A 72,089-nucleotide genomic window follows, 5' to 3' on the forward strand; every position below is an offset into this window, starting at 1 on the left:
TAGAGATTATGACATAAATAAAATCAGACAAAAGATAGAACTGCCATATGATCCAAAGATACTGCTCCTGAGCATCCAACAAAAAGAACATAAGACAGGATATAATAGTGACACCTACACCCTGATGTTCATTGTAGCACTATTCACAGTAGTCAAGCTTTAGAAACAACCCATGTACATACAATGAATGAATGGATCAAGAAAATATGATATATATACACAATGGAGTGTTACTCAGCCATAAGGAATTATGACCTGTGGTTTGAAGGTAAATCAATGCAACTGGAGGACATCATGCTAAGTGAAGTGAGCCAAGCTCACACAAAGGCTGCATGTTTTCTCTCATACATGGAAGATACATCTAAAAGATAAATATATACACTAAAATAAGCATGATCATATTACAAACTCAAATGTAGAACATGTTTGTAATTGTGGAACTACTCTATGAAACCTGGGGAGAAAGAGGGAATGGAAAAGAGAATGATAGAACATCAGTAGCATAATAAAACATAAAATGTGAAAGTAGAGGATATAAGGATTTATATTGAAAGCTTTTGAAAAATGAGGATGGGAGGTAAATGGGAAAGGGAGAGTCATGAGAGGGGCTGAACGGACCAAAGTAAAGTAAACCCACAGTGGGCATACATTGAGACACCCCTTTGAGCATCAACTTAAATATTAGTAATGAAAAATAGGTACAATAAGGGGGTACTAGTGGGGGGGGGAAGGTGAATGAAAAAGCTTAAGATGACATTACATGGTTGATGGACTTCATATACCTACATGAATTAGAACTAAGAAACTTCTTGCAGTGGCTTTAAATGGGGCGGGGGCGGGGTTGAGGACAGAGAGGATGGGGGCAATGTAACTACTGTACAATATAAGTCTAATTATAATTGTCATGATAAATCCTTCCCCATATAATGAATATATCTTAATTTTAAAAAATTGTAAATAAATAAATGTGATACAACACATCAACAGAATGATGGAAAAAATATGATCATCTCATAGATGCAGAAAAGGCATCTTTCATGATTAAAAAAACAATGAAAAAAGTAGGTATAGATGTTCAACATGTTAGACACCATATACTAAAGGCCAACAGCTGGTATCATTCTCTTTTTCTATTATTCATTTATTCACATGCACATACATTGTCTGGGTCATTTCTCCACCCTGCCCCCACTCCTACCCTCCCCTCCCTTCCCCCCTCAGCTCCAGGCAGGTCCTGTTTTGCCTTTATCACTAGTTCTGTTGAAGAAAAGAGACAAGCCTAATAAGGAAGACAAAGTGTTTTTACTAGTTGAGTTGAGGATAGCTATACAGAAATATTCCTAGCATTGCTTTCGTGTACATGTGTTATGACCCATGTTGATTCATCTCTAACTGATCTTTACCTGGTTTCTGATCCCCTTCTCATGATAACCTCTGTTGCTTTAAGGTTTCTGTGTTAGCTCCTCTGGAGTGGGGACATCAAATGCTTTCATGTTTTGGGTTTTCTACCTATTTCTATATCATCTGTATGTGCTCTCCCCTTGTCATGTGGTCCCATTAACAACCACATTGCTGCATTTACCCTAGATCTAAAATCCGCATATTAGGGAGAACATATGATTTTTGGTCTTCTGAGCTTCGCTCACCTCACTCAGAAGGATGTTCTCTAGTTCCATCCATTTACCTGCAAATGACAAGATTTCATTCTTCTTCATGGCTGAGTAAAATTCCATTGTGTACAACTACCACATTCTCTTGATCCATTCACCAATAGTGGGGCATCTTGGTGGATTCTATAACTTGGCTATTATGAATAATGCTGCAATAAGCATGGGTGTGCAGCTGCCTCTGGAGTAACATGTGTTACATTCCTTTGGGCATATCCCCAGAAGTGGGGTTGCTGGATCATATGGCAGGTCTATGTTTAGATTTTTAAGAAGTCTCAAAATTTTTTCCAGAGTGGTTGCACCAGCTTGCATTCCCACCAGCAGTGGGTTAGAGTTCCTTTTCCCCCACATCCTCACCAACACCTGTTGTTGGTGGTGTTTTTGATGATGGCTATTCTAACAGGGGTGAGGTGGAATCTTAGTGTGGTTTTAATTTGCATTTCCTTTATGGCTAGAGATGGTGAGCATTTTTTCATGTGTTTTTTGGCCATTTGAATTTCTTCTTTTGAGAAAGTTCTATTTAGTTCAGTTGCCCATTTTTTTAATTGGTTCACTGATTTTAGGAGAGTTTAGTTTCTTAAGTTCCCTGTATATTTTGTTTATCAGTCCTTTGTCTGATGTATAGCTCTGAAATATTTTCTCCCACTCTGTGGGTGGTCTCTTCAGTTTAGAGACCATTTCTTTTGTTGTGAAGAAACTTTTTAGTTTTATGAAGTCCCATTTGTCCATTCTTTCTCTTAGTTGCTGGGCTGCTGGTGTTCTTTTGAGGACTTCCTTGCTTATACCTATTAGTTCCAGAGCGTTTCCTGCTCCTTCCTGTAGTAACTTCAGAGTTTCAGGTCTGATATTTAGGTCCTTGATCTATTTTGAGTTGATACTAGTACAGGGTGATAGACATGGATCTAGTTTCAATTTCTTGCAGATGGATAACCACTTTTCCCAGCAACATTTGTTGAAGAGGCTGTCTTTTCTCCATCATATGTTTTTGGCACCTTTGTCAAAAATGAGGTGGATATAGCTGTGTGGATTCATATCTGGATATTCTATTCTGTTCCACTGGTCTTCATGCCTGTTTTTATGCCAGTACCATGCTGTTTTTATTGCTATTGCTTTGTAATATAGTTCGAAGTCAGGTATTGTGATACCTCCAGCATTGCTCTTTTTGCTGAGTATTGCCTTGGCTATTCACAGTATCTTGTGTTTCCAAATGAGTTTTAGAGTAGATTTTTCAATCTCTGTGATGAAAGTCATTGGGATTTTGATGGGAATTGCATTAAACATGTAGAATGCTTTCGTTAGTATAGCCATTTTTACTATGTTTATTCTACCGATCCATGAGCACGGGAGAGCTTTCCATCTTCTGTAGTCTTCCTCTATCTCTTTCTTCAGGAGTTTGTAATTTTCCTTGTAGAATTCATTCATCTCTTTTGTTAAATTTGCTCCTAAGTACTTGATTCTTTGAGGCTATTTTGAATGGAATTGTTTCCATATATTCCTTCTCAGTTTGTTCTCTGTTGGTGTATAAAAAAGCTAATGATTTTTGTAGGTTGATTTTGTATCCTGCCACATTACTGTAGCTCTTTGTGGTATCTGAGAGTTTTAGAGTAGAGTTTTTTGGGTCTTTAAGGTATAGGATCATCTCATCTGCAAATAAGGATATTTTGACAGATTCTTTACCTATTTGTATTCCTTTTATTTCTTCTTCTTGCCTAATTGCTCTGGCTAGAAATTCCAGTACTGTGTTGAATAGGCACCCTTGTTTTGTTCCTGATTTTAGGAGGAATGGTTTCAGTTTTTCACCATTAAGTATGATGTTGGCTGTAGGTTTGTCATAAATAGCCTTTACAATGTTGAGGTACATCCCTTCTGTTCCTAGTTTTCTTAGAGCTTTTATCATGAAGTGGTGTTGAATCTTGTCGAAGGCTTTTTCTGCATCTATTGAGATGATCAAGTGGTTTTTGTCTTTGGTTCTATTGATGTGCAATATTACATTTATAGATTTGCATATGTTGAACCATCCCTGCATCCCTGGATGGGCATTGAAGAAGGAGAAGAGATACAAGCAAAAGGAATACATAATATATTCAACAAAATAACACAAAATTCCCCAAATCTAGAGAAACCTATGCTCATTCAGGGACAGGAAGCCTGTAGAATACCAAACAGACCTGACCAAAATAGAACTACCCCACGACATATAATCATTAAAACAACAAGTACAGAGACTAGAGAAAAGAATATTGAAGGCTGTAAGAGAGAAAAAACAAATAACATGCAAAGGTAAACCCATCAAAATCACAACAGACTTCTCAACAGATACATTAAAAGCAAAAAAAGCATGGGGTGAGATCCTCCAAGCACTGAATGAGAATAACTTCAATCCTAGGATACTTTACCCAGCAAAATTATCATTCAAAATAGATGGAACAATAACATTCTTCCATGATGAGCAGAAATTAAAACAATATATGGCCACAAATCCTCCACTACAAAAGATTCTCCAAGGAATTCTGCACACAGATAATGAAAGTAAATAAAATTATGAAAGGGCAGGCAATACCAAACCACAGAAGAAGAAAAGGCAAGAAAGTAAACAGTAACATTGATTCAGCTACACATAATCAAACTCTTAACCAACAGAGACAACTACATGACAGGAATCACCATGTACTTATCAATACTAACACTGAATGTTAATGGACTAAATTCCCCCATCAAAAGACACAGACTGGCAAACTGGATTAAAAAGGAAGATCCAACAATCTGCTGCCTACAAGAGACCCACCTCATCAACAGAAATAAGCACTGGCTGAAAGTGAAAGGAAGGAAGAAGATTTACCAAGCCAATGGTCCCCCAAAACAGGCAGGAGTAGCAGCAATACTTATCTCAGACAAAGTATACTTTAAACCTACATTGATCAAATGAGATAAGAAGGACACTCCATACTAATAAAAGGGGAAATACACCAAAAGGAAATAACAATTATCAACCTATATGCACCCAACATCAATGCATCCAATTTCATCAAACATACTTTGAAGGACCTAAAAACATATATAAACTCCAACAAAGTGATAGTGGGAGACCTTAATACTCCCCTATCACCAATAGATAGGTCATCCAAACAAAAAAATCAATAAAGAAATCCTAGAACTAAATCACGCCATAGATCAAATGGACATAGCTGATGTCTACAAAATATTTCATCCAACTTCTGCACAATACACATTCTTCTCAGCAGCCCATGGAACCTTCTCCAAAATTGATCATATCTTACAGCACAAAGCAAGCCTCAGCAAATATAAGAAAATAGAAATAATCCCATGCATTCTATCTGACCACAATGCATTAAAACTAGAAATCAACAACAAAAACAGCAGTAAAAAACATGCAAACAATTGAAGCTGAACAACACATTGCTCAGTGATGAATGGGCCATCGATGAAATAAAAGAGAAAATTAAAAGTTTCCTGGAAGTTAATGAAAATGAAAACACAACCTACCAGAATCCATGGGACACAGCAAAGGCAGTCCTAAGAGGAGAGTTTATAACCATGAGTGCATATATTAAAAGGATAGAAAGATCTCAAATCAATGACCTAATACAACAGCTCAAACTCCTAGAAAACCAAGAACAAGCAAGTCCCAAAACAAGCAGAAGGAAAGAAATAATTGAAATAAGGGCTGAAATCAATGAAATAGAAACCAAAAAAACCATACAAAGAATCAGTGATACAAACAGCTGGTTCTTTGAAAAAATAAATAAGATTGACAGACCCCTGGCAAACCTGACTAAAATGAGGAGAGAAAAAACCTAAATGAGTAAAATCAGAAATGCAAAAGGGGAGATAACAACAAACACCACAGAAATCCAGGAAATCATCAGAGACTACTTTGAGAGCCTGTACTCTAATAAATTTGAAAATCTTGAAGAAGTGGACAGATTTCTAGATACTTACAACCACCCAAAACTGAACCAAGAAGATATTAATCACCGAATAGATCTATAACACAAAAAGAAATTGAAGAAGCAATTAAGTCTCCCAAAAAAGAAAAGTCCAAGACCTGATGGATTCACTGCTGAATTCTATCAGACGTTTAAAGAAGAAATAATAGCAACTCTCCTTAAACTTTTCCACGAAATAGAAAGGGAAGGAGCACTGCCTAACTCGTTCTATGAAGCCAATATTACTGTCATTCCAAAACCAGACAAAGACACCTCCAAAAAGGAGAATTATAGGCCAATTTCCTTAATGAAAATCGATGCAAAAATCCTTAATAAAGTAATAGCAAACCAAATCCAACAAGTGATCAGAAAGATAATTCTCTTTTTTAAAAGAATTTTTATTAGCATATATTCCTTGTACAGGGGTTATTTATTGTGACAAATTCAAATAGGCTTACACTGTACATTGATTAGATCACCCTCACTGTCTCCTTCTTGACCCCTTCCCCACCCCACTTACAGCAATTGAAGAGGTTTTTTGTTCTATTTCATGTAAGTAGATGAAGTCCATCAACCATATTCCCTTATTCTAATCTCTATTCATCTTCCCCCTTCCACATGTACCCCCCCCAAACACACACTGTACCTATTTTACAGTCTTGTCTTTCATTATTAATATTTAAGTCTATGTTCAAAAGGGTCTCTCATTGTATCCCCGTGGTGAGTATACTTTACTTTGATTCAATTAACACCTTCCATTACTCTCCCTTCCTCTGTTACCTCCCAACTCACATTTTCAACGCCTTTCAATACATATCCTTGTATCTTCTACCTTCACAGACAATTTTTATGATATTGTTAATGCTCTATCCTTCTCTTTTTCTTTCTGTCCTTTCCTGAGTTCCACTAAGTAGTTCCACTGTTACAAATATGTTCTACAATTGAGTTTGTATATGGTCATGCTTGTTTTCACGTGTATGTTTATCTTTTGGATCTATCTTCCACGTATGAGAGAAAAACATGTGGTCTTTGTCTTTCTGAGCCTGGTTTGCTTAACATGACATCTTCCTACTGCATCCACTTACCTCTCCATCAGCACAGCACCACAACCCAGGTCAGGTCCAGGCACACTGTGAACACTGGTCCAAACAAGGCCCTCAGCTGTAGTGTCAGGGGTGAGTGGTCTTGAATCTGGAGGGGCTGACAAGGGTCTGTTCATCTACCTATCCTTCTATGTCTGTCCCTTGCCAGATGGTCATCACCTCTACCATCAATCTCTGTAAATGCCCTTTCTGTGTCTCTGTTTCATGTGCTTCTGTTACCAGGTGTCTCTGGGCATCTCTGTCTCGATATTTCTATCTGCATTTCTCTGTCTGATTCAGAGGGCCTCTTCATTTTTCTGCAGTCTGTTCTCTGCTCATTTTCTAAGCCCTTTCTGGCGCTTCTTCCATGATTCCTCTCTGTGGACCACTGTCTCTTGGTTTCTGCCATCTCTCTCTGGTTTCTCTGTGGTCTACCATCTCTCTGGTCTTGTGTTCTCAGAGTTTGTCTCTGTATCTCTGTGACTGTCTATTGGCTTCTCCACCCTGTCTTGCACTCTTATTTTCAACCTGAGTCTCTTGTCTTGTTTTGCTCTCTCCTCCATGGCCTATCTCTGCAATTTGTCATGTGTTTCTTTCTCTCTGTATGATTCTGTTTCTCTGTCTCTGCCCTTCATATCTCTCCCTCTTCCTTTCTTTGTCTCTCTCTCTTGCTGTTTTCCTGTCTGTTGGTTTCTCTAGGTTTCAGGCACTGGGTGTTTCTGATTAGAAAATCCCTGCCTCCTACACTCACATCTCTCTATCCACTCCCATCCCTTCTCTGTTCACACTGCCACCTGCATCCAGGGAGAGTGGAGGAGGTCACAGAAGGAGGCCAGCTCCACACCTCTGAATTCTGCCCTTCACACTACCCTGAGCAGAGCCTAGGGAAGGGGCAGCCCCTTTGACTGTAGGACATTGCCAGGCTGTGGTGGACAGTGGGCCCTTGAGAGGCTGCCTTGGGAAGTTAAAGCTCAGCCCCTATAAGCAAGTCCCACAAGGAAAAGAAAGAAGGAGAGAAGAGCCACCTGCATGGCCATAAGGTCCCAGACTGAAACCAGTAACAGGCTAGGAAAAACAGGAAAAGGAAGTAATCCCTACAGGTCCTGGGTAGTGGGCAGGGATGACAGTGCTTGTATAGGTCTGGCACCTTCAGCATCTTAGTCTGCGTGGTTTCTAACTCCTTCCTTAGTGTGTCTCTAGTCTCTTTAGCTGATCTCTACCCACCTCAGTCTGTCTACTCCTTCAGCCTGTCCCAGTCCCTCCTTATGTCTCTAGCCTCCTCAGCCTCCATCTGTCTTCCTATCTCTCACTGTGTCTACATTTTTCCATGGGTCCACAGTCCTGTTCTCCAATACCTGTGCTTCTGAGTTCCTCTGGCTATCTCTGTCACTTCACCTGCCTTTTGTCATGGCATGACACTCACAACCTCACAGATCACAGGTGCCTCTTTGGCTTCCTACCCCAGCAGTCATGCTTGTGACACTCTAAGGGTGTGCTAAAAATACTTCACACCACCCAGCATGTGTAGGCATTGGTTGATCAGAAGAGCTGATATCAGAAAAATGCCAACAATCCAAGGCATAACAAACACTAGATTGCCATGTGAATTACAGAATTTTTCTCTGTATTGTTAACTGGTCTTTCCCACTAGAATCTTCACAGCTGAATCCCTGGTGCCTACAATAAGTCTGACACACGGTAGGAGCCCAACAAATGTTTGTTGAATGAGTGAGTGAGTGACCTCTTGCTGTGTTCCTCACTGTCTCACCATCACCTTGACTTGGGTGTCTTACCTCTTTCAATATCTAGATCACATCTGGAAGCTCTTTCTGGGTGTCTCTGCCTCTCTGCCTCTCTCAGCTTCTGCCTCTGAGCTTCTGTTTCTCTCCCTGTGGCTACGATGCATTTGTTGACCCTTACAACAGCTCAAGTCCTGTGTCTGTGAGGTCTCATTTCTATTTCACAATGCCCTTTAGCAAAGATATTCATAATTTTTTCCAAATGAGGAAACTTTACATTCAAAGCTGAGTGGACACTTTCCCAACTATCTTTAGTTCAAGCTGCTGTGGGGACTCAAGTCTGTCTGACTGTAAAAATTATTCTGATTCATGAGCACTTCCCAGAGTGTGTCCCTAAGAACTGGGATACAGGAATAAGTGCACCAATGGGAAAAATCTAAGAAACCAAACATGCTGTGGAGCTGCTGTTGGCTCCTTCCCCTCTTGGCCAATAATTTCCAATGAATATTAGTATTCTAAAGGCCCCAAGAAGTCCTGCAGGTAAGAAATCTGATTACTTTTTTTTGGTGGGACTTGTGTTTGACCTCAGAGCTTTGTACTTATAAAGCAGGCACTCTACCCCAGGTCCATTTTCCCCTGTATATTTTGGAGATGGTGTTTCTCAAACCCTTTGCCCAGGCTAACTTTGAACTGTGATCCTTCTGGACTCAGACTCCCAAGTAGTTAGGACTACAGGAGTGACCCACTGGTGCCAACTGGAAATCCAATTACTTTCTTAGCCTCTCCTCACCCTAGCATCTTCATCTATAGAAATCCTTTCCCTAGAACTTATTCTCCTCTCTCTCCCTCTCATCCTCTTTTCCTCTGTGCCTCACATTCTTTACTATCTGTGCCACAGCTGTACATCTCTATGAAAGTGAAGTCTTTAAAATAGCAGGCTACAGAGGTGGATCCAGGCTTGACACCTGATTCCACCTCTAGCTTGCTGTGTGACTTTGGGAAAAGTCCCAAACTCTTTGTGTTTCACTCTCTCCATCTATAAAATGGTCAGGACAGCAACATCTCTTGTAAAGGATAAGGAGTAAACAAATCACTGTGTGTAAAAGCACCTCATAAATTCCCCCACCAGGAAGTCCTGGGTGAGAATGAAGACCCAGGTTCAGTGCCAGATGTTCCAGCATGGCAGGAGCAAGGTCCTGGTGTCAGGGAAGGCCATGGTGGCACCTTGTCAAGGTCAGGAATCAAGAGGTTGTCCTTTGGGGAACCCCTCCTATGGGATCACAGGAGTTCAGGGAGAGGCTTGGTCCAGAATCTTTGACCTTTGACCCAGATAAAGTATTGCTTTTGTCTCACCCTGGTGCATGTGGGGTGACATAACTACTCCCTTCCTTAGATCAGGATTTTCAGTGGTGACACATGACTTGTTTAGCTTTGTAAGCAAGATGTTGATTTCCTATTGTAATAGAAGAGAACAAATAGGCAGGCAGACGTGAATATACATATCCACATATTGGACAATATGGCCCAGCCCTTGCCAGGTCAGGCATTGTACAAGCTCAGAGTGATGAAAAAGAGAGATGCCAACCTGGTGGACTTCAGTACAATGGGCTCACCTCTGTGTTCCCAAGGCTCAGAGCCTAGAGAAAGATCAGAGATACAAGGAGGGGGAAGACAAACACAGAAGGAGGGAGGGAGGAATTGGAAAAGAGAGAGAGAGGCGGAGGAGGTCACAAAGGGCAGAAAACAGTAATCTAGACAGTGACACAGCAGTGAAAGATAGGGACAGAAGTGCCCAGCTAAGAGAAACAAAGGAGTCCAAGGAGATGGACCTCCCAGTGTCTATGTCTGGATGTCCCCAGATCATGGTCTCACTGCCTCTCTCTCCAATTGTTCTACCTCTATATTCTGGGTCTCACCAATGATGTCTTACTCAACTCCTCTCTCTGCTTCTTGCCTCATCTGTGTGTCTGTGGCTGGTCCAGGAAAAGAGAAGTGAAAGAGAAAGACACTGAACACAGAGACACACAGAAAAAGTGTTCAACATGCACACATGCATACTAACACACACACAGGTATAAATGACACAAGCACATGCAGGCTCACATGCAGGAGCACGCAACACAAACACATGTCAACTATGACCAGGATGAAGTCCCTGTGACCAGAGCTGCTTTCCATACAATGACAAAACAAAATTCCCACATCACCAAAAACAATCTACAGATTCAATGCAATTGCTGTCAAAATTCCAATGACATTCTTCACAGAAATAGAGAAAAAATAATCCTCAAGTAGCAAAAGAGCAACACTGGAGGTATCACAATACCTGACTTTAAACTATACTACAGAGCCATTGTAACAAAAATAGAATGGTACTGGCACAAAAACAGACACATACATCAATGAAATAGAATAGAAGATCCAGATATAAACATTTATAAGTTTAAAAAAATTTTTAATTTTAAAATCTTTAAAAACATTTATAATTTTTAAAGACTTATACAAATAAAGATACACAAGTAAAACACACAATACAGCCATCTGATTCTTGACAAAATTGCTAAAAACATACATTGCAAAAAAGTTTTTTTAATAAGTGGTACTGGGAAACACAATGGAGAAAAGACAAGCCTCTTCAACAAATGTTGCTGGGAAACTGGATATCTATGTATAGAAGACTAAAACTATAACCCTGTCTTTCTCCCTGTATCAATATCAACTGTAAGTGGATCAAAGACCTTAATATAAGGCCTGAAAATTTGAAACAACTCCATGAAGCAATAAGAAATACACTGGAACAGACAGGTATAGTGAATGACTTCCTAAACAAAACTCAAAAGACTCAACATCTAAAAGAAGGAAAGAACAAATGGGACTGCATCAAACTAAAGAGCTTCTGCACAGCAAAGTCACCAGACTCAAGAGACAGTCCACAGTATGGGAGAAAATCTTTGCCAGTTACTCATCCAATAAGGGACTAGTATCCAAAATCTACAGGGAACTCCAAAAACTCATCCACCAAAGAATCAACACCCCACTGAAGAAACTGGCACATGAATTAAACAGGGAATTCTCAAAGGAAGTTACAAATGGCCAATAAATACATGAAGAAGTATTCAACTTCCCTGGTTATAAGAGAGATGAAAATTTAAAAAAACATAAATTTCATCTCACCCCAGTTAGGATGGCCAGAATAAGGGCAATGACAACAATATATGCTGACAAGGATGTGGTGAAACAGGAACTCTTATACACTGCTGGTGGGAATGAAAATTAGTACGACCATTATGGAAAGCAGTGTGGACATGCCTCAAAAAAGCTAAAGATAGAACTGTCATATGATCCAGTGATACCATTCCTGGGCATCTAACCAAAGGAACTTAAAACAGGATACAATAGAGACACCTGTAAACCAATGTTCATCCCAGTACTAATCACAAAAGTCAAGCTTTGAAATCATCCCAGGTGCCCTACAACTGATGAGTGGATCATGAAAATGTGGTATATATATACAATGGAGTATTACTCAGACATAAGAAATAATGATATGGGATTTGAAGGTAAATAGATGCAATTGGAGTACATCATGTTAAGTGAAGTAAACCAGATTCAGAAATACAAAGGCCACATATTTCCTCTCATATGTGGAGGATAGATCCAAAGATAAACATACACACAAAACAAGCATGATCATATACAAACTCAGATGTAAACAGGTTAGTAATAGTGGAACTACTCCATTGAACACACAGAAAGAGGGAAAGGAAAAGAGAAGAACATTAGTAATATCATAAAACAAAGATGTGAAGGTGGAGAATATAAGGATTTGTATTGAAAGCTGTTGAAAAATGGGGGGGAGGTAAAGTGATAAGGGAGAGTAATGGAAGGGGTTGAACAGATCAAAGTAAAGTATACCCACAGTGGGCATACATTGAGACACCCCTTTGAACATCAACTTAAATAATAATAATGAAAAACGACTGTAAAATAGATACAGTGGGGGCACTATAAAAGGGGAAGGTAAATGAAAGAGATTAAAGTGATGTTATATGGCAGATGGACTTCATATGCCTATATGAAACAGAGCTAAGAAACCTCTTGCAATTGCTTTAAGTGGATCAGAGAGAGGGTTGAGGGGAGAGATGATAGGGGCAATGTAGCTAATGTATAATTTAAGTTTAATCAGAATTGCCACTATAAATCCCTCACCTGTTTAATGTGCATATCCAAATTTTAAAATTTATTTAAAAAAATAAGTGGTGCTGGTCAAACTGGATATCTACATGTAGAAGACTATATAAAAATCAAGTCAACATGGGTCAAAGATCTTAATGTAAGATCCCCAAATTTGAAACCATTAGGGGAAAACACTTCAAGATGTAGGCACAGACAATGACTTCCTGAATAGGACCCCAATAGCTCAGGAAGTAAGAGAAGAATTGACAAATGATGCCGCATCAAACTAAAAAGCTTCTGTATAGCAAAGGAAACAATTACCAGAGAGAACAGACAGCCTACAGAATGGGAGAAAATCTTTGCCAGCAATTCCTTGGAAAAGGATTAATATCCATAACATATAAAGAACTAAAAATTTTAAACAGCCAAAGAGCAAAAAAACATACAACAATAATGGGCAAATGAATCAATCAGTTAATTTCAAGTAAAACAAAAAAATACCACTGGCCAATAAATACATGAGAAAATGTTCAACAACTTTAGCCATCAGGGAAATGCAAATCAAAACTGGGTTTTGAGGGTTGGATAAGTAACTCTGGTGTTAAAATACCTGCCTAGCAAGCACAAGGCCCCGAGTTCAAACCAAGTATCATTCCCCTAAAAGAAAAACTGTATTGAGATTCTACCTCACACCAGTCAGAATAACTATTATCAGGAAAACAAATAACAGTGCTGTAAGGATCTGGGGAAGAGGAGAGGGAAGGAAGGAAATTGTACACCCTGTTGTACGAATGTAAATTAGTTCAGCCAATATGGAAATCAGTATGGAGGCTTCTCAAAAAATTAAATATATGCTGGGTGCTTGTGACTCAAACCGGCAATTCTAGCTACTTTGGAAGCTGAGATAGGGAGGATCGTGGTTCAAGGCCAGCCAGAGCAAATACTTCACAAGACCCCATGGAAAATAACCAAACCAAAATGGACCTGAGTTGTGGCTTGCTTTGCAAGCATGAAGCCCAGAATTCAAACCCTGGCCCTACCAAGAAAATAATAATAATAAATAAAACCTAGAGCTAACATATGATCCTGTTATACCACTTCTGGGCATATAGCCAAAGAATCAAAGTCAACACACAGTAGAGGTACCTGCACACCCATATTTACTCAGGCACAATTCACAATAGTCAGGTTATGAAACCAACTTAGGTAGCAGTTTACTGACTGATTAGTAAGGAAAACATTATACACACACATACAGATACAATAATGGAGTTTTTTTACTCATTTATTCACATGTGCATACATTGTTTGGGTCATCTCTCTCCCTGCTCTTCATCCCCACCTTCTCCCCCCTACCCTCCTCGCTTCCAAGCAGAACCTGTTCTGACCTTATCTCTAATTTTGTTGAAGAGAAGATATAAGCATAATAAGAAAGACAAAGCGGTTTTGCTAGTTAAGGATAGCTACAAAGAGAGATTCTTAGCATTGCTTCCCTGTACAAATGTGTTACAACACAAGTTGATTCATCTCTAACTGATCTTTACACTGGCTCCTGATTCCCTTCTCATGTTGACCTCTGTCACTTTAAGGTTTCTGTAATAGTTCCTCTGCAGTGAGGACATCAAACACTTTCATGTTTTGGCTTTACTACCTATCCCCATACCTCCCATATGTGCTTTCCCCTTGTCACGTGACCAAAGTCCAGTCACATTGCTGTATTTGCCCAAATCTAAAGTCCGCATATGAGGGAGAACATACAATTTTTGGTCTTCTGAGCCTGGCTGACCTCACTCAGGATGATGTTCTCCAGTTCCATCCATTTACTTGAGAATGATAAGATTTCATTCTTCTTCACGGCTGAGTAAAACCCTATTGTATATATAAATACCACATTTTCTTGATCCGTTCATCAGCAGTGAGGCATCTTGGTTGTTTCCATAACATGGCTATTGTGAATAGCACTGCAATAAACATGGGTGTGCAGGTGCCTTTGAGTAACCTGTGTTGCATTCTTTGGGTATATCCCCAAGAGTGGGGTTGCTGGATCATATGGCAGATCTTTTAGATTTTTAATAAGCTTCCAAATTTTTTTCCAGAATGTTTGCACTAGTTTGCATTTCCACCAGCAGTGGGTTAGAGTTCCTTTTTTCCCACATCCTTGCCAACACCTGTTGTTGGTAGTGTTTTTGATAATGGCTATTCTAACAGGGGTGAGGTAGAATCTTAGTGTGGTTTTGATTTGCATTTCCTTTATGGCTAGAGAGGGTGAGCATTTTTCATTTGTGTTTTAGCCATTTGAATTTCTGCTTAGTTCAGTTGCCCATTTCTTATTGGTTCATTGATTTTGGGAGAGTTTAGTTTCTTAAGTTCCCTGCATATTTTGTTTATCAGTCCTTTGATGTATAGCTCTAAAATATTTTCTCCCACTCTGTGGGTGGTCTCTTCAGTTTAGAGACCATTTCTTTTGTTGTACAGAAGCTTTTTAATTTTATGAAGTCCCATTTATCCATTCTTTCTCTTAGTTGCTGGGCTGCTGGGGTTCTATTGAAGAAGTCCTTGCCTATACCTATTAGTTCTAGAGTATTTCCTGCTCCTTCCTGTACTAATTTCAGAGTTTCAGGTTTGATGTTAAGGTCCTTGCTCCATTCTGAGTTGATACCAATATAGGGTGATAAACATGGATCTAGTTTCAGTTTCTTGCAGACAATAATGGAGATTTATTCAGTCATAATGAAGAAAGAAATAATGTTATTTTCAGGAAAATAGATACACTGGAAATTTTCATGTTAAGCAAAATAAGACAGACTCAGAGTGACAAATACTGCACATTTTCTCTCATATGTGGAATCTAAGGAGAGAAGAAAAGTACAAGAAATTAAACAGGGACTTTTAGGGATGTGGAAGGGGCAAAGAGAGTGAGGAAAGAGGATAACCAAAGGGGGCAGTGAATATGATCAGAGTTCATTATATGCATGTATGGAAATGTCATAACAAAAGCCTATCTGTTGTACAATAAAAGATAAATTAAAACAAGAAACAACCACAAAATGGAGAGCACATACATAGAAATGGCTTTTAATACAAGGACAGCTGACAGTGATCCCTACAAGATGGGAAACAAAAGAGTGGACACTATAACTGCCTCTGGTTACGGCCTTAGGAGGGTTCTCAGGCTTCAGTGCAGGAAGGAGAAACAAGATGGAACCCAATGGACTCCGTGACTTGAGAGAAAAACTGGAGAGCCTGAAGGGACAAGGGCAGATGGAATTCACAAGACAGAGCACAGGATTGGAGACACATAGAGAGGTAATTGGTGAGATCTTCAGAGGATCCCCTAAGAGTGCCTGGATACAGCCCACTTTTCAGTATTTTAACCATGGCTATTCTAAGTGTTGTCATTTGCAGTCTGGGTCCTTTTCCGAACCATTTGCAATCAAACCCCAAAAATGACTCTCACAAGTACATATTTTTCAGTTGAGTCAGCCTTTTACATATTTGCTTTTGTTGGCTTTTTGTATTCTCCTTTTAAAACTTTTAACTCGTATGTTGAAGCATTTTTAAGTTGTCAGGGTATCATCTATAGTCCAGAAAGAACTGGATGCCAGTAAGCCCACTTCTGAAAAGAAGTTGCTTTTAATTGCTTTTAATTTGGCCTAACGGGTCTTAGTTGGCACTGATTCTCACCTGACCTGTCTGATGCTTCCCCTCCAACATGGGATCTGAAAAATACCCAATAAAAGTGACTTTCATTAACCAGAAGAGTTAATTGGCAAAATATTCAGAGACAAACAGTTTGGAGACAAGAGGGAAAAGCTGTCACAATCCAGATGGAGCCACCTGTGCCAGAACTCACAAAAGTTACTAAAGCCAAGAGATTTTAAGGAGCAATCTTACACATAGCTACTAGACATCCAAATCCTTGCAGGCACCTCTGACAGAAGGCAAACTCATATTTGGCTAAGGACTTCTATTTAAGTAACGATGAATTATTTTTGCTGTCTCCAAACTTACTTTTTTAGTAGTCCATGCTCATGGAGTTATTATCTGCTACACAATCTATTTAACTGGGAATATTCTGACTTTTACTTGCTCTGTATTCTAATTTATAAAGGTGTTTCTAAATTTAGACTTAAATTACAAGTATTTTTTACTTAAACTGCTTTTGCTGAAGGATAAAACACCCTCCAGATAACTTCAGAACCTCTTCTAAAACAAGAACTGAGATAATGACCAACCAAACCATACCTATGGTTGGAAGTGTTTACTATACATACTTTTGTTCCCTGCCCCAGTTCTTTGTCTACTTAAGCATATAGCAAGGTCTATAGCCCAAGATCCCTTACTTTTCCTTCTCATGCTGATAACCATTGGCCCATATGCATTTAACTATGTCTCACTTTATCTCCAAAAACTACATTCCTTTACTCAGTTCACCACTCAAAACCTTGTTGAAAGAATATTGTTTTTATGTCAACCAGTTTGGGATATTCATGATGCCATTAAGAGACTTCAAAAAGCACTACCAATCTCTGACAGCCAATGGACAAGTAGGAACAGTAGTCTTCCTGGGATAAGTGGATGCCATGGGTAATCCCTCTGCTGGGGCCCCTTACTTTTTCTTCATTGTGACTTTACCTCCTTCAAACCCTTTCATGCTTTCTTTGGCAGAGTTTCCAGGCATTCCTCCAGAACACAACTCAAAACAGATCAACTCAGTTCTATTCCTCCAACAGTCATCTAAAGCAAGACCCTGCTGATAACCCTCCCCTTAAGAGACCTTGACACCCCATTCAACAGGAAGTAGACAGGGGAACATCAGTGCCCCATTCCTATATGTGTGTGTGTGTGTATGTGTTTGATCTGTCTCTCTACCTATCCATTCTGCACATCTTTCAGTCTACAGTTCTCCTCCAAACAGTCCCCATTTTACATTCATGTCATTTATCATCTGTCTGTCTATCTATCTATCTATCTATCTATCTATCTATCTATTAGTAGATTGAAAGACACTCCGAATGTATAAGCAGGAAGAGAGCTCAAACACCAGCACAGGGTTTATTGTGGACAAGTGGTCCTGAGAAGGGTGTACCCAGCAAGTGAGTTGGACCTCCCAGCCACTTACAGACTAGGAGTAGATATGAGGAGGTGGGTGGAGAAGTCCTAGAAAGGCCAGTGGGGGAGGGAATCCTCAGTGGCTCTCTGACCATCCCAAGATCATGGCTTAAGGGTGGGTCATTCCTTCTAGGCCAGATGGGGAGTTTCTAGTAAATAGATTAAAATGGATATTTATTTCCCTTTAGTGCTAGGTGGAGAGTTTTCAGTAAGTCACCTTCAAGGGGGAGGTATCCAGTTCTAACATGGCTTCCTTTTGTTCACCCTAACAACTACCTATCTGTATACCATCTATCTATCTATCTACCTATCTATCATCTATTTATCTATCTTATATGTATGTATGTATTTTAAGTCTAATCAATCTCAAATTCTATACCCAGCAAAAATTTCTTCTAACAACAAAGACAAAATAAAGATGTTTTCAAGGGGAGTACCCAAAATGGCAGCTAAGGGAGGGAATCAGAACTCCTAAGTTCTGTGACACCAGAGACCTCCTCAAGACATTGGAGCTACAGTTGGGTAATTCTGATTGCTCCTAGAGAAAATGACAACTGCCATCACATTAAGTGCAGATAAAATTCAAAGACTGACCTAAAATCAGCCTTTAATTACACCTAACAGCCACAAAAATCCCTCCTGGCACAGCCAGCAAGATGTGCCAGCCTCCAGCCCTAGGAAGAAAACCTCTGGCTGCTTCTTTTTTTTTTTTCTTCTCCAAACAAGCAGAAGACAGAGCATCAATTAGAATCAAACTCTGAGACATTCTACACCCTTAGCCTGTGGAAAGCCTCCCTATGCCACTCTGCACTGAAAAAAAGTGATACCATTTCTCCCTGCCAGCTGGTTCCAAAGCTGCCTGCATGAAAATGCAGAAGGAACAGGTGAGCATCACACCATGCACGACTCCCCTACCCACCAACTCCCCAGGAAAATAATCCAGCACAGCCCCTAGGCAGAGTGAACCCCTCCCCCAGCAAAACTGAAAAATATAAACAGCGAACTGTAATCTAACACCAACAGCGGAGATGAGGGTGGAATGCTGAACCTGCCCGGGAGAACGGGGATGGGACAAGGAGCCAAACTCTCAACACTGAACTCTCAGTGACACATGTATAAAGCAGCAAGGACTGAAAGCAGGGGCAGGACAAGCCAACCTCCCAGAGGATCTACCAGCACTCAGCAGAGATCAGGAAAAGCACAAAGGTTGAGTGCATGGCTTGAGGGACAGACCATCCTCCCAAAGTATGGCAAGAGGTGGATCCTGGAGCTTATCTCTGGGACAGAGGGCAGCATTCAAAACTGAATTGCCCCACCTTGCTGGGAGAGAAGCTGACCAAAAGAGCTGCAGCTAAAGGACAACACAGCTGCCACCTGGTGAAAACAACAGCTTTGACCACCCTGCACAAAATGGCAGTCTTACCACACCTCACTATTCCAACTAATCTTGTGAACAGAAGGACCAAATACAACTCACAAGCCAGTCACTTGGTGAGACCACATCAGAGCTTCCACATGTATGCCAATACCAGGATTGGACACCTAAGGAATAACTTTAGAACTTTTTTACCAATAGACTGAACTTTTTTGTGTTTCCTTAACCTGGTGTTTTTTATTGTGTTTCTTTTTTTTCTTTTTTATTCCTATATTATTAATTTCATCATCACTATTCTCTAATCCCTATCCTTACCCTCTTCTCTTTCCATCTTCCTGCACCACAATCCATTGTTCTCCCTCCCAACTACTCTTTCTGTCCCTTCTCATCCACTCTTTCAGCTTTCTTCACCTCCTCCTCCTATCCTGCCCCAACCTGTCACCACACTAACCCTCCCTCCTACACACTCACCACTGCTGACTAGCCTACTGCACCAACTGAACATAACCCCAGCCCCCTGCAATCCTTAACAAAAGCACCCTCCACTACAATAACAAAAATACACAAAAACACACACAAGGGCCACAAAGCCCAGCAGCCCCCATACCTCTTCCCCACCCCTTTACCATTTCCCTAAAATCTATAACTAGCCTAATAACCATTATCCCCAAAACTCCAACTGTTTATAGATATTATCATCAAGGGGTTTTCTATAAAACACATAAACAACTGGTCTGGCATTGAACCTGTGAAGTTGTTAATGCTAAATTACACCTCCAGGCCAGGAACAGAGAGATCACATCAACCTAGCTAACACCAAGTCACTCACAACACAAAAATTAAATCAGGGGAAAGAAATCAGGCAATCAAATCCAACTAGCCTACAAAAAAATCATAGTTGTACAGCACCAAGTAGAGTGATGGGAAGAAGAAGAAGAAGGGATGGAAACCACTCTCCTCAAAAAAATAATTCAATACAGGATTCAGTGGGAAATGAAGAAAATGGATACCCAGTTCCTGACTCCAACAAAACAATGATAAATGTCACTAAGTTGCCCAGTGACAGCCACATAAAAACCCTCAAAGAAGAAATCTTGGAAGATATCCCTGAGAAATTTGTGGAGAAGATACTAGACATGGTTAACCAAAATGTACAAGATTCACTCGAGAAATTTCAAGACACCAAAAATAAAGAACAGGAGAAGAGACAGAAACAAATAAAGGAACTTAGAGAGGACCTCAACAAACATCAAAGTAAAATAAAGGGCACTATAAAAAGAGAGATACATGAGTTAAGGAGGACAACACAAATTATAAAAGAAGAATTGAAGAAAGATCTGGAAAACCTCAGAAGAAAGAATCAAACAAAAATCCTGGAAATAAAAAGTCCCTTTAGTCAAACAAAAAACACAGTGGAAGACCATTTCAGTAGACTAGAATAAGTAGAGAATCTCAGAGTTCAAAGATAAAATAGAAATTAAAGAAAAAACAGAAGAAATCTTAGTCAAACAACTCAAGAGCTGTGAAAGGAATAAGCAAGAACTCAGCAACTCCATCAAAAGACCAAACTTGAGGGGTCATGGACTGAAAGAGTTATACATACTGTTTCCTATCTGGATATCTTTAGTTCCTTTTTCTTGCTTGGTCTATCTTGGCGTTCTCATCAAACTTATCAGCAATGACAAAGTCAACAGGTAAAGCAATCTTCACACCACTCCTGCCAGCTTTGGATATTAGGTCTTTGATGATCTTATCTCCCTCTTCATTGGAGAACTGCGAGTCTTCATGTTGCCTAGCAGGTTAAGGAAGGCAGGAGCCATTCCACCACCAATAACTGTCCTTTTGTTGCTGTCGACCATTTCTTTTTTTTTTTTTTTCTGATTTTATATTTTTATTTTTTTTTTCATTTTTTTTTTCATTTTTCTTTTATTATTCATATGTGCATACAAGGCTTGGTTCATTTCTCCCCCCTGCCCCCACCCCCTCCCTTACCACCCACTCCACCCCCTCCCGCTCCCCCCCTCAATACCCAGCAGAAACTATTTTGCCCTTATCTCTAATTTTGTTGTAGAGAGAGTATAAGCAATAATAGGAAGGAACAAGGGGTTTTGCTGGTTGAGATAAGGATAGCTATACAGGGCATTGACTCACATTGATTTCCTGTGCGTGGGTGTTATCTTCTAGGTTAATTCTTTTTGATCTAACCTTTTCTCTAGTTCCTGGTCCCCTTTTCCTATTGGCCTCAGTTGCTTTAAGGTATCTGCTTTAGTTTCTCTGCATTAAGGGCAACAAATGCTAGCTAGTTTTTTAGGTGTCTTACCTATCCTCACCCCTCCCTTGTGTGCTCTCGCTTTTATCATGTGCTCAAAGTCCAATCCCCTTGTTGTGTTTGCCCTTGATCTAATGTCCACATATGAGGGAGAACATACGATTTTTGGTCTTTTGAGCCAGGCTAACCTCACTCAGAATGATGTTCTCCAATTCCATCCATTTACCAGCGAATGATAACATTTCGTTCTTCTTCATGGCTGCATAAAATTCCATTGTGTATAGATACCACATTTTCTTAATCCATTCGTCAGTGCTGGGACATCTTGGCTGTTTCCATAACTTGGCTATTGTGAATAGTGCCGCAATAAACATGGATGTGCAGGTGCCTCTGGAGTAACAGTCTTTTGGGTATATCCCCAAGAGTGGTATTGCTGGATCAAATGGTAGATCGATGTCCATCTTTTTAAGCAGCCTCCAAACTTTTTTCCAGAGTGGTTGTACTAGTCTACATTCCCACCAACAGTGTAAAAGGGTTCCTTTTTCCCCGCATCCTCGCCAACACCTGTTGTTGGTGGTGTTGCTGATGATGGCTATTCTAACAGGGGTGAGGTGGAATCTTAGTGTGGTTTTAATTTGCATTTCCTTTATTGCTAGAGATGGTGAGCATTTTTTCATGTGTTTTCTGGCCATTTGAATTTCTTCTTTTGAGAAAGTTCTGTTTAGTTCACATGCCCATTTCTTTATTGGTTCATTAGTTTTGGGAGAATTTAGTTTTTTAAGTTCCCTGTATATTCTGGTTATCAGTCCTTTGTCTGATGTATAATTGGCAAATATTTTCTCCCACTCTGTGGGTGTTCTCTTCAGTTTAGAGACCATTTCTTTTGATGAACAGAAGCTTTTTAGTTTTATGAGGTCCCATTTATCTATGCTATCTCTTAGTTGCTGTGCTGCTGGGGTTTCATTGAGAAAGTTCTTACCTATACCTACTAACTCCAGAGTATTTCCTACTCTTTCTTGTATCAACTTAAGAGTTTGTGGTCTGATATTAAGATCCTTGATCCATTTTGAGTTAATCTTGGTATAGGGTGATATACATGGATCTAGTTTCAGTTTTTTGCAGACTGCTAACCAGTTTTCCCAGCAGTTTTTGTTGAAGAGGATGCTATTTCTCCATCGTATATTTTTAGCTCCTTTGTCAAAGATAAGTTGGTTATAGTTGTGTGGCTTCATATCTGGATCCTCTATTCTGTTCCACTGGTCTTCATGTCTGTTTTTGTGCCAGTACCATGCTGTTTTTATTGTTATTGCTTTGTAATATAGTTTGAAGTCAGGTATTGTGATACCTCCTGCATTGTTCTTTTGACTGAGTATTGCCTTGGCTATTCGTGGCCTCTTGTGTTTCCATATAAATTTAACAGTAGATTTTTCAATCTCTTTAATGAATGTCATTGGAATTTTGATGGGAATTGCATTAAACATGTAGATTACTTTGGGGAGTATCGACATTTTTACTATGTTGATTCTACCAATCCATGAGCATGGGAGATCTCTCCACTTTCTATAGTCTTCCTCAATCTCTTTCTTCAGAAGTGTATAGTTTTCCTTGTAGAGGTCTTTCACATCTTTTGTTAGGTTTACACCTAGGTATTTGATTTTTTTTGAGGCTATTGTAAATGGAATTGTTTTCATACATTCTTTTTCTGTTTGCTCATTGTTAGTGTATAGAAATGCTAATGATTTTTCTATGTTGATTTTATATCCTGCTACTTTGCTATAGCTATTGATGATGTCTAGAAGCTTCTGAGTAGAGTTTTTTGGGTCTTTAAGGTATAGGATCATGTCATCTGCAAATAGGGATATTTTGACAGTTTCTTTACCTATTTGTATTCCTTTTATTCCTTCTTCTTGCCTAATTGCTCTGGCTAGGAATTCCAGTACTATGTTGAATAGGAGTGGAGATAGTGGGCATCCTTATCTGGTTCCTGATTTTAGAGGGAACGGTTTTAATTTTTCTCCGTTAAGTATAATGCTGGCTGTAGGTTTGTCATATATAGCTTTTATAATGTTGAGGAACTTTCCTTCTATTCCTAGTTTTCTTAAAGCTTTTATCATTGTCCACCATTTCTTGATATGCCAGATCTTGTGTGTAACTTTGGTTCTGTCCAAGATGGCCATGAAAGCTCACCATGGTCTCTCCAAGACCTTGGAAAAATAGTTTAGCTACTTTCTTACCAAAAATCACTGCTTTTTCTGGCAGATTGGCTCCCACTGTGTGTTTCTGGGTACAGTGAGCAATAGCAAAAGCAGCATTGGCATAGACAACTCCTAGTTTGGAAAGTGAAACTCAGAAAGCTTCTATTTTGTAGGCTGTACTTGAACTTTATTCCCAGAAGTACCTTGTCCCTGCCTTTCTTCTTCCCCATGAAAGGCAGTCTCCAGCAAGATAGCAGACCCCAGCATCTGGGCTAGCACACTATTCAAGAACAGAACATCATTGCTCAGTAAAGATTTGAGTTCAACAGCAACTGGCTCAAAAGAGTGCATGTCAGGCCTGGAGATACCATTAAGCCAATGTAGGTGGCTCCTAAGGACAAATAACTTGACTGTTTTGTCTAAGTGGAATTTGATGCTCAGGATGGCGTCCTTGATCTTCTGGTTGCTATCTTGTTCTTTTTTTTTGATATGTCTTGGGTTTGAACTCATGGCTTCTCACTTGCAAAGCAGCCACTTTACCACATGACCCTCATTTTCAAACCATTTTGCTCTGTTTATTTTGGAGATGGGATCTTAAGAACTGTTTTGCCAGGCTGCTCTAGAACTATGATCTTCCTGATCTTAGCCTCCAAGTAACTAGGATTTCAAGTGTGAGCCACCTGTGTCCACCTTATCTTGTTGTTCTTTGTGGGCTTCCCCCTCATGTCCACCTGTTCAGAGCCATTTTGTCAATAGAACAGAAATAAGAGGCTGGGGACTGAGACTTCAGTGGGAGTGGTGGTTGTGCATTCAGAATGTGTGGAAAATTCTGACTACCACGCGATTTGAAACCTCACTGTCTACACAATTTCTTATATAGAAAATCTGATAGAATTTTTTAAGTCTACTATAACTAATAAGTGAATTCACTGAGGTTGCAGGATTCAAAAGCAATATAAAAAGTTGAATGATTTTCTACATATTAGAAATGGGCAATCATAAATGGAAATTTAAAAATAATATTTATTATATCATAAAGTATATGAAATCCTCAGGAATGAATTTGACAAAGCATATGAAATCTTGGACATTGAAAACTATAACAAACTATAGGGGTTAATTGAGAAAGGCTATGTTGGCTCCTTTCTCCTTCCTTTCCTCCATCCATCCTTCCTGACAGGGTCTCAATATGTATTCCAAGCTGATCTGGAACTTGCAATCCTCTTGCCTCAGTCTCCCAAGTGCTGGGATTACAGGTGTGTTCTACCATGTGTCTGTGATAGTTTTCTATTGCTGCTATAACAAATCACCACTAACTTAGTGACATGAAACAATGCAAGTTTGTCACACTTTTATGGCTCAGAAGTCTGACATGGGAATCACTGGTCTAAAATGAAGGTAACAGTAGAACTGTGTTCCTTTCTAGAGGTTCTAGAGAAAAATGTTTCTTTGTCTTTTCCCCAGCTTCTAGATTTCACCAGCATTCCTTCACTCATGAACCCCTTCTTACATTTTCAAATCCATTGATCTTCTCTTCTGTCTTCCTCCCTCACTTACTTTTTGTGGTACTGGGGCTTGAACTCAGGACCTACACCTTGAGCCACTCCACCAGCCCTTTTTTGTGATGGCTTTTTTTGAGATAGGGTTTTGCAAACTGTTTGCCAGTGCAGACTTCAACCTGCGATCCTCCTGATCTCTGCCTCCTGAGTAGCTAAGATTACAGGCATTATTCACCAGGTTCCCAGAATTTTTTTTGAGACAGTATTTCATTCTATAGCCCAGACTGTCCTGGAACTCAAGATCCTCTTGTCTCAGCCTCCTGATACTGGAATTACAGATGTGTACCACCATTTCCAGCTTTTCCACTTACTTCTAAGGACTCTTCTGAATATATTTAACTACCTGAATAACCAAGGATGAAAATCCCTGTTTAAATTCAGAGGTCTTGAAAACTGTCCTCCTAGGCTGCTTAGCAATTTTACCTGTATTCTTAAATCTTTTTTGCCATGTAACTTAAAATATTCACATCTTCGGAGATTAAGATGTGGATTTCCCAGGGGGCACTTACTCTGCCTACACAAATGCAAGAATAACGTGGTATCCTCATTGGTCAGAGGCTCATATGAATGAGACATTAATTCCTTATTTAATGTAATTCCAATGAAAAATTCCAACAGGCTTTCTTTGGAACTAGGTCTTGGCAAACTGATTAAAACTCCAAATGGAAATGCAAAAGAGCTCAAAGAAAATAAACAATTTTCAGAAAGAAGGCCCAATTTGCAGCACTATACTACCTGGTCTCAATAAATTTACAGTAATCAAGACAGTGTGGTCAATAGCCAAGTTATGGAAACAGCCAAGATGCCCCAGCACTGACGAATGGATTAAGAAAATGTGGTGTCTATACACAATGGAATTTTATGCAGCCATGAAGAAGAACGAAATGTTATCATTCGCTGGTAAATGGATGGAATTGGAGAACATCATTCTGAGTGAGGTTAGCCTGGCCCAAAAGACCAAAAATCGTATGTTCTCCCTCATATGTGGACATTAGATCAAGGGCAAACACAACAAGGGGATTGGACTTTGAGCACATGATAAAAGCGAGAGCACACAAGGGAGGGGTGAGGATAGGTAAGACACCTAAAAAACTAGCTAGCATTTGTTGCCCTTAATGCAGAGAAACTAAAGCAGATACCTTAAAGCAACTGAGGCCAATAGGAAAAGGGGAACAGGTACTAGAGAAAAGGTTAGATCAAAAAGAATTAACCTAGAAGGTAACACCTACGCACAGGAAATCAATGTGAGTCAATGCCCTGTATAGCTATCCTTATCTCAACCAGCAAAACCCCTTGTTCCTTCCTATTATTGCTTATACTCTCTCTACAACAAAATTAGAGATAAGGGCAAAATAGTTTCTGCTGGGTATTGAGGGGAGGGAGAGGGAGGGGGCGGAGTGGGTGGTAAGGGAGGGGGTGGGGGCAGGGGGGAGAAATGAACCAAGCTTGTATGCACATATGAATAATAAAAGAAAAAGGAAAAAAAAGACAGTGTGGTATAGAATCAAGAACAGAAGGATGGAGAGTTGTGACATCTATGAGGTATATGTCCAGCTGTCTTTTGAGCAAAGTGTAAGGAGAAGAATCAATATTTTTCATAAATAATGCTAGACAAATTGTTTATTTGGATGCTAAAGAAGAAATTTGGATTCATACCTGCCACCTCATGTAAAAGACAACTTAAAATGGACCACAGACTTAAATGAAAACTCAAATTATAAAATTCCTAGAAGAAGACCTAGAATCAAACCTTGGGTTAAAAGATGTTCAGGTTTGACATTAAAACCACAATCCGAGAAAAAAATTTAATTTCCTCAAAAACAAAATAAAACAATTTAGCTTTTTAAAAGGCAGTATTAAAGCTTGAAAAACTGGAATCAGAAGGAATTTGGTTCAAGGTTAACCTAGGCAAATAGCTTGTGAGATTCCATGTCCAAAATAACCAGAGCAAAATGAACTGGAGGCATGGCTCAAGTGCTAGAGAATGTGCTTTGCAAACAGAAAGCCCTGAGTTCAAACCTCACACCCACTAAAAAAAGACACTATTAAAATAAAAAGACAAGCTGTCTACCAGAACAATATATTTATAGCTCATACATCTGACAAAGGACCTCAATTTAAAATACATAAAGAACTATTTTAAACTTATTACTAAGAAAATAACGCCATTTTAAAAATGGATGAAAGAAAAGATTTAACTATTCTGCCCTAAAGATGACATACATACATGTGGCAATAAATTTGTTAAAAAAAAACAAAAAACGCTCAGCATCATTAGTCACTATGAACATGCAAATTCAAATCTTTCCTTTTCTGTGATATTAGGGCTTGAACTCAGAGCCTCGCATTTGCTAGACAGGTGCTCTGCCTCTTGAGCCACCCTGCCAGCCCTCAAATTCAAATCATAGTGAGATTTCACTACACACTTCTTTGTCTGGTAAAAGGAAAAACTACCTAGTATCTGAAAAGATGTGGAGCAACTGGAACTCTCATACAACACTGGTGGGAATGTAAAATTTTACAGCCACTTTGGAAACCAGGTTAACAGTTGCTTGTACAGTTTACAGACCAATCCAATCATATAACCCAACCATCTATAAGGAGGTATTTGCTCCTCCTTATAGATGAATGAAAGCTATGTGACTATAAAGACTTATTTGCAAATATTCATAAGCAGCTTTAACTGTTAGAGCACCAAATTGGAGCTCATTTAAGTGTTCACCAACTCAGGAAGGAGTAATCCAACTGTGGAGTCTCCATACAAGGTCAAAAACTCATGAATAAAAGGGCATGAGCAGTAATAAAAGTATATGAGTACTGATATCTGCAAGAACATGAGTGAATCTTACACTTGTTGCTTAGGTCACTCTAATACATCACCATACACTGAGTAGCTAAAATCCATGTGATTTATCCTTTTGCAATTCTGGAGGTTGGAAGTCCCAAATGAATCTCATTGTGTTCCAGTTAAGGTGTTTACAGGGTTGTTTTCCTCCTGGAAGTCTCCTTGCCTTTTCCAGACTCTCCAGGCAGCCTGCTTCCCTTGGCTGGTGACTCCTTGGCTGCATTACCTCAGTTTTCTGCTTCCCAGCATCATATCTGCTACTGCCCACTCTGATGGGCAGCAAAAGGATCCCTGTGATTACAGCATAGGCTTATTGGATCATCTCTGTATTATTGAGCTTTAATTTATCACACCTGCAAAGTCCTTTTTGACATATAGGGAAAACCACAGGTTCTGGAGATTAGGATTTGCTCATATTTGAGAGGTCATTATTCAACCTGCAACAGACCTCATTATAGTGAAAAAAGGCAGAGAAGAGAGTAAATACTATATGATTCCATTCATGTGAAATGCCACAAAATGCACCATAGTGACCAATAGCAGATCAGACTATGGGTAAGGGCTTGGACTGGGGGCACAGGAGTTTCAGAGGGGCAGGAGGAAGGTTTTGAAGTGGTGTATTTGTTATACTAACTGCGATGAAGGTTTTATGAGTATACAAAATATCACTTACCAAAGTACACACTTTGAAAGCATGAAAGGTTATTGCACCCCGTTTATTGCTCGTTAAAGCTGTTAAAAGTTCAGACAATAATATAAGCATACTTTAAGATATGAAAACAAGCACTTTCACAGATGCCAGACCCCATGTCACTTTTTAAAGACTTAACCACCACAATAAGATTAGGGAGTATGTCAGTGAACAAAGTCCTTATGTGTTCCTCAGTCCAGAGTTTCCATGAGTCCCTCAGCTGCAGGACAAGGTGACAGCTTGAGCATCTAGGCCTCTCTGTCCCTGTAGAAATTTTTTATTTGTATTTAGCTTTCACATACTTTATTATGGAAAAAGATGTTTCATGGCTCTCTGTTTTTCCAAATATACTTAGAAGGCTGGATTGAGTATTGGTTTTAAAGTTAAATTTAAATTTTATCAATCACATTACATTTGTAATGTTTAATGGCCATGCCCAGCAAGTGGCTATTGCATTGGACAACAATGTAGCTCTGGGACCTTGGATAAGACTCTGAACCTGTCTGTGCTGAGCACTAGTGGCTCACTCCCATAATCCTAGTTACTTGAAAGGCTGAGATCCTGAGAATTCAAGGCCAGCCCAGGTAAATAAGTAGAGGGACTCCCATCTCCAAAACTGTCATAGCAAAATGGCCTGGAGGTGTGGTTAAAGTGGTAGAACATCTTCTTTGCAGGTGTGAAGCTGTGAGTTCAACCCTATCTCTCCCTCATAATAAGCCTGCACCCCATTTTCTGCACTTTTCATGTCCCCTCCAAAACTCATCTTGACTTTTAATTGCCTTTGTAACAGTCTTAAGAGATTGCAACTAACAACCTACATGCATTAATCCCTCCTCATACACAGGAGAAATGTTCCAACTTATGGCAGGATCGGTCCACGGTGGCCAAATACGAGAATGAAGGTTTTCTGTCCACCTGTACTGGCATGGACCTGGCTTCCAACCTCTCTCATTTAAAGAGACCTCCCTCTCTCTTTAAGAGGGAATGAAAGGGCTGGTGAGCTAGCTCAAGTCATAGAGCATCTGCCTAACAAGCATGAGGCCCTGAGTTCAAACCCCAGAAAATCCCTCGCTGGACCCAGAACCCTGATTCTGGCAGCTGAGTGTAATGGTGTATACTCCATTGACACAAGGCAAGGAGCAGGAAGATGCACTGTTTTTTAGGAGTGGAACCCATCCTTTCCTGACCTTGGTGAGGTGCCACTATAGACTTCCCTGAACCCAGGACCTTGCTCCTGTTGTGCTTGGTGATCTGGCACTGGAAGTGAGTCATCATTCCACCCTCAGCCTCACCTTGTGGTGAGAAAGCATGAAGTGTTTTACACATGGAAGTTCACTGAGTCCTCCCACTTTGGAGGAGATAGTGCTGTCTTCTCCATTTTATAGGTGGAGGGAACACTAGAGCATCGATAAACCTGAACCCCAGTAGATATCTGAAACTTTAGCTAGTACTGAACCCTATACATTCTGTTTTCATATATATGTATATATATATACATATATATCTCCATTTGATACAGCTTAATTCATAACAAGCACATAAGAGGTTAACAAAAAATCATAATAAAATGGAACAGTTGAGAATTGAGTTGAATGACACAGAAATTGTGATGTAAAGTAGCTAGGTGTGGTGGTTCAGTCCTGTAATCCCATCACTTGGGAGGCTGAAGCAGGAGAATTGAGAGTTTGAGGCCAGCCTGGTCTACATAGTGAGAGCCTGTCTCAAATAAGACAAACAAACAAAAAATGTGAGGTAACAATAGACTACTATTGTCCTAATGATGCATCAGAAGGAGGATCGTTGCTTTGGATGATCCTGGACCACCATGCCATGATGATGCTGACGGTTGGATATCAAGAGTAAATGATGCTAGGGCTGGTGGGGTGGCTCAAGTGGTAGGGCATCTGCCTAGCAAGCACGAGGCCCTGAATTCAGTTCTTTAAAAAAGTAGATGATGGTGATGACTGAGGGTCTTTGATAGTTAAAAGGTCTTTTGTTGAAAAGACTTTAAGAAGAGCATTATAGTCAGAAGTTGATATCCCTTTCTTTTTTAAATCATCAAAGTGTTTCTGCTGACACTCATATTTTGGTGATGAGATGGGTTACTTTATTGAGATATCCCATCAAGCACTGCACTTCATAATAATTTTTCACTTTAACACCTATGCAATTTGAAATGCTTCCGCAGATTTCAATAACGTCTGGTTCTGCTTCAGTTTCTTCTTCCTCTTCCTCCTTCTCCTCCTCTGCAATAACTGAAGCAACTCTTCCAATTCCTCATCTTTCAACACTTCTTGATGGTCTTTCATTTTTTTCTTCCACTTCCCCATCAAACACATTGGCAAATATTTCTCCACCCACATGTCTTGCAGTCTCTTAAATAATTTTTTAGATTCTGCACTCCAAACCTGTTCCTGAATCTGTGTAACCATCCCTTACGTGCAGTAAATGGCTCATGGTCACAGTTTCATGACTGAGCTCTTCTTCTAGCCTCAGTGCTTTCTGGTGCAACATGCTGTCATTAATCAATATGTCTTCCGTTCATATATTCCACCTACATGTGTAATGCTTTTTCTATCTTCACTAAACACTTATGTTCTGCAGCAATAACTTTTGCATTTTGAGATGCAACATCAAAACTAGTATGAATTACTTTTTCCTTCTCCATAATTTCATGGATAGAAGATTCATTCTTACCATAGACCTTACCAACCTCAGAAAATTGGATTATTTCTCTTTCCTTATTAAGTTGACAACTTTCACATTTTATGGTTTCTCTTTGGGATATCTGAATTGCCAGCATCACTACTCTTGGACTTTGTGACCATTACTGAGTAACATAAGGGTTGCTTGAATAGATCATTGCAATACTGAAACAGTTAATCCAAAACTGAGATGGCTACTAAGTGACAAATGGGTATGTGGCACATACAGTGTGGATATAATGGAGAAAATTCATATCTTTGGTGGGATGAAGTTTGGTAGTTTGGGATTTCAACCCCCTGCTCAGAATGGTACACAATTTACAACTTATAAATTGTTTATTTCTGGAATTTTCCATCTAGTATTTTTCAGTTGGCCCCAGGTAATTGAAACCTCAAGACCTGAAACTGTGAATAAAGAGGAGAGCAATGTATTTTGGAAGGAGATAACTTGTTCTGACTTAACAGGCTCACAGCTGGAGGAATTTTGTGTCCGGATGAATCACGTCTTTAATCTTACCCTTATCTGATTAAGACAAGACTTTGGACTTTTGCTGTCATGCTGGAATGAGTTGAAACTTTGGAGATACTGAGGTAGAATCGATATGTTTTGTATATGAAAAGGACATGAGTTTGGGGTGGGGGCCAGGGTGGGATGCTATGGGTTGAATGGCTCCAAAATACATGTTGAAATTTAATTGCCATTTTAATAATATTAACAAGTGAGATTTTACAACAACCTAATGGAGAAATTGGCAAATGAACTGAACAGAGCTTTTCAAAGAAAGACGTCTAAATGGCCAAAAAACACATGAAGAAATGCTCAATATTCCTGGCCATAAAGGAAATGGAAATCAAAACTACATTAAGATTCCACCTCAGTCCTGTTAGAGTGGCTGTCATCAAGAACACAAACTACAATAAATATTGGTGAGGATGTGAGGAAAAAGGAATCCTCATACACTGCTGATGGGAATGTAAATTAGTACAACTACTATGGAAAACAGTATGCAGGCTCCTCAAAAAACTAAAAATAGAACTGCCATATGATCCAGCAATTCTGGATATACTCAAAGGAATGTAAGTCAGGTTACAATAAAAGTACCTGCACACCCATATTTACGGCAGCATTATTCACAATAGCTAAACTATCAAAACAGGCAACATGACCTACTACTGATGAATGGATTAAGAAAATGTGGAATAGAATTTTATTCAGCCATAAAGAATGAAATTTTGTCATTTACAGGTAAGTGGACAGAACTGGAGAACATCATCTTAAGTGAAGTTAGCCAGGTTCAGAAAGACAAAGGCCACATGTTTTCTTTCATACATAGAATGTATACTCAGTACAAATACAAGCAATTTTATAAAAAAAAAACATGTCACATTAAGGGGAGATCACATATGAGAGAGGGAGGGTAAAAGAAGGAAGTTGAAAAGGTGAATATGGTTGGTGTACTTCCTATACAAGACTGAATATACAATTTTTAAACCTGTTGAAATCACCATAAGAAGGGCACTTAGGTGGAAAAGAGAAAAATAGTGGGGATGAATAGTGGAGATTATAATACATATATACATAGAACTGTCACAGTGAAACACCCTGTATAGCTATCTTAAACAAAAATGACATTTTTTTCAAAAATAGAGAACAAGAAGGCAAAATAGGTTCTGTATGGGTTTGATAGCAGTGGGAGGATGAACATGGTGAATATATTATGTATACGTGTATGTAAATGGAAAAATGAGACTTCTTGAAACTATTTCAGGAATGGGGTATATGAATAAAGGAGAATGATGTAGGGGATGAACTCAACTATGATATATTATACAAGAACTTTTGTAAAAAGTTCTTTTGTAAAAGTCACAATGTTCCCCCAGTAAAACAATAATAACAAAATTAAAAATAAGTGAGATTTTTAAAAAGTGATTAGGCCAAGAGGATTCTGCCCTTGGAATGGATTAAGGTCATTATTATAGGAGTGGGTTAATTGAGAGAGTTAGCTCCAGCTTTATCCCCCTCTTTCCCAGTCTTAGACTCATCTGCCTTTTACTATACAGCTCAAAGGTCCTCACCAGATGCCCCACGCTCTTGAATATCACAGCCTCAAGAACCACGAGCCAAGAGAAATTCTGTTCATTACCAATGACTCAGTCTCTGGTATTCTGATGCAGCAGAAAACAGATGAGGCATGGTCTCTGCATTCCTGGAACTCATGTCTAAAAGGGAAAACAGAGACACTGAGTCAGAGAGAGAACAAGAGAAAGTTCAAGAATTTCCTATACTGTGAAGATAGCCAAAGTCAGCAAAGTAACCATAGCAAGAGTGAGAGTAACCAAAGACCAAGAACATCCAACTGCTCCTCCTACAGGTCTCTGGCTCTCTCTCTCCATCTGACCACCTCTATGTCCAGGTTTCACCAGTCCTGTATCTCTTTCTGTTTCTTCCCTCACTCCCACCTGTGGTTTGTCACATAGCAGAGAGTGAAAGGGGGATGCTGGAGACATGGACACTGTACACCTACAGGCCTTACAAACACAGGGGTTAGGAAATGCACAAACACAACCAGCACACAGACTCTCACACAGGAACATGCAGAATCACCACCTCCACTACTCAGTGCAAACACACCTTCCCATAGAATCCAAAGACATACACAGAAGCCTCACACGTGTGAGGATATACAAATAAGCACACATATTTTCATTCACAGAAGCACACACTGCTCAATCACATTCCCAAGTGAAACATCTCTTCGCATATAAAAAGCACACCAGCACACACACAATTGCAACACAGCATAAACAAACAGATAAAAATTATGTAGGCAAGTTCATGCTCACCCACAGCCACAAAAATAGACATGTGCATCCACGTGCACACACACAAGAGTTTGTGTGTGTACACTCTTGTGTACCTTGGTGTCTGTTTCATAGTATCTCTGCAACATCTAGGGCGGAGGTAAAGCGCTAGGGTTGAGCAAGTCACCTGACTGCCCAAGCAGGAAGTATGGGATCCCAGCACCTGTCTTCTGAGTTCACACTCATGGACAATGTTGAGAGAGGAAGGGAATGGATGAAGCTATATAACTGGGTGTGGAGACAGGTTCAGGTTAAAAGGTCCAGCTCCAGGCTGCAGCAGGGTGGATGGCAGTCAGACTGTGACCATGGAATTCAGTGTCTTCCTCTTCCTTGCTCTCCTCACAGGCCTCCTCCTTCTTCTGGTCAGGGGCCACCCAAAAGACCATGGCCACCTCCCTCCAGGCCCTCGTCCTCTGCCCTTTGTGGGGAACATTCTGCAGATGGACAGAAAAGGCCTCCTCAAATCCTTCCTGCAGGTGAGGAATAGATGGACCTGGCCTCAGGGTGGACCGATCCCTGCTTTTGGTAGTTGAAGATCACTCAGCAGGAAGATCGAAGACTCCTTCCAGGCTCAGGGCTGGGGTGGGAATGATGGTAGATACAGGACGAGATGATGACGTATGATGGATGGTGGTCAGATTGCAAGGGTCAACTTTGCTCCAGTTGGAGTTGTATAGAGCACTGTCCTTGGAAGAGGCAAGTGGGCATGCAGAGGTGTCTGAGTGCAGAATTTCACTTCCTCTGCCACCTCTGCCATGTCCTTGGGTGCCTCCCTATTCCAAGAGAGAAAAAGGGCAGAGGCACCAGTCCAACAGGTTTTGTATCTCTCAACAACAGAGAGCAAACAGTGGCCTGAGCCTCTGCTGTATCTAAGGGGAAGACAAGGGAGCATGGCAGTAGAGGTGGGTAGAGAGTGTTTATCAATAATAAATCCAATGTCCAATAACTGCAACTGACATCTGCACAGTGTTTTGCAGTCTTGCATCGCTGCTTTGCACACAGGATTTCATGCTTCATTATCACATATTTATTAATAATTAATCTGTGACCATGACCCCAGGACCCAATGGAGAACTGGAACCCTGACAGTAGCTAGGAGTTCCTCCATCCTCTCTGACTATGGAGACCACACTCCTGAATCTTAGGCTTATTATTCTTTGGGTTTTAATAGATGTTTTTCCTGCCTGATCAATAGCTCATTGATTTATTTTAATTTTTGAGACAGGGTCTCACTTTGTTGCCCAAGCTGGGTTTGAACTGGTGATCCTCTTGCCACTGAGATTATGGGTATACACTTCCATGCTTGGTCTCAATGGCCTATTTACTGATACTGTTTTCTTTCTTTCCTGTTTCTTTTTTTCTTTCATTCTTTCTCTGTCTCTCCTTCCTTCCTCCCTTCCCTCCTTCCCTTCTTTCTTTTCTTTTTCTTCCTTCTTTTTTTGTTGGTGCTGGGGATTGAACCCAGGGCTCTACCACTTGCTACATACCCAGTTCTTTTAAGTCTTTATACCATTATCTTTTAACAAAGAAAATATTTCAAAGTACAAGGGGTATATGCCAATGCTGCTTTTGAACTTAAAATTATGTTCTTAGGGAATATATAAGTAATAAGTGATTATAGTATATATTTATTATACACAGTCAAGTTAAGGCTTGTGGTCTTCAAGTATTGGTTACACATTGTGCACTTCAAGAAGAGTGGATCACAGACTTTCACATTATTGACCATTTGGACTTTTCAAATGAGTTACAGAGAAGGGGGTAAAGATTACATGTTACATGATTACATAAGATGTTGTTAGAGTTGCATCATGCCTGAGTGGTGTTCACACTCATCTGCATGGAACCTGTGGCAAGATTTGGGAAAGTGGATACAAGCTTCCACTTACAAGATTTGAATTCTGGACAAGGCATCATCTCCTATACAATTCATTGAACCTTTTCTTTTTTGTATAGTATTGGGGTTGAACCCAGGGCCTCACGCATGCCAGGCAAGCACTCTACCCCTTGAGCTATGCCTCCCCTTCGCTCCCCTTTTTAAGGCAGTTTTTCAGGCCCTGCAGAGAGCAACTGGGCACCAACTGTACTTTCTCTCATATCCTTTACTGTCCCTCTCCAGCTCTTGTTAGCTTACTGCTTCCTCTTCCTCCCATCTATCCATTGTCTTTTTTTTTTTTTTGGAAAGACCTGGGTTTGAACTTAGGTCTTCGCCCTTGCAAAGCACATGCTCTATGCTTGAGCCACACTTCCAGTCCATTTTTCTCTGGTTATTTTGGAGATAGGATCTTGAGAACTATTTGTCTGGGCTGGCCTTGAACCTCCATCTTCCCAATCTCAGCTTCCCAAGTAGCTAGGATTACAAGTGTGCACCACTGGAGCCCAGATCATTATATTTTTTGTGAAGACATATTTGAACATCTGATATTATGGTAATCTGATACATGTGTACCATGTGTAATAATCAGATCAGCATAATAAGCATTCCCATATCTTCATCCACTAATCATTTTCATATGTTGAATTTTGTACTCGTCTAGTCATTTGAAATATATCATACATTGTTTTGACCAAAGTTACCCTACTGTGCTAAAGAAGAACCAGAAGTAATTCTTCCATTCTAACTGTGTCTTGGTGCCCATATGCTTTTCCACCCCTTTTCCATCCAAGGCCCCAGTGACCACTGACTAATTAGTCTTCACAAATGAGTGAGAACATACGGTATTTGTGTTTCTGCTTTATTTCACTAAACGTAATGACCTCCAGTTCCACCCATGTTGCTGCAAATGACAAGACTTCATTCTTTTTTATAAATGAAAAATATTCCCTTACATATCTAAGTTTCCTTTTCTTTAACCTCTGGTAGCATCTGAGTTGATGCCATGTTTTAGTTACTGTGAATAGTGCTGCAATGAACATGGTGTACAAGAATCTTTTTGGTATAATGATTTAATCTCTTTTGGATATGCACCCAGTTCCTTCCTTTCCGTCTTTCCTTCTTTCCTTCCTTCCTTCCCTCCTTTCATCCTTTTTCCTTTCTGGCTAGTCTCTGAAACTCCTTTTCATTGTAAGAGTCTATGAGTATAGGAATCCTATATATTTTATAAAAATATCTCAGAATATTTGCAAGTTTGTATTTTATTTTTTGCATGGTTGGGGATGGAACCCATTGTCTTGCACTTGTAAGGCAAGTGCTCTCCTTCTGAGTCAAATCCTGAGCCCTTGGTTTTTAAATACAAGTTCTCACTATGTAGCTAATGCTGGCCTTGAATTCATGAGCCTCCTGCTTCTGCCTCATAAGTGCTGGAATTGCAGATGTACACCATCATGCCTGGCTACCAGAGTTTTAAACATATGCTTCTCACTTCTTGAAAAGACCAAGTTAACATTCTGTTATAAGGATGTTGTTTTGCCCCAGAAGTGACAATGATCTTGAGATTATGAGTAAAGGGGGACACCAGAGGTTAGATGATATGAAGTAGCCAGGAAATTACTGCCAGCCCTTACCTTATATATTCTGAATAATTAAAGAATTAATTATTCATTACCTTGTTCCACCTTATACAGGTTTAGGGAAATGAGCTGCATCCCATTCCCTTTAGGAACTGACAGTCTATTTAAAGATGTAAAATAAACATGTAACCTATACATGCTCACCTCAGTGGTACTGTACTTAAGTGAAGAAACAGGATTTCTAAGATTATTTGAGGGCCCAGAAGGGCTTATGTAAAACATAGGCCATGGAGTGAAGATGAGTGGGGAGAGGACACCATTCCTGAAGGGTACTGGGAGACATACAAAGAAGTAGTACACCCAGGTGAATGAGATCATGACATGTGTGGTGGAGAAAAGGCAAACATTGAATTGGGGTAGCATGGTGAGGAACTGGCCAGACTGATGCCAAAGTACATGGAAAGAAGTGGAATGGTCTACCTGGGCAAGCAAGATAGAGTCACATGGTGTCTTAGTCTATTTTCTGTTACTATTCCAAAATACATGAGGCTGAGTACTTTATAAACTAAAAGGGTTTATTTATTTCACAATCTTGGAGGCTGATAGTCCAAGATCAGGCAGGTCCATCTGTTCAGCTTCTGGTGAGGGCTGGACTTAGAGTTGGCCAGGACCTTCAAAGGGCTGTCTCTGCACCACAGACTCAGGGCCCTCCCTGCTTAACAATGTTTTATCACATAGGAAGAGGCTCCAAATATATTTTATTTCATTTTAATTGTTTCTATGTCACAAGGCTATTAAGTTGTTTTCCCTGTTGGGTTTTGGATTTACTTGGTACCACTTCTTTCTTCTTTCTTCTTTCTCCCTTTTAGAATGGAAATGCCTATCCTATGCCCATCTCACCACTGTGCTATGTAGGACATAACTTGCTCAGTTTCACAGGCTCACAGCTGGAGAAAAATTTGCTCCAAGATGAATCATGCTTCAAATCCCACAGATGAGCCTCTATGCTTTAGACATTTGAGTTGAAGCTGGAATGAGTTAAGACTGTTGGGACGATTGGAATGGAGTAAATGCAGTTTGAATTTTGGGTGCCAAGAGTAAATGTGTTCCTCAGCATGAACATTGGAAATGTAGGTTGGAAACAATAGTGTTGCATGACTTTCCCCAGGAGATTGAAAAGAAACACGTCTCCCAACTGGTGTGGCACCAACAGCCCAAAGAATTAATCATAAAAGTAAAACTTGATAAGTAAAATGAGTTTAATAGTAATTACTCACAGAATGGTAGACAAGTATGCCTTCACCCAAAGTTGCCCAGCTCTATGTAAGCCTGCAGTAGAACTGATGCAAAGCTGGACTTAGAGCGCCACCTAATGTTAAAGCAGCAGAGGTGACTACAGTCTTCAATGATGCAGGCAGGCAAAGCCAGACTCCGGGAGATTTGTATGTTTATGTGCAGTCCATCCTTCTCTTATCAGGGAATCTGCTGGTCTCAGTAAACATTGTCTGACCAGGGGAAGAGGAATTTGTTTTGCTGCACGCTGGCACATAGAGGAGCTAAAGTGGCAGCTTGCTGCAAGATGGAGTTACTCTGGCCAGGATTTAGAGGACTACCTGCACTACAAATACTGAGAGGTAGAACCTTTGAAAGGTGATTAGGCCATGAGAGCTCTGCCTCATGAAGGGGTTAATGTCTTTATCATGAGAATGGGTTTTCTATAAAAGTGAGTTTGGCTGCTTCTCTCTTGTGTCCATGCTCTTTCATCATTTCACCTTCTGTCATGGAAGACAGGGCAAGAAGTCCTGGCCAGACGCAGACTCCCTTCACCATGAACATCCCAGACTCAAGAACTGTACAAAATAAATCTCTGATTTTTAAGATTACCCAGGATCAGGCATTCTGTTATAGCAGCAGGTACATAATTAATAGAGAAACTCAGCGTTGGGATCCTGGAAGTTTTTTTTGTCTCCAAAGCCTCCCTATACCAGCCACTGAACAATTTGAAGATCACTAAATCTTCTGAGAATTTGCTTAAAAACATGGACCACCTCCTCTTCAGAAAAGTGCACACTCTTTTGCATATGTAAAGCTTAGAAGATTCTTGGAGGAGCTTCTAAGCATGAACCATTATGTATTTGATTTGACTTCATAATGGAAGGAGGTCATGGGTACCTGTGTGTCCTGATAGGAAGGACTGGGGAAAGTGACACTGTTCCTTCTCCATTTTCCAATAAGCTCTCAAATCCTTCTGGAATCAGAGACATATGGGTTTGCATCGCATATTTAGTTCTTATTGAGTCTCAGTTTTCTCTTCTGCAACATGAGTTGGTGACAATAAGAATATGTGGCTCTTAAGGCTGTGAGAAGGATTCCATGGTACATTGGATAGAGCTGGCATGTAAGAGGTACACATTAAATGGCACATTGATCCACTCACACATTTATTCACTAATATAATAATAATTTATTGTGTATCTTTTATGTGCTAAGGAATATTCTAGACCCTGAAGATCTTGGCATCTTGGACAAGGGCATATCATAAGGTCACTATGCTTATGGACATTGCACTAGGAGAAGCAGATTAGAAAACAGAAAAGGTGTTGCTTGGTAGACATTAGCTATAATTAAAATAAAGCAGAGTGATATTTTAGAGAATTCTGGGAGCTCTTTTGGATTGGGTGGTTAGGGAAAGACAGACTTCATCTTGTTTTGTTTTTGAGCAAAGGCCCTGAAAGATGCAGGTGGGCAGCAACAGAAGGAGGAAGGTGTTGAAAGAATTGGACCAGCAGTGAGTTTAGGAAACAACATGGAGGCTGGATCATGGTGAACCAAGGGAGAATGAGAGTTCAGAGAATGAATGGAACCATATCACATAGGGCCATGAGGACCATAGTGGAGACATGGGAGCATTGGAGGGTTGCAGAGGGCTAGGGATATTAACTAATTAGTATTTTTTGTGTGGTGGGACTGGGGTTTGAACTCAGAGCATCACACTTGCAAAACAGGCCCTCTACAACTTGAGTCATACCTCAAGTCCATTTTGCTCTGGTTATTTTGGAAATGGGGTCTCATGAACTACTTGCCCATGCTGGCCTCAAACCACAATCCTCTTTACTTCAGCCTCTCAAACAGCTAGGATTACAGGTGTGAGCTACCAGTGTGCAGGTAACTAATTAATGTTTAATAGGAAGGTAGTGAAATCACTTTAACAGGTATAGGAATGGATGCAAGAAAACTAGTGAGGGGCTCCTCAGAGATCAATGAAAGACATTTTGTGATGTTTTTTTTGAGATAGAGTCTCACTATGTAACCCAGCTTGGCCTTGAGCTCAAAATTCTCCTTCCTGCCAGGTACTACCATGCCTGGCTCATTTTACGACTTTTAGTCAAAATTTTATTGAAGCGCAATGAATTTTCACAAACTGAACAGACTCATGTCATTAACATGCAAATCAAGTAAAAATAGAGCTGGCAACTCTAGTCCCCTTTCGGTCACTATTCTTACATTGGTTTTATCTTTGCTTGAACTTCATGTAAATAGAAGCGAATACAAAACAAATTCACTTTTGGGTCTAGTTACTTGTAGTTGACGTTATTATTTTTATTTTTATTGTTTTATTATTCATATGCGCATACAGTGCTTGGGTCATTTCTCCCCCCTGCCCCCACCACCTCCCTTACCACCCACTCCACCCCCTCCCTTTCCCCCCCACCCCCTTGCTACCAGGCAGAAACTGTTTTGCCCTTTATCTCTAATTTTGTTGAAGAGAGAGTATAAGCAATAATAGGAAGGAATAACGGTTTTTGCTAGTTGAGATAAGGATAGCTATACAGGGAGTTGACTCACATTAATTTCCTGTGCATGTGTGTTACCTTCTAGGTTAATTCTTTTTGATCTAACCTTTTCTTTAGTTCCTGGTCCCCTTTTCCTATTGGCCTCAGTTGCTTTTTAGGTATCTGCTTTAGTTTCTCTGCATTGAGGGCAACAAATGCTAGCTAATTTTTTAGGTGTCTTACCTATCCTCACACCTCCCTTGTGTGCTCTCGCTTTTATCATGTGCTCATAGTCCAATCCCCTTGTTGTGTTTGCCCTTGACCTAATGTCCGCATATGAGGGAGAACATATGATTTTTGGTCTTTTGGGCCAGGCTAACCTCACTCAGAATGATGTTCTCCAATTCCATCCATTTACCAGCAAATGATAACATTTCGTTCTTCTTCATGGCTGCATAAAGTTCCATTGTGTATAGAAACCACATTTTCTTAATCCATTCATCCGTAGTGGGGCATCTTGGCTGTTTCCTTAACTTGGCTATTGTGAATAGTGCTTGCAGTTGACATTATGTCTGTGAGTTTCATTTATATTACTGGCTGTAGCTGTAGATTGCTCTTTTTATTTCTGCATAATATTTCATTGCATGAATCTATCACTGTTTTCTATATTTAGGTTGATGAGAATTCTATTAAGAAGACTTCTATAAATATTCTTGATTTTTTTGGTGAACACATATACACATTTTTGTTGGGCATGTATTTACTGGTGTAGTTGCTGGGTATATATATTAGGCTTCAACATTTGCAGATCCAACCAACTGTGGATAGAAAATACTTGAAAAAATGTGTTAAGTACAGACTTTTTTCTTAGCATTATTCTCTAAGCAATGACTATTTATATAGCATTTGCATTTTATTGGGTATTTAAGTAATCTAGAGATGTAAAGTACACAGGTAGATGAAAGTAGTTTATAGGCAGAGACTACACCACTTTATATAAGAGACTTGATTATTGGAGGGTTTCTGTATCTAAGGGGGCCCTGGGATCAATTTCCCATAGATGCTAAAGACTGACCATTGGCCAATGGTTTCTCAAGTGGCTGTACTGATATGAGCTTTCACATTTCAGGATCATGCCAAGGGACAATCACTTTCCCTTCATGCCTACCTAATGGTGGGTCAAAGTCCTTCTGTCTGGAAGTTATCAGGAGGCAGAAAGCAGGTGGAAGTTGGGGCACAGAAAGGAGGATTATTTGGTTGAGATGCAAGAGAGATCTGGCCAGACTTAAGGGTATAGGCAGGAAAAATGCTAGAAATATTTAACCATCTGTACTGCTTGGGCCCCAACAAATCACAGCAGATTTGGGCCACAACAAATCACCCACAGTTGGGTTGTGGATGCAACTTTCAGTTGCTGGGTCCTTAGAATGGTAGCCTAGAGTGGAGGGTCTTGGGGGAGGACACCTAATTACCAATCTGTATCTGACTGTTTTAATAGTTTAACAACAAGCTGTATACTCAGTAATAACGACCCTGATGTCTTTATGCTTGGCAGCTTCGAGAAAAATATGGAGATGTGTTCACAGTTTACTTGGGACGAAGGCCCGTGGTTATACTGTGTGGAACAGATACCATAAGGGAGGCCCTGGTGGACCAAGCTGAGGCTTTCTCTGGCCGAGGGACAATTGCCACTGTTGAGCCAGTCTTCCAGGGATATGGTGAGGGTCACAAAGACACTGGGAGAGGGTGGAATGGATGGTGGTATCTGGGGAAGGTGAGTATGAGGAAGGAGAAGGGGTGGGGAAGGACCCAGTCTTCTTTGAACTTCCTCTGTAACCCATGCCTACCTTATGCCTCCAGGTGTGATCTTTGCCAATGGGGAACGCTGGAAGATCCTTCGACGCTTCTCTCTGGCTACCATGAGGGACTTCGGGATGGGAAAGCGGAGTGTGGAGGAGCGGATTCAGGAGGAGGCTCAGTGCCTGGTGGAGGAGCTGCAGAAATCAAAAGGTGAATCTCAAGGGATGGGAAGGAAGGAAAGACAGTAAAAAAGAGAATGATATGGGGTATACAGCCATAGAAAGTCATGGGAATACCTTGACAGAGAGGTGATGATAGAGACAGAGGTACAGGGGAGAGAGAGAGGGAAAGGGTGGGAAGGAAGGGAGAAGGACAAGAAGGAGGAGGGAGTGGGAGAGAGAATGAGGAGGGGAAAGAGAGAGAGGAAGGGAGGGAGAGAGGGGGAGGGAGAGAGATGTGAAGTTTATTGTGTCCAAAAATAATTCAAAATATGTAGACTGAATGGTTAGCATGTTATTCACTTGTTCAGGGAAACTAATTCATGGATTAACTGTATGTGCCAAAGGTAAAACAGGGCTCTGTACAAGAAAGCAACGAGAAAAGGAGGAATGGCAAGCATTCTGAAACAAGCAAACTGTGATTTTTCTTATCTTGGGGAAGTGCTGATGCATGGACAGAGAACAAAGTGACTGGTGGGGTACTCTGTTCTTGGGCAGCCAAAGGAGTACTTTTGATTACTTTTGGATTCTCCATAACAAGGACATATTGGTGACATCCTCCCCTACACCCTTTTTAGCACCTCTTCCTCTCATGTTCTTTTTAAAAAAAATTTTTGATACTACTGGGGCTTGAACTTGGGGCCTTGTGTTTGCTAAGCAGCTGCTCTACCACTTGAGCCACTCTGCCAGTCCTTTTTGTGCTGAATATTTTTGAGGTAGGGTCTTGAAAATTATTTGCCTGGGTTGGCTTTGTACCATGATCCTCCTGATTTCTGCCTTCCAAGTAGCTAGAATTATAGGTGTGAGCCACTGGCACCCAGCATCTCATTTTATTTTTTTAATGGATTTAATACATGTGTATAATGTACCTTGGTCAGGTTCACTTCCCATTTCTCTCTACTCTCCCTCTTCCTGCTATCCCCCTTCCATTTTCCCAAATACGTCCCTCTCTACTTCCATGTCATTTAAAAGAATATAGATTCTGCGTATGAGAGAAACATGCAATGTTTGTCTTTCTCAGTCTGGCTTATTTTGTTTAACATGATGATCTCCATCCATTTTCCTGCAAACAACATATGTTTTATGGCTGCATAATACTCCATTGTTTATATGTACCATTGTCTTTACTCATTCATCCATGATGGGCACCAGTGCTGAGTCTATACTTTGGCTGTTGTGATAGTGCTGATATAACCATGGTGTGCAGCATCTTGATTGCATGATGATTTAAATCCCAGTGCATGTGTGTCCAGGAGTGGTATAGCAGGACAATATGGTAGTTCTAGTTTAGCTTTTGAGGAAACTCCATACTGATTTCCATACTGGCCTCACTGATTCACATTCCCACCAACAGTGAATAAGAACTCCTTTCTCCCCTAATCTTCACCCCTGTTGTTTATTTTCTTGATGGTAGTCATTCTGACAGGTGTCTACCACCTTTCTCACCAACATTTCTCAGAAGACTCAGGTGTCAGTGTAGAGGTTGGAAGGGAGCAATAGTGACAGACAGACTGAGAAGAAAGGAAAAAGCACTGTGACACAGATAGAGACACAAGGAAGGAAAGACAGGAAAATATCAAGAGGAAGAGAAAGACATACAAGGACAGAGAGAGAGTGGAAGAGACTCAGAAGTACAGATAGGAACTGAGAGAAAATTAAGAGAGACAGACAAGATTCAGGGAAAGATCTCAGAGGAGTGAGAGAAGACAAACAGGTAAGATACAGAGAGAAGGAGCCTCACCAACCCATTGTTCTTGGGTTCCAGCTCCTCTCTCCCATCCACAAGAGCCAGGACTGAGCCTGTCATACATGGGCATCACATCATAATTGAAGAATGATTCCTGGAAGTCCTGAGAGCCCTAGAAGTAAAAAGAGGAGACAAAAGGGGAGTGGTAGAAAGGGATGGAGGTGTCAGGGCTTTTAAATTTGCACAAGCAGTTGATCAAACACGACCCTGCCCACTCCAGACCCAGTCTCTGTCTCTCAGCTTCCTGTGTCTGAATCCTGATCCCAGTAATAAGTAGCTGTGTTACTTTGGTCAAATCACTTAACCTCTTTGTTTAGCCATTTCCAATGTGGGAAGTAATAATAGAATTGCATTGTCCTTATAATGTGGTGAAAATTAAAAATAGAATAATGTTTATAGTGTTTAGACTAGGGCATGGCACATAATACACTAGTGTTAGTTATAATCGATATTTTTATCTTTTATTACTGAGCAATGCGGGGGGCAGTCACACAGAGATGGGTCAGGAGCCAAATGTTTTCCAAGCTCTTGATTCTGTATCCCATGTCCTGACACCTCCTTCTCCTAGGAGCTCTCCTGGACCCCACATTCCTCTTCCAGTGTATCACCTCCAACATCATCTGCTCCATTGTCTTTGGAGAACGATTTGACTATAAGGACCGTCAATTCCTGCGGCTGCTGGACATGTTTTATCAGACTTTCGCACTCGCCACCTCCTTCTACAGTCAGGTCAGGGTGAGGGGAGAGGATGGGCTGGGTTGCAGCAAACATCCAGGGCATGGGGGAAAAGTTGGTGGGTTTGGGGGCTCAAAAACAGAAGTGGGCTGGAAGAGGTCAGAGACAACAGAGAGAAATAGAAAGGTTGAGATCTGGAGGGAGGGAAAGATGGTGAACAGAGATGGAGAGATAGAACGAAAGGGGAAGGCAAAAATAAAGTCAGAGAGACACAGAAAATGAGGGTTTGGAGAGAAAGGAGAGGAAAATTGAGAAGTGAGAGAGAAGGACAGGGAGGGGGGAGGGAGAGACATAGATGAGAGTTTCTCCATGAGGTATGGTGGCCCAGGAGCACTGCCTACCCCCTGAGACATACAAGCTCATCCTCAGGTGTATCTCACAGCCCCTTCTTTCTTACAGATGTTTGAACTCTTCTCTGACTTCCTGAAGTACTTTCCTGGTCCACACAGGCAAATCTATAAAAATTTGCAGGAAATCAATACTTTCATTGGCCACAGTGTGGAGAAGCACCGTGCAACCCTGGACCCCAGCTCCCCAAGAGACTTCATTGACTCCTACCTGCTGTGCATGGAGAAAGTGGGATCTGCCTGGATGAGAGGAGGGACAGGGTGGGAGTGAAAGATGGAGGGCTGAGAAGAAGGGAGGGAAAGGAGTAGGAAAGGAGAAGAGGGGGAGGCAAAGAGCACAGAATGGGGAGAAAAGAATAGGGAAAAGTAAGGGAGGAGATACAGAAAGAGTGGGAGAAAGTAAGGAGGAGGAAGTAAAACGGGGAGGGAAAGAGGTAAAGGGGAAGGCCTGAGGAATAAATAGAGGCCAAGGGACAAAAAGCAGGAGAAAATACCCACAAGACAATAAGATACTTGAAGATAAAAAGCAAGAAACACACCAAAGGTGATATAGATAGAGTACGGAGACTGGAGAGACAGAGATAGAGACACACAAAGTGGACCAGATAGCATGAGACCCAGAAACAGAGAGAGGGTGTCCAGAGAGAGTGTACCTTCCTGCAGTGAGGCTCCAGTGTCCCCTGACCCTCCCTCTCCCTCTTGTCCCTCTGGAACCAGGAGAAGTCCAAACCCCACACTGAGTTCCACCACCAGAACCTCATACTCACCTTGTTCTCACTCTTCTTTGCCGGCACTGAGACCACCAACACCACTCTCCGCTATGGCTTCCTGCTCTTTCTCAAATATCCTCATGTTGTCGGTAAGCCAGGGATAGCCATTTGTGAAATTCTTCAGACCCCCTTTTTGGGCTGCAGAGGTATGTCAAGGGATGAGAGAGGCAATGCTGGCCTCTTAACCCAGAGCTCTGCAGGCTTTGGACTAGCAGCCAACTGAGCTAGTCCTGTTGGTGGATAGGTGAATGTCTGTTTGTTCTTATTCTGTTTTCTCTCATTACTTAAACATTGATGCATCCATCCATACACACATACATACATACATCAATTGATTAATTCATCATAAACTTGGTGATTCTTTCACCTATGACTCATCCAAGGACATATGCTTGTATTCATTGATTTGGATTAATCATTTCATGAATTGATCACTTGAACAGTGATGAACGAATTATTTGTCACTGGTTTATTGGCTCACTCACTTATTCATGTATGCATCCATCCATCTTTGAAGTAGATTTCATTCTTTAATCCTCCCACCAAAAAGTCTTTCAGTTCATCATTCATTCATTCACCCATTCCTCCACAGAATAACTCATTTCACTGATCTATCATTCAATCCACCCACACAACTATTCCTTTATTTGCTCATACATTCACTAATTTATTTATTCACAAAGTTCTCTAAAAATTTACCATTCAACTGATTTATTTGTTAGTTAGGTTCATTTATTTGTCTATGAATCACTTTATTAACTGATCCATTAATTGATTCATCTACTGATTGATAAGTTAAACACATATATCCATTTATCAGTATGTTGATTTCATTCATTCATCAATCTTTCTATACTTCATTGATTTATCTGTTGATTTATTGATGCACTAATGACTTATGTTCATGGATTAATCTATTGATCTATTCCACTGTTGTATTCCTGAATACCTAGTCAAGTGCTTCACCTGTAACACACAGGAAATAAATATTAATTCATTTTCCATTCATCTTAGAAGAGAAGTTAGGACAGATTGGTAGCCTGGAGTTCTTAGTATAAAATTCCATGCAAATTGTGTGTGTGTGTGTGTGTTTGTGTGTGTGTGTAGTTGTGTATGTAGGGAGATAATTCACAACACTCATTAGATTTCAAAGGGTGAATTCTTATTTTCTCCCTCTGCTCTCACCCCATGCTGACTACTCTGAGCAGCATCATTGAGCTAATGTTTTGCTCAAGGTTTTTTTCTGGGTTATTGATCCATAGAAATCCACAGTATCATTGCCTCTGTGGAGGTGGGGTTCATTGTCCCCCTTTTCTGTGCAGAAAGAGTCCAAAAGGAGATCAAGGAAGTGATTGGCTCACATCACCCACCATCTCTCGATGACCACAACGAAATGCCATACACTGAAGCAGTTATCCATGAGATTCAGAGATTTTCAGATCTCCTCCCTATTGGTTTGCCACACATGGTCACCAAAGACACTGCATTCCGAGGGTTCATTATCCCCAAGGTGAGACCAGCTAGCTCCCACTTCTCTGTGTGGGAATCCTCACCTCAGTTTTCCTTCTTCCTTCCTTTTTCCTTTTTTGGGGTGGGTGGGGCTGGTAATACTGGTATTTGAACTGAGGGCTTTGCACTTGCTATACTGGAACTCTACTATTTGAGCCACACCTCCAGCACTTTTTACTCTGGTTATTTTTGAGATAAGGCCTTGCTTTTTTGTCCCTGCTGGCATGGACCACAATCCTCCTATTCTACACTTCTTGAGACAGCTGAGATGACAGGTGTGCATCACTATGCCCAGCTATTGGTTGAGATGGGGGTCTTGTGAACTTTTTGCTTGCTGTGGCCAGCCTGGAGCTGTGATTATCCTAATCTCACCCACCCAGGTAGCTAGAATGACAGGCATGAGTCACCATGCCTAGGTCTGTTTTCTTTTTTTTTTTTCTTTTTTTTTTGTAAAATAATGATCATTTTATTTCTTTCTCCCTCGTTTATTAACTGAATAACTTTCATAAGAAACATTACAGTTGGGAGAAGGGGAGATAAAGGAGAATGATGGAGGGGGTGAATTCAACTGAGATATATTGTAAGAACTTTTGTAAATGTCACAATCTACCCCCAGCATAACAATAATAAAAACAAAGAAATATTTATAGTAATCCATTTTTGGTTGCCCACAAGCACAACAAAGTTCATTTGGAAGAGTTAGGATTAATAGTTATTTATATAACAGCATTCAAAATAATGCACTTATTTTTTACCTTCTTCAAAGAGGGCCAATAAGTTTTGCAATATCGTTATGAACTTATGGATTTAAACATATTTGATATATTTCAATTCATTCAACATCCTTCTTTTTAAAAATATTTTTATTTATCATATTATCATTGTACTGTGGGTACATGTAACATTTACAAAAGTCATAGTTGAATTCACCCCCTCCATCATTCTCCTTCATTCCATCTTCCCCCATCCCAAAAATAGTTTCAACAAGTCTCATTTTTCCATTTTCAGTCTCAGTTTTCTTAACATTCAATTTCAACTTGCTGTTAGTGTTCCAACAGGGCAACCCTGCTTTTGTTTCACTTTATCTATCATTTATTTTCTTGCTTGTGGGGGCCAAGTAATGGAAATATCTTTTGATCTTGTAACTTTTCCCCAGAACACTGAAGTTTTTGCCATCCTGAGCTCTGCTCTCCACGATCCTCATTACTTTGAAAAACCAGATGACTTCAACCCTGAGCACTTTCTGGATGCCAATGGCGCTTTTAAGAAGAATGATGCTTTTGTCCCTTTTTCCATAGGTAAGATGGACACTTGATCCCTTTCTCAGACACCAGATGGCAAGTCCCATCCTCTCCTTGAGACAGGCAACAACAGGTCCTTGTTTATTGAGCACTTAGTATATCCCAGTTGCTTTACCTGAGGTATTCCAACCTTCTTCACTATGGCTGTATGGATAGGGGAAGCAAGAAGTGAGATGTCTTAAAGACACATCTTGGTTAACAGAACCTTGGGCAAATATTAAAAATCTCTAAACCTGAGGAAACTCATTTTCTTAAAAGGCAACAACCAAAACACACCTTTGAGCATTTTCCCTGAAACTCCAAAAATGTTCATAAAATTGTAAATAGGACCCATGCAGAAGCAGAGGAGGTCAGTGGTTCCCACCAGATCCTCAGAGGTACAAAGATCCCCTGCTAGTTTGTAAACCACAGGAAGCCCATCTCTATTGGGAGCTAATGATAACGCATTTGATCATTCTTTAATGATCAAAGAAATCACACAGAGATACCGTTTCTGCCCTAGGATACTCATGGTCCAGGAGTGGGATGTTGACATTCACAAAACAGTCACACAACAACAATCTAATAAAATGATTTGATGCCTGCCCAGTGCTTAGGACTACCTGGCACAAAGCAAATATCCTTAAGGAGGCCAGATGCCAGTGGGTCATGCCTGTAATCTTAGCTACTCAGAAGGCAGAGATCTGGAGAATGGCCAGCCCTGGGCAAATAGTTCTCAAGACTATATCTCAAAAGAAATCACAAAAAAAGGACTGATGGGGTGATTCAGCTGGTAGGGCATCTGGCTTGCAAGCACAAAACCCTGAGTTCTAGCCCCAATACCACACACACACACACACACACACACACAAATCCTCAAGGAGCAATTGTTATTTTAATTATATAACAAAATAGAAACCAAACTCTGACTAATTTTGGTCAGTAAGTGAGAAAAAGCTTACATGGGAAACTGGTTTCTAAGCTGAGGTCATATTGGTGAGTACTGATCAGCCACACTGGAGTGTTTTCAGGCAGAGAAAACTGTCAGGGAAGAGCCTGAGGTCACATTTGAGAAGCTGTAGGAAGCTGTGGGGTGAAGATAAGGCCAGGTGATATAAGTGAAGAGCTCAGCTGGGCAGGGTCTTGAAGGCTGAGGGAGGAGTTTGTATTCATCCTTGAACACTGAGCTGAGGCATGTCCTTACAGGTTTGTCCCTGTTTCTGCTTGTCACTCTTTGGCTTGTTAAAAGAAAATGAAACTAGACAAATTAAATTTCATAGAGCAAAAAAAATTTTTTTCATTTATTTGAGCAAAGATTTCCTGAATTGGACAATATCCTGACCCCCTAAAGATTCAGAGAGTTGCACCAGCAAAGTGGGCAGGCAGTGTTTATAGGCAGAACACACATAGGGCACACAGAGACAATAAGATTAGTTACAGTTCTGCTTTTACCTTACAGGGACATGTCTGAAGAGTCTGCAGCCTCGGATTGGCAAACACTGACTGTTATGATTGGCTGAGACTCAGTTACTTGCTAGAAGAATATAATCTCAAATTATATTTCAGTTTGTTTACATATGAGCTTACAATTGCTAAGGCTTTAGGCCAAATTTGACTTAAACTTTAAAAAAGCTTAGACATTAAATGAAACAGGCTTTATCCATGGAAAACCTCAATGTCCAGGTTCCTTTCTTTTGGGAGGAAGGAAGGCCCCAGAAACAAATACCTATGCTTGAGTTTCACTCAGTGACTTCAGTGACTCAGGGCTCTGGCCCTGCTCCTTCCTCTGTCCAGTACAATGGCTTCCTTCCTCATTTCCTCTTCACTGAGATTAAGGAAACTGTGGTGGGGGGATGTTTATCAAATTCTCCACTCAGTTGTTCTATCCTAAGCTTATATAGAGGCAGAGATGTAGAGAAATAAGAACAGAGACAGACAAGTTAGCAATAGAGAAATTATGAGAGTGAGACAGAGAGATGGATAAAGAGAGACACAGGGAAATAGAGACAGGGAGATCATAGCAGAAAGAGACATTTGTAGTAGACAGACAGTGAACTTGAAGCAATAGAAGAAGGAGAGAGAATGGAATAACTAGAAAAAAGAGGAGGAAGAGTAAGAAAAGAAAATGAGACAGAGGAGAAGGATGAGGGGACGGGGAAAGGAGGAGGAAGAGGGAGAGAAGCATAAAGAGGGCAGGAAGAGGAAAAATGAAAAGGTATCTTTAGCAGAAAAGAAGATGAAAAGAAAAATGGATAAAAAACAGTGCTTGAGAGGTGTAGACAAAGACAGAGGCAGAATGTTCATGGCAGAAAGACAGACAGAACCTAAAGACTATTAGTGCCAAGGAGATATCAAAGGACATCTAAGCAGATATCCCAGGATGGGAAGGGTATGTTGAGAGAGAAGTAACAGACATCAGGCTGTTCTGGGAAAATGCTTCAGAACCAGTTTCAGAAGAATGCTACTAATCTCCTGTCTCCTGAGTTCTGGAGATGCCAAAAGGATGTTTACCCTTCCCCACGCAGGCACAGATTTCCAAGAACATGAAAGGTGCAGGGATGCCTGGAAACCCCTCTCGACTTGACCTTTCCAGGTTGCCAGTTGGAAGATTAAGAAGCACCAAAACTTTCAGCCTCCCTTTGTTCTTGTTCTGTTTCAAGTTCATGGTTTAAAAATTAGCTCTGAGAATCTGGTGAGAGTCATAGACCCCTCTACATGTTCATCAGTTCTATTCATAATTTTATGAACATTTGAGGGGGATTTTTTTTGCTGTTGGTGGTTGAACTCAGGGTCTCATGCTTGCTAGTACATGCTTTGCCTCTTGACCCATGCCCCATTCTTTTCCTTTATTTTTTAGTTTATGTTTTAGACAAGGTCTTGTGCATTGGCTGGGGATTTTGATCCTCTAATTCCACCTCCTGAATAGGCTGGCACTATCATGCCTGGGTTCGGGGTGCTCAAGAGAGTAGGGAATTCTTGAAGCTCATAGATCTCAAGTTGTGCCCAGAAGACAACCTCAAGAGCAACACATATGCAATGCCATAAATACCACCTCCACACACTCCCACAAACAAACACAAACTATCCATATAAGATTCTTTTTATGTATTTATTTTGGTTTTTAAGAGAGGCTCTTGCTATGCAACACGGGCTGTCCTCAAACTTGTAGTCTTCCTGCCTCAGCCTCCTGAGTGCTGAGATTATAGGCATGCACCACCATAGCTCATGTATATATGGTAATCTAAGATAAACTTTAACCTCCCAACAACAAAATGATATCAGTGCCATGTTCCTCATATGAGAAATGAAGACTGTTAAGAACGTAAAGTCAGAAATGTGAGCAAACTTACATAAACACCCTACATCCATCCACAAGTGGGTCCTGATCTCCTATGCGGCCACTGAACCTTTAGGAAATACAACAAAAGCTACAAACTCTGTCTCAGAACAATGAGCATGGGACACTCATCTGATATTCTACACCCAGTTTCAGAGGGTTGGGAGCCCCCTAAAACACTACCCTGGATTGCAGGTTAAAGACCAAGACCATGCACATCTATTGCAAATGGACACAGGTGTCTGGGCTTAAGGATGAGACCAGGACGACTTTGCACTCTCCCAGTGACTACATGGCTGTTCTTTTTTCCCCACAGGGAAGCGCATTTGTCTGGGTGAAGGCATCGCCCGCAATGAATTGTTCCTCTTCTTTACCACCATCCTCCAGAACTTCTCCTTGGCCAGCCCCGTGGCTCCAGAGGACATTGATCTCACACCCCGGGAGAGTGGTGCTGGCAGAGTTCCTCCAACTTACCAGATCCGCTTCCTACCCCTCTAAATGTGCCAGGAGAAGTGGGTCAAAGGATTTCATAATCATTGAGTGTCCCCACCTCTGTAGGGAATGGCTCCTGACTCCCTTCTCCTAAGAGAGACCTACTGTAAAACCAGTGTCCTTCTCATCCTTGGTTGCTCCTCCATGGCAGTGTCCCTTTTAGAGTCTCACCATGCTTGCATTATGCTATAGCTCTTGAAAACTCTAAGATGTGTTCTTTCCCCTGTTAAAAGAGCTGCCAAAGCTAGAAGCACTCTTAAAAATAATGAAGCCCTTTTCTAGGTGTCTATATAGATCATGGAGACTGAAAGGGGAAATTTGACTCAAGGTTCTTCTGCAGTTGTGCCTCCCAGGCCACACAGCTCATGCTGAGTGGCTTTTCCCTGGTTCAGAGCAACCAGTCCCCATTTATCAACTCCTTTTGCTCTGTGACATGTGCTAAAGGTCTCTGCATATGGTTTCTCTTGAATCCTCCCCTCAATATTCCCATGCAGTGGGTGCAGTAATCCTGCCCCTTTACAGATGAGTAATGGAGTCCAGAAAATGGCACCAGTTGCCTGAGGTCACAGTGCCAGTGAGTGGAGGAGCAACGTCACCCTCTGGCTCTAGAACCCAAACTCTTCTCTGCATGCCTCCCCTATATATATTCAAATTAACAAGAGATTCACAAAACATGAAATTGGCCATTTCAGAGAGTACAAATCAGACTCATTTAGTTAATTCCCAATGTTGTATAACTATCTAGGATCTCATTCTAGACACTTTGTCACCCCCCAAAAGAAACCCTGTACCTATGAAACGGTCCCTCCCCAATCCCATTTTCCTTCCAGGCCATGAAAGTACCAGTATGGTTTCTGTGTCTATAGACTTGCCTCTTCTGGCGTCTGTCATATAAATGGATACTTAAAATATGTGATCTTTTGTGTCTGGTGTCTTTCACTTCACACAGTTTTTTAGAGGTTCCTCTATGTCTGAGACCATGGTATCACACTGTCTCATTGACATTGTTAGCATTCCTCTCTGCTTCTTTTCTCTATGCAAAAGTCTCCTCAGGCCATGTCCCTGATCTTTATGATGCTGTATTGGCACCATGGATCCTTGGATTACCTCATTCCTCCTTCCTTTTCTTTTTTTTTGGCAGCACTCTCATTTTGAACTGGAGTCCTTTGAAGTGCTCTACTACTTGAGCAATGCTCACAGATCTTTTTGCTTTAGTTATTTTTCAAATATGGTTTTGCATTTATGTCGGAGGAGGCCAGGACTTCCATCCTCCTTTTTACACTTCCCACATAGCAGGGATGACAGGTGCATGACACCACACCCGCCCTTGTATGGATTGAGATGTGGTCTCTCCCACTTTTTTGCCCAAGCTGACCTTGAACCTCAGTCCTTCCAGTCTCTGCCTCTGGAGTAGCTAGAATTACAGGTCTGTGTCATCTTGTTTGGATTTAAATATCCTGAGAATCAAGTAAACATCAAAGCCTGACTTCCCTGGTCAGTAGTTATTACCTGCCACTTGGTGTGCAACTTATTGCTTGTCAGACCTCTAGGAATCTTTTCAAGACATTTTTGTCTTTGTTTTTGGTTGAACTGGGGTTTGAACTAAGGACTTCTCACTTCAAAGCAGGCTCTCTGCCACTTGAGCCATACCACCAGTCCATTTTGCTCTGGTTATTTTAGAGATGGGTGTCTTTCAAACTATTTTCTCAAGCTGGCCTTGAACCCTTATGCTCCTGACCTCATCCTCCCAAGTAGCTAGGATTACAGGCATGAGCCACTGATGCCCAACCAGAAGAACTTTTGATGAGGATTTCTCCCTTACCTCAATGTCAACTCTGTGAAGGGCCAACCTGTTGGCTTCCTCTTTTTTTTTTAATGAGGTCATCTTTTTTGTGCTTTCAGTTCTTTTTCTTATGTTATTATTTTTTATTGTTGTGCTGTGTGGCATTCATAAAGGTTCTTACAATACATCAAACATATTATACTTGAATGCACTGCCTCTACCATTCCCCTTTATCTCCCACCCCCCATTCCTGGAATAGTTTCTATAGGGATCATTTTTATGTTTTCACTCATATGTATACAGTATTTCCACCATATTTACTCTTCTACACACTTTCTGTACCTCCTCCACCCTCTCACTGGTATCAACCCCCCACACACACACCAGGCAGGACATGTTCTGCCCTCCTATTCTCCAATTTGGAAAGGAGAGAAAAAAAGAAATGATATTTTTGGTTATTTAAGACAGTTACACAGGGAGTTTTCTTGTGGCACTGTATATATGTATTATAGCCAAATTTGGTTCCTCTCCTCTATTTTTCTTCTTTCTACTTTATTCCCTTTCTTATGGTTGTTTCAACCAGTTTAAAAATTCTACATTCACATCAACCATATTCAACTTTACTTCCTTCTTTTACCCTCCCCCTCTTGTATTCTACCTCCCCTTAGTGTGACTCCACAGAGTTCAAATTCTGGTTATTCCCTGATGGGCCTAGAGCCAGCAGGGCTCAGGCCACACTGGAACATGAGATCCTGGTGGGGGAGTGAACCTTTTGTCTTGGGTCAGATGGTGAGATCTGTACTGTCACTCCACAGCTGCAGGAGAAATATGGGAACATCTTCACAGTCTATCTGGGGCCCAAGACCACCACAGTCCTGTATGGATACAAGGTGATGCAGGAGGCCCTGGTGGATCATGGTTTCCACCAGGAAGAGGTTTCTCTAGCTGAGATCTCATTGATATCATTGACCCCATCTTTCAGGGCATGGGTAAGTGGGCCCTGGGTGTGCACAGTTAGAGGAAGAAGTGAAGATCCCTAGAATCCCCCCAAACTTCCTTCCATGCTGCTCCAATCAGGTGTGACCTTCACCAATGGAAAGTCCTCATCAGTTTTGTCTGACCACCCTGAAAGATTTTGGGATGGGGAAGCAGAGCATTGAGGTGTGAATCAAGGAGGAGACTCTGTTTTGTGGAGGAGCTGTGGAAATATGAGGGTAAGATCTGGAGTCTGTCAGGGATGAGGATATAGATAGGGAGAGACTAGTGATAGACATGAAGAGTCAGAGAGACGCAGAGATAAATTCAGGGATAGAAGGAGAAGGAGATTGAAGAAGAGAGAGAATAAGGTACATGCAAAGCAGAGAGAGAGTGGAGGGAGCCATTAAGCAAGATAGGGAAAAGCTGAGCATACAAAGATCTAGAAATGAAAGTTCCCAGAAATATCTAGCAATGTAAAAGGTAACTATAGAGTTAGGGGTGACACAAAGAGGGACATAAGACAGATGGGAGCATGAGGAGAGAAGGGACATAGTCTCAAAGAAAGAGTTGAAGAGAAGACCAGAGAGAGAGAGAGATACATTTAAAAAGTCAGACCAAGACAGAAGAAACACAAAGAACAAGAAACAGTGTGAGGGAGATGTGCAGAAGGGCAAACTTAGACACAAAGGCCCAGTGAGAGATGGACAGGACACGAGACAGTGAAACCATCCACACAGTGAAGAGAGCACTGACAGGGTGAGAGTCACCCATAAAGACAAGGGAGCCCAGACATCCACAATGGGCTTTTGTCCCCAGGGACCTATCTGAACCCAACCCTCCTCTTTCACTCCATCACAGCCAGGCCAACATCATCTGCTCCATCATCTTTGGTGAGCACTTTACTTATCAGGACTCAAAATTCCTATGGCTGCTAAATGTACTGAAGGATTCCTTCACTACCTTCAGCAGTTTCTACAGCCAGGTGAGCACAATGGCCCAGGAACTGGGGTAGGTGGTTCTGGGAAAGGACTGGTAATTTGCACAGTGACTTTGCAAAGGGGAATAGAAAATGATGCTCCTTCCTCAGGAAAAATTCCATTCACACTGACTTACTATTGCTGGGCCCCAGGGACCTCTCCAAGTCCTCACTTCAGGCACATTGCACACATGATTTTACCCACTCTCTCTCACACACATCCTTACACTCTGAGATATACATGTTCCCAAAGTGCAACTTCACCCCCTACACTTTCCGGTAAGATGCCAAGTTTGGAGTACGATGTACAAAAAAAAGAGGATGGTAGGAAAAGAAGCTTCTTCAATGGAAGGGTGGTTGTTACTGTGCATGTAGCTCTGTGTGTGTGTGTGTGTGTGTGTGTGTGTGTGTGTGTGTGTGTGTGTGTGCTGTCCTGGGAGGTACTTTCTCCAAGTCTACAAGGTATCTATGAGATGTTGCTGTTTTGTGCAGTGCACAAGCTCACAACAAGCAGAAGAAGCCCTGTGCCTTCAGGACCATCCCAGAGAGGGTAGAACAGGTTGTGGAATCTTCCCTGCCCCTCTCTAGGTGTTCAAACTCCTCTCAGGCATCCTGCAGCCCATTCCTGGTCCTTATAATTGCACATACAGGAACAATCAAGAAGTAAAAGATTTTATCCTTGAGTCCATCGAGAAGCACCGGCAAATGTTGGACCCCAGCGCCCCACAGGACATCGTTGATTCCTTCTTGATTGGCATGGACAAGGCAAGGGCTATGCTGAATTGGGAGTGGATGGGAAAGAGCTTGCAGGATCAGAGCTGACATTGAGATAGTATGTTAGGGTACAGATGTGTGTGTTATTTATGAATACTTCCTTACAGATTGTTAAGAGCACCAGTGGCCCCATCTATTTCCTGTGCCCCGTTCCTTTCTCAGCCCAGTCAGTATTGTTAGCTAAGAGTCGGCAATTAGAGAGGTAACAGCCCTGAGATCCTTCTCCTGCTTCCTCTTCCTCCTCAATTTTTTTGGTGGTACTGGGATTCAAATCAGGGTCATGTACTTATTAGGCAGGTTCTCTACCACTTGGAGCCATGCCTCAATCTTTTTTTTTCTTTCTTTGCTTTAATGGGGGGTATCATGTTATTTGATCAAAACAGGTCTTAGATCATAATCCTCTAATTTAAGGATTCTCATGGATTACAAACAGAGCCAGGATGCTCAGCTCCCTCCTGTGATTGTGATTGGTCAGAGGCCCACCTCTGTTCTCATTGGTCCAAGCTAAAATCTGTTGTGACTGATCTGGAAAGTGCCTTTGTAGTTGTGAAATATTTCCATTATCTTCCCTGAGTAAACAAGTGGAAGAGCCAGGCAGGAAAGAAGACACCGGAGGACAGAGAAGCTAAGAACAATAAAAATTAACCTCTTACATCTATTTAATACTTACATTCTTTGCCCAAAGTACACAGGTAGAAAATGGTAGGGACTGCCTTAGAACCCAGGTAGTGTGTCTCTAGAACCCACTCCATTGCTACTCTGTTGATTTTGAGTAGAAGAAGGAGAAAAATAAGGAAAGGAACAAGTGGTACAGAGTAACATATGGATGGGTAGACAAGCAGACCCATAGCCTGGAAATCTTAAAGAGGAGAGCCTGTAAGGATCGTGCATCATCACCCACAGGAGCACCTCATTCCTGAGAGTGAGTTTCACGATAAGAATTTCATCCACACGGTGCTCTTGCAGTTCTTTGCCAGCACCACCCTCAGCTTCGCACTCTTGATCCTCCTTAAGCACCCGAGTGTCTTAGTTGAGCATTGGTGTGGCATATGGAGAAGGGGCATCAGTTATCCAGGATGAGGGAGCCCATGCTGGAAGGGGAAAACAACTTTTGTCTTTGTCAATTAGGAAAAAGAAAAACCCCACACCCGTGGAGATTTATAATTGGTTATTAATCTTAGCCACTGACAAAACTCCTTGACATCAACTGGGCACTTTACAGTTTATAATATATTTTCTGTAAAATGTTGTTTAGAAGGTGCTTTTGCATTCTGACATATCTTGCAGTTTCAAAACATGTATATGAAGCATGTTCTAGACAAAAAGCGTTACCTTGGCAAAGCATTTTAGAGTTTATAAAAAGCCCATGGTTCTGCTGGATAGCGAGGGTAAGGGGGGGTAAGGGGAGGAGTAAGGGAGGGGATGAGGGGAAAGGGGAGAAATGACCCAAACATTGTATGCACATATGAATAAAACAAAATTTTTTTAAAAAGCCCATGGCTCTTAAAGAATGCTTTAAGATTGAGAAGTAACGTGACAATTTGGAGTATATTATGAAAATTGAAGCTGATTTATGACAAAAGAAATTTTTTTGGCAATACTAGAGGATGACCTCAGGGCCTCATGCTTACTAGACAGGCACTTTACTGCTTGAGAGCTCTGCCAGCCCTTCTTTGCTTTTGATTATTTTTGAGATAGGGACTTGCTTCATGCGCAGATCAGTCTGGACCCTGATCCTCCTATTTATGATTCCCCTCATAGCTGGAGATGACGTGTGTGTCATTGCATCCAGCCACTGATTGACATGGGGTCTCATGATCTTTTTGCCCAGGCTGGCCAGATTGTGATCTTCCCAATCTCCACCTCTTGAGTCATTAGGATTAGAAGCTTCAACTACCATGACAAGCTGATTTATGACAAATTAAAAAGCTCCTTGACTGATTTTTGTGCCCATGATCTGCAGAGCAGAATTGGGGAAGCCATGTAATAAAAACCCCTTATTTCTAGTTTCTGAATTTAAGATGCTGAGAGGGGTAGTACGTTATCTAAGATAACATTGCAGGTCAGTGAGAGAAAAGGATAGGATACAACTTCTCAATTTAAAAAGGGTAAAAGGAAGTCCAGGAGTAGTGGCTCACACCTTTAAATCACAGCTACTCAGGAAGGGGAGATGGGGAGGATCACAGCTCCAGGCCAGCCTGAGCAAAATGTTAACAAGGGTAAATCTCATCCAATAAGCTAGGCATTATGGTGTAATACCAGTGAAGCAGGAGGCTGTAAATAGTAGGATCGTGGTGTGAGATTAGCCCTGACCAAAATCATTGCTTCTACCTGAAAAATAACTAAATCCAATTAGGGGTGGGGGCGGGGCTCAGGATTGCCTAGTAAGTTTTAAGGCCCTGAGTTCAAACCTCAGTACCACCAAAAGGGGGTTGCTTTAAATGTTGAAATAATTTTGATCTGCCCATCATCACTGAAATGAACTTCTCTCATAATTCGAATGAAAAATAAGACAAAACTTTTCTAGTAAGAATCCATTGAACCTCGTCCCTGATGTTTCATTGACAGCAATAAACAAATGCACACATTACTTAAGAGTTTTGAGACTTCCTTCATCCTGAAGGTTAGCTCTTGTTTAGTTTGGCAGACAGGTTCACACTGTGTAACACAGGCTGGCCTCAAACTCAGGAGCTTCTTGCCTCTGCCTCTGGAGTGTTGGGATTACAGATGTGTACAACCATCTGGACCGCAGGTCACTTTCCAGGTGACATTGTTGAGCCTGCTGTGACGCATGTTCACTGACATGCCTTCTCCCACATCCTCACCATCTCAAAGTCCAGGTGGAGATTGACAGAGTGATTGCCCAACACCACCCTCTAGCCCAAGAAGATCGAGTAAAAATGCCTCATGCTGTAATCCACGGCATTCAAAGATACAACTGGGATTCTTCACTGTGTCATCCAGGACACCCACTTCTGGGAATAGCTTATCCCTATAGTGAGACCTGCAGGACCCCAGAATCTTGAGTGGAGGGTGCCAGTTGCCTGTAGTTTTATAATTTTTCATGTCTCTGTCACTGGGCTACAAGGAAGATTTTATTTCTGGGTCTTTATGAGGGAAGGGAGATTTTGGAAATATACAAAAGTTCTTTCCCTTCTTTTGGTTTTTATTTTATTGGATGTTAGGTTTTCTTTTGCCAAAAAAGGACCATGTACTTACTGAAACTTGTTATATGATGGAACTGCCTTCTTTTTTTTTTGTGATACTGTAGTTTAAAATCAGACAGGCACTCTACCACACTTAAGGCCCACTCCTCCTCCCTTGCTTATCACTTATTTTATTTTTAAAAGAGTTTTGTTATATTTTTAATTAGCATTCATGAATAATATAAGTGGATTTCATTATGGTATTCCATACACGTGTACAGTGTACTTTGAACGATTCACCCTCCATTATGTGCCACGCCTTTTCAGTGTCAGGTGATTTTCATTGTTCTGTGTTGCAATATATATATGTAGTATTCTTCAATCCTCTTCTCCCCTCAGTATCCTTTCCTTTCCTCTATACTCTCATTGATCTCCCTCAGATCATCCCCCTTTCACATTCATGTCCCAGTATCATCATCATCATCATGAATTATCATTTTAGGTCTAGGTTCTTCAAATGACCAAGAATATGTGATACTTGGTTTTTGAGCTTGGCTTATCTCACTCAACGTGATGGTCTCCAGTTCCACACATTTCCTGTAAATGACATCATGTCGTTTTTCTTTATGGTTGAGTAATATTTCATGATATCTGTATATATCATATTTTCTTTGTCCATTTATTGGTTGTTGGAAACTTTAGCTGATTCAACAGTTTGGCAATTATGGACCAAGTGGCAATAAACATGGTCATGCAGGTATCTCTCTTGTATATTGATTTCCACTCCTTGGATATATGCCCAAGTGTAGTATGGTGCTGTCACAAGGTAAGTCTCTTTTTACATTTCTGAGTAACCTCCATAGTAATTTGCATGGTGGTTGTACCAGTTTACCTTCCCACCAACAGTGTGTGAGGCTTCCTACCCCAACATGCTCACCAGCATTTGCTGTTGTTTGTTTTCTTGATGATTGCCAATCTGACTGGAGTGAGATGGAATCTCAGTGAGTGTTGATTTGAATTTCCTTTTAGCTAAGATTGTTGAACATTTCTTCACATATATGTTAGCCACTTGAATTTCTGTCAATGAGAACTGTCAGCAGACAGTTGAACACAATGTGCTTGTTCATTTAGCACTAATTAGATTATTTGATCTTTGCTGTTTAATTTTTTGACCTCTTTGTATATTCTGGATATTAACCCTTTATCTGTTGAGTGACTGGGAGAGATTTTCACCCATTCTGTGGGTTGTCTCTTGATTCTGGTAACTGTCGGGGGGGTATGTTTTTTTTTTTTTTTCATTTTTCTTTTATTATTCATATGTGCATACAAGGCTTGGTTTATTTCTCCCCCCTGCCCCCACCCCCTCCCTTACCATCCACTCCACCCCCTCCCGCTCCCCCCCTCAATACCCAGCAGAAACTATTTTGCCCTTATCTCTAATTTTGTTGTAGAGAGAGTATAAGCAATAATAGGAAGGAACAAGGGGTTTTGCTGGTTGAGATAAGGATAGCTATACAGGGCATTGACTCACATTGATTTCCTGTGCGTGGGTGTTACCTTCTAGGTTAATTCTTTTTGATCTAACCTTTTCTCTAGTTCCTGGTCCCCTTTTCCTATTGGCCTCAGTTGCTTTAAGGTATCTGCTTTAGTTTCTCTGCATTAAGGGCAACAAATGCTAGCTAGTTTTTTAGGTGTCTTACCTATCCTCACCCCTCCCTTGTGTGCTCTCGCTTTTATCATGTGCTCATAGTCCATTCCCCTTGTTGTGTTTGCCCTTGATCTAATGTCCACATATGAGGGAGAACATACGATTTTTGGTCTTTTGAGCCAGGCTAACCTCACTCAGAATGATGTTCTCCAATTCCATCCATTTACCAGCGAATGATAACATTTCGTTCTTCTTCATGGCTGCATAAAATTCCATTGTGTATAGATACCACATTTTCTTTATCCATTCGTCAGTGCTGGGGCATCTTGGCTGTTTCCATAACTTGGCTATTGTGAATAGTGCCGCAATAAACATGGATGTGCAGGTGCCTCTGGAGTAACAGTCTTTTGGGTATATCCCCAAGAGTGGTATTGCTGGATCAAATGGTAGATCGATGTCCATCTTTTTAAGTAGCCTCCAAATTTTTTTCCAGAGTGGTTGTACTAGTCTACATTCCCACCAACAGTGTAAAAGGGTTCCTTTTTCCCCGCATCCTCGCCAACACCTGTTGTTGGTGGTGTTGCTGATGATGGCTATTCTAACAGGGGTGAGGTGGAATCTTAGTGTGGTTTTAATTTGCATTTCCTTTATTGCTAGAGATGGTGAGCATTTTTTCATGTGTTTTCTGGCCATTTGAATTTCTTCTTTTGAGAAAGTTCTGTTTAGTTCACCTGCCCATTTCTTTATTGGTTCATTAGTTTTGGGAGAATTTAGTTTTTTAAGTTCCCTGTATATTCTGGTTATCAGTCCTTTGTCTGATGTATGTATACTGTCAGGGGGGTATGTTTTTTTTAATGTAAAGAAACTTTTAATTTTATGTAGTCCCATTTGATAATTCTTATTCTTATTTCACGGACAATTGTTGTCCTATTCAGAAAATAATTCTCTATGCCCATATCTTACAGAGTTTTCTCTAACTTTTTCTGTAGTAGTTTCAAAGTTTCAGGTTCTATGTTAAGATATGTGATCCATTTGAACTTTATTTTTGTACAGGAGAAGAGATAGGGGTCTAGTTCCAGTGGATTGCATGTAGATAAACCAGTTTTCCCAGCACCATTTATTGAAGAGCATGTCTTTATCCAGTGTATGTTTTTGGCTTCTTTGTCAAACATCGGGTGACTGTAGTTGTGTGCTTTTATTTCTGGGTCTTCTGTTCTGTTCCATTGGTCTTTGTGTCTATTTTCGTGCCTTGCTGTTTTGTTATTATGGCTCTGTTGTATAATTTGAAGTTCAGTATCATAATACCAGTGTTGTTCTTTTTGTTCAGAATTACTTTTGCTATTCAGGGTCTTTTATTCTTCCATATGAATTATACAATTGATTTATCTATTACTGCAAAGGAAGATACCGGAATTTTAATGGGCATTGCATTGAATGTGTGGGTTGTTTTCAGTAATATAGCCATTTTCATGATATTAATGCTGGCAATCCATAAAGAGAGGTCTTTTCACTTCCGGGGTCTTCTTCAATTTCTTTCTTAAAGGTTTATTGTTTGTTAGAGGAATTTCTTCTCCTTTTTTAGGTTTAAACATATGGATTTTTTTGAGGCTATTATGACTAGAATTGTTTTCTGGATTTTTTTCTCAACCTGGTGATTGTTGCTGTACAGAAAAGCTCCTTATTTTTGTGTTGATTTTGTATCCTGCTACATTTCTCAAAGTGTCAGATCTAGTTTTTTTGTGTCATCTTTAGGTTCTTCCAAATATCATCTGCAAATACAGATTGTTAAACTTCTTCCTTCCCTATTGGAATCCCTTTTATTTCTTTCTCTTGCCTTATTGCTCTGTCTAGGAATTCCAGTACTATATTGAACAGGAGTGGGGAGATTGGAAACCCTTGCCTCATTCCTGTCATGAGAGGAAATGATTTTGATTTTCCCCATGTAATATGATGTTGACTGTAGCCTTTGTTACATTGAAGTACGTTCCTTCTGTTCCTAATTTCTTCAGGGCTTTTATCATGGAAAGATATAAAATTTCATCAAAGGCTTTGTCTGCACCAATTGAGATGATGATGTGATTTTTATTCATGATTCTGTTTATATGCTGTATGACATTAAATGATTTATGTATATTGAACTATTCTTAAATACTGTGAATGAAACCAACTTGTTCATGGTGCCATGATTGTTTTGATTTGTAGTTGAATTTGATTTGCAAGTATTTGAGAATATTTTCATCTATGTTTACTAAAGATTAGTCTATAATCCTCTTTTTTGTTGTGTTCTTGTCTGGTTTTGGAATGACTGCAATATTGGCTTCATAGAATGAGTTTGGTAGTGTTTCTTCCATTTATGTTACATAGAAGAGATTGAGCAATATTAGTGTTAGTTCTTTAAAGGACTGGTCAAATTTGGCAGTGACCCCCACCTGAGCTTTTCATGGTTGAGAGATTATTATTGCTTCATTCTCATTGTTTATTATAGATCTATTTATGTGGTTTATATCTTCTTGGTTCAATTTTTTATCCATTTCTTATAGATTTTTCCCATTTATTTGACTATAGGTTTTCAAAGTATTCTCACATGTTTTTCTGGATTTTATCAGATTTATTGTGGTGTACTCTTTTCATCTCTATTTTTATTAATTTGCATGTGTTTATACTCCTTTTCATCAGATTGGTTAAGGGTTTATCAATCTTATTTATCTTTTTGAAGGTCCAACTTTTTGTTTCATTGATTCTTTGTATATTTTACCTCTCATTCATTTCTGCCCTAAATTTTATTATTTTTTTCCATCTGCTAATTTTGGAATTGGCTTCTTTTTCTAGGAGCTTGAGGTATCTCATTAATCTACTTAAGATCTGTCTGTTTTTTATGTAGGTGCTCATAGCTATAAACTTTCCTCTTAGAACTGCCTTTGCTGTGTCTTATAGATTACAGTAGGAACATTTCCATAAGATTCTAGGAACTTTTTTATTTCCCCACTTACTTCTTCAATGACCCACTGTCATGCAACAATGCGTTGTTCAGTCTCCATGTGTTTGGATATTTTATGTAATTTCTTTTGCTGTTGAGTTTTAGTTGTATTTCATTGTGTTCTGAAAGAATACAGGGAAATATTTCAACATTATTATACTTGCTAAGACATGCTTTGTGTCCTAAAACATGCTCTATTTTGGAGAAAGTTCTATAGGTTGCTAAGAAGAATGTATATTGTGCTGTAGCTGGAGGAAATACTTTATAGTTATCTGTCAAGTCCATTTGTTCTGTTACTTGAATTGATTCTGAATTTCTTTGTCTGTTTCTTGACTAGGTGACCTATGAGTTGGATAGAGTAGCATATCGAGGTCACCTATTCTTATTGTATTGGAATCTATCTTTGGTTTTGAGTCCAGTAGTAGTTTTTTTTTTAATGTAGTTGGGTGCTGTGACATTTGGTACATATAGGTTAAGAAGTGTTATTTCCTCTTGATATATTGTTCACTTTGTTAATATGAAATGACCTTCATTGTCTCTTCTGACTAATTTCAGTCTGGAGTTAGCTTTGTCAGGGTTATTGCTGGTTCCTTCTTTAGGGATAACATTTGTTAGGAAAATATTTTTCTACCCTTCCACTCTAAGCCAATGTTTGTCTTTATCAGGGAGATGCATTTCTTACAAGTAATAAATGGTAAATCTTCCTTTTAAATCCAACTCACCATTCTATGTCTTTTGAGTGGGGGAATTGAAGGCACTAACACTCATGTTAATACCTAAAGGTATGCATTATTTTCAGTCATTTTGTTGTTTTTCTGATGTTTTTCAGGGCTTTTTTCATCTTCAATCCCTAATACTCCCTTTTCATCCTGCTCCACTCTGTTAGTAAGACTTTTGATTGAGGTGTTTATTTGGGATGCTGAGCTTTTCATTTCCAATATTTCAATTTGATTTTTCATGACTTCTATATTGTTATTGAAATCACCTTTCATATCCTGTATTTTCTCCTTTATTTCATTCAGATATTTGAATTCTCTTTGAATTCAGTTACCTATTCTCTTTGAACTCACTCAGTTCTTATACATCTCCTCTTCAACTTCATTGATCTTTCTTGTCTTTTTTTTTGCATTCATTAATTGTATTTGTATTCATTGATTTCTTCCTCTTCCCTATTGTTTATTTTCTTTATTGTGGATTTGTTGGGTTTTGAGGAAGATCTGTTATCATGTCTCATTTACACATTGGGATTTATACATCCAGGCTCATTTTTTATTGGAGATTTCAATCTCTTGTGTGCGTTTAGTTGGGGATTTAGCAAAGATTATTTAGGACTGGGTAGTGATCTGGTAATGGTATATTTTGTTATCTCTAGACTGTGGGGCTGTGGCTTAGTAGTCAAACATTTAGCTTCATTTCTCAAAATGCTTGGTGCCACCCCTTTCTACACACAGGGAGAAGAAGTTTATCTGCTAAAACTAACACAGTTGATAAACTGCAGCCCTGATAGTAAGTAATCCCCAAAGAACACAAATCATCTCAATTGCTCCAGTATCTTTAGCGGCATATTGGAACAAAGTTAATCTTCCTTCTTTTCCTGGCCAAAGGTAACAAGGATGATAATGGAAAGGAGATGGGAGGGGATATGGTTTTATACTACAGAAAGAGATGGGCTAAGCTTAATAAAATGGGTGAATGAGAAAATGAAGTTGGCTAGGTAGCAGAGATCTAGTTGATATTGTGTGGAAGGAGAGAAGAGAAAGAGAAATGGAGAAAACTGAGCAGACAACAAACAAAAGATGATTTGGCAACCTCTTTACCAGCTAAAAGCAATGGTAATAGAAGTAAAGAGATATAGAAGAAAATATGAGGGCTGGAATAGTGGCTCAAGTGGTAGAGATCATGTCTAGCAAGCACAAGACTCTGCATTCAAATTCCAGTACCACCAAAAAAAGAAAAAGAGAATATGACTTAGAGAACAGCTCTAGTTGCCGGTGGGAGGAATATATCAATGAGGGAGGGCAGTGGAAAAGGGAAGGAGAAGACATGGCTTAAGACTGAATGCTGAAAGGCAGGTTTTCTGGTGACAGCAGGTAAAAGGAAGGGAGAAAAAGCAGAACTAAGAGAAAATAGTTGAGAGTACAAAATTATCCAACTTAAATGTATAGGAAAAATACAAGCCAATAAAATATCTACATATCCAAAACTTAATAATGTCAAAGCAAATTAGCGTAAAAATTCAGAATTTTCTAATGCTGTCCAACAGTTTTTATTTTCTCCCTCAGTGTCCCAGTGTTTTGGTCCACTAGGTATCAGTCTAGTCTGAAACCTAACTCTAGAATTGTATCTATTCTCAGCCTACTACTCCTTTTCCAGTTTTGGTGGTGGCATCAATTGAGAGGAGAATTTTGATAACTAAATACAGGCTCTGGTGAAGACTTCTGGATTTCAGGTCCTCAACTTGCTAGTCTCACACTGTTCCCCTCTTAAAGTTGTAACTTCCTTTCTCTCCCAAGCCCCACCACCACTCTCCACAGCTGTTGTAATCTGGGCACAGTCCTTTGTCCTATGTTGGTGGTGTGCCTCTGGAGTGGGACAGGAAATGCAGCAAGACAGCTCTGGACAAAGATAACACCAGTGTGATTTCTTAGAGCTGTGACTGGCAGCAGTGCTCTGCCATTCCTAAGGGCTCTATCCTTAGTTGAGTGGGAGCTTTATTCAGATGGGTCCACTGCCTGTGTCCTCCCACTGGATTCTCTGCTGCATTAGAGCTGTGCACTGGGCCCTCCTCAGCACCTTCTGTGCTCTGGGACATGATTCAAGTGACTTCTTTGCCCCAGTCCACATGCCATGCCCTGGCTTCTGTACTCTGATGTCCCATAGCTGTTTCTCTGCCTGGGCCACGTGGATCCTTGTTAGTGGTGGGTTTTGGCATGTGCATGAGATATTGACAGTTTAAAATGATTTTGCCTCCAGCACCAAGGAGGCAAAATTCCTTTACTCAGGGAATCAGGTTTAATAAAAGGTTTTTGATACAATGTGTCCCTGAGGAAGAATGTGATGTCCCTCTGTCACCATCCTGCTTTGAAACCCAGAAGACAGCACTGGTCAGCTTCTGTCTGGTGGCCCAGGAGTAGCTTGGCAACCTTCTCTTAGCCCACCATGAAGTTCTTTTGCTCACAGGGAGGCCCACACGCATGGCTCTTTCTGGAAGAAAATCAAACCAGAATAGTAAAAACAAAACAAAATAACAACAAAAATAAATAAATAAACCCTGGCAGGGAGGAGTGCAGGATGGAAGAGATCCATGCTCGTGGTGAACTTGTGTTTTTAGAGATCACATTATATTTCGTTGTTTCTTGATTTCTGTAACTACTTTCTGTTCTCATTCTAGCTCCCTCTTTTACCTTACTAACTTCCCCACCTCTCCTTTTAGCCAAATACCAGAGGTTCTGTTTGGTACCTGTCAGCTATCTGCTATCTAGGAAAAAGTCCCACCTTCTTTTCTTTTTGAGATAAGGTCTCCCTTTATGCCTGGGCTGGTCTGTACTGCGATCCCCCTATTTATGCTTCCCATGTAGTTGGAATGATAGGAGTTTGCCACCATACCTGGTGTTTTATTTGTTGAGATAGGATCTCGTGAACTTTTTGCCCCTGCTGGCCTCCAGCTGTGATCTTCCCATCTCCATTTTCCAAGTAGCTTGGATAACAGGCTTGACCACCGTGCCTGAATGTCTTTTCTTTTTTATGAAGTTATTTCCTCATCTTGACTACCTTCCTCTTCCATGAGAAGGTGCTTACAATATGATGATTTTCTTTCTTTTGAGTTCACATGGTCAAATGCCACATAACATACATATACACAAATGTCAGTTCATACTCTATCACTTTGCAACTTGTGTGTACAGTGTGTTATCCTTCTATCTATGAGTCCTTTTGCTCAGATCAACACATTCTACAACTTATTTCTTATTTTATGCATCTGTGTGGTTCCCCATGTATAATTTACAGATTGTTGTTTTCTTGTTGATTTATTGTTGTTGTTGCTGTTTTTTGGGTTTTTTTTTTTCTGCTGTAGTGGAGTTTGAACTCAGAGCCCTGAGCTTGCTAGGCAAGTGCTCTACCACTTAAGCCACTCCCCCATTCTTCTTTTTATAATTCAGGGCATGGGCAAGTAAGGAAAGAAAGAAAAATCATGATTTAAATTTTTCTTAGCCAGTTGTTTAAAATATATTCCTAAGGCCTGAATGAGGCCCACCAGGAACACAGGGCACAAATTGAAGGAGTGCTCACGTTCAGATTCATGTTAATGCCTTTCTTCTGTTAGTTACCAAACAATTCAACTCCTAGCCACTGATTTCAAATTTACCATACTTTGAGAATTTAAATCTACTTGACTCTCTATTTCTGGTTTATTTTTCCTTGCATTATCTGTATTTCTCTCTTTTCTAACTAAATTGTTTCAATTATCATGCCTTGTGTTTTAATTTTTAACAGGGGTTTGTCTCCCTCAATCTCTGTTAGTTTTCAGATAGGCTGAGGGACCTTCCAACATAATAATTATTCTGTCCATTCCACTCTCGTATCACCTGGTCAAGGTCTCCACACATCCCACTGTGACTTTTTACAATTAACTTCAATTTGTAGATGAATTTGGAGAACTTTGAAAAGTTTACAGATTTTAAGCATGCCAGACAAAAAAGACAGTGTGTTTCTCCAATGATTCAACTCTTATATCACTTGGAGTTATCTTATACTTATTTAAAACTAAGTTTTGCATATTTCTTGCTAAATTTATTCCTGAAAAACATGGGAATACATTATTGCTATTTTCTCACAGAATCTTCTCTAATGTGGTATTTTACATTGTTTCAGTTAGTAGATCAGGTAGCCAATGAGTTTTACATAATTCTGATATAACCAGACATTTTCCTGCTGTTACTTTTATCACTAATAATTTCTCATGGATTTTCTTCAGTTCTCCAAATAATTCATCTTAGTTTATTCAACTGATAATGTGCCCTCATCCTTTCTTACATTAAATCCATAAACCAATGTTTTCCCTGATATCATGGGCTTCACTACCAGAATTATGTTAATCAACATTGTCTGACTTCTAACTTTGTTATTATTATTTTGTTATTTTGGTTTCTAATTTTAGAGAGGACATTTTCTATTTGCGCTGTCAAACTTCATGCTGGCAATGTTATTTTCAGGTGTTTTATGGGTATTCTACTACATGTTTTTCTCAATGTTAAATCAAATTTAGGAAAGATGCACTATCTCCAAATTTAACAAGGTTCTTATTTTTTAAATCTCAATTATGATTTGATATTGAGTATTCTTAAGAATCTTTTCAGCTCCCTTCAAAGTGATCAAGCAGTTTTTCTCCTTTGACCTGTTAAATCTTAGTTGCCTTAGAGTTGGTTCATACATTCCTCTGTAAAGCAGGAATAGAGAGGGCAGGGAGTATAGAGGACACTATGTGGAGGAGATATTTAATTATCCTGGGCTGAGTTAATGAAGAGTCTGTCCTGCCATATGCAGAAATAAAAAAAGTCACAACACACATCAATTTATCCCACACTTTATTAGACAGAGCAAGTCTTGTCCAAATTCTATGTGGAGGAGAGGTTTAATGTACCCTGAGAAGTGCCATGAATACTTGTGAAGGACTGTACAGGTTACCACACTTTGAGAGACCACCTTTTCGGCTCCCTCCCTCTCCACTGCAGTCCACAGGATGCGGCCCAAACTGTGGCCAAGCCAGAGAGACATTCGCTCTTGGTTATACCCTTGGTTATACCACATGAACAGAAGCTGGTGCTAAAGACAATCCTGGATATTAAGGGCTTTATTAAAAGGAATACTTTACACATATTTTTTTCAATAGTGGGTTTTGAATTCAGCACTTTATGCTTTCTGGGAAGATGCTCTTCCTCTTCATCCATGCCCAAGCTCTTTTTGCTTCAGTTATTTTTCAAAAAGGGTCTTGTGCTTTTGCCTTGACTTGGTCTTGGAACTGGATTCTCCTATTTTCTGCCTCTTTTTTAGCTGGGATCAGGGCAAACACTAGGCTGACAGTTAATTCCATCTTGCTAGATGATATGCACAGGAGATACAAAAAG

At 40.3% G+C, this 72,089-nt stretch overlaps 1 protein-coding gene and 1 pseudogene across 1 annotated transcript; one reads left to right on the plus strand and one right to left on the minus strand.

Annotated features, from left to right (window-relative positions):
- Positions 1-20,721: 20,721 nt before the first annotated feature.
- Positions 20,722-24,072, minus strand: LOC109680164 (phosphoglycerate kinase 1-like; annotated as a pseudogene).
- A 10,444-nt stretch (positions 24,073-34,516) lies between these two features.
- LOC109680163 (cytochrome P450 2B4-like) lies at positions 34,517-53,688 on the plus strand. Its single transcript, XM_020155110.2, has 9 exons — positions 34,517-34,700; positions 43,003-43,165; positions 43,308-43,457; positions 45,781-45,941; positions 46,347-46,523; positions 47,012-47,153; positions 48,387-48,574; positions 49,730-49,871; positions 53,507-53,688. The coding sequence occupies exons 1-9, from the start codon at positions 34,530-34,532 to the stop codon at positions 53,686-53,688; spliced, it is 1,476 nt and encodes a 491-aa protein (XP_020010699.1). The 5' UTR covers positions 34,517-34,529.
- Positions 53,689-72,089: the final 18,401 nt, after the last annotated feature.

This window comes from Castor canadensis, chromosome 16 (genome assembly GCF_047511655.1).
Source record: "Castor canadensis chromosome 16, mCasCan1.hap1v2, whole genome shotgun sequence".
Lineage (NCBI taxonomy): Eukaryota > Metazoa > Chordata > Mammalia > Rodentia > Castoridae > Castor > Castor canadensis.

Excerpts from the sequence above, each read along its gene's own strand:
- LOC109680163 (XM_020155110.2), top strand. The coding sequence starts at position 34,530 with ATGGAATTCAGTGTCTTCCTCTTCCTTGCTCTCCTCACAGGCCTCCTC. Across the intron at positions 34,701-43,002 it reads TCCTCAAATCCTTCCTGCAG|CTTCGAGAAAAATATGGAGA; the intron begins GTGAGGAATAGA and ends TATGCTTGGCAG. Across the intron at positions 45,942-46,346 it reads CCACCTCCTTCTACAGTCAG|ATGTTTGAACTCTTCTCTGA; the intron begins GTCAGGGTGAGG and ends TCTTTCTTACAG.